The sequence below is a fragment of the Mytilus trossulus genome, chromosome 5, assembly GCF_036588685.1.
Source record: "Mytilus trossulus isolate FHL-02 chromosome 5, PNRI_Mtr1.1.1.hap1, whole genome shotgun sequence".
Classification (NCBI taxonomy): domain Eukaryota; kingdom Metazoa; phylum Mollusca; class Bivalvia; order Mytilida; family Mytilidae; genus Mytilus; species Mytilus trossulus.
The window spans coordinates 41,315,626-41,387,714 of record NC_086377.1 but is presented as its reverse complement, the minus strand read 5'-3'; the positions used below and the strand labels follow the sequence as shown (position 1 = coordinate 41,387,714).

General features: G+C 32.2%; 3 protein-coding genes across 6 annotated transcripts in view; all 3 read right to left on the bottom strand.

Moving 5' to 3' along the window:
- LOC134718845 (collagen alpha-1(III) chain-like) overlaps window positions 1-7,018 on the bottom strand; it is a 10,873-nt gene extending 3,855 nt beyond the window's left edge. The window contains exons 1-12 of one of the 2 annotated variants that reach the window (XM_063581636.1): window positions 6,914-7,018; window positions 5,320-5,370; window positions 4,752-4,916; window positions 4,121-4,195; window positions 3,362-3,733; window positions 2,995-3,048; window positions 2,631-2,699; window positions 2,238-2,381; window positions 1,207-1,341; window positions 765-872; window positions 437-463; window positions 2-109 (exon numbers count right to left, since the gene is read on the bottom strand). In XM_063581636.1, the coding sequence (XP_063437706.1) occupies window positions 2-109; window positions 437-463; window positions 765-872; window positions 1,207-1,341; window positions 2,238-2,381; window positions 2,631-2,699; window positions 2,995-3,048; window positions 3,362-3,733; window positions 4,121-4,195; window positions 4,752-4,916; window positions 5,320-5,370; window positions 6,914-6,974 (1,369 nt within the window). In that variant the 5' untranslated portion in view covers window positions 6,975-7,018. The remainder of the gene's footprint in view (window position 1; window positions 110-436; window positions 464-764; window positions 873-1,206; window positions 1,342-2,237; window positions 2,382-2,630; window positions 2,700-2,994; window positions 3,049-3,361; window positions 3,734-4,120; window positions 4,196-4,751; window positions 4,917-5,319; window positions 5,371-6,913) is intronic. The other variant, XM_063581637.1, reaches the window with a different exon arrangement.
- Window positions 7,019-25,927: 18,909 nt separating this feature from the next.
- Window positions 25,928-32,275, bottom strand: LOC134717950 (uncharacterized PE-PGRS family protein PE_PGRS54-like). The gene is made up of 4 exons (XM_063580451.1): window positions 32,230-32,275; window positions 30,454-30,494; window positions 27,596-29,780; window positions 25,928-26,432 (listed from the first exon to the last, which is right to left on the bottom strand). The coding sequence occupies exons 1-4, from the start codon at window positions 32,273-32,275 to the stop codon at window positions 25,984-25,986; spliced, it is 2,721 nt and encodes a 906-aa protein (XP_063436521.1). The 3' UTR covers window positions 25,928-25,983.
- Window positions 32,276-37,991: 5,716 nt separating this feature from the next.
- On the bottom strand, window positions 37,992-58,306 carry LOC134718847 (collagen alpha-2(I) chain-like). 3 transcript variants are annotated; one of them, XM_063581642.1, is made up of 31 exons: window positions 58,219-58,306; window positions 56,633-56,647; window positions 56,243-56,260; window positions 54,323-54,379; window positions 53,023-53,082; window positions 52,365-52,427; window positions 51,770-51,826; window positions 51,168-51,344; window positions 50,722-50,775; window positions 50,194-50,250; window positions 49,898-49,951; window positions 49,435-49,470; window positions 49,027-49,095; window positions 48,391-48,453; window positions 47,990-48,043; window positions 47,408-47,434; window positions 47,018-47,098; window positions 46,463-46,516; window positions 46,003-46,056; window positions 45,548-45,628; window positions 45,024-45,131; window positions 44,576-44,710; window positions 44,177-44,311; window positions 43,791-43,871; window positions 43,446-43,607; window positions 42,491-42,580; window positions 42,149-42,193; window positions 41,404-41,454; window positions 39,494-39,534; window positions 38,715-39,057; window positions 37,992-38,373 (listed from the first exon to the last, which is right to left on the bottom strand). In XM_063581642.1, exons 1-31 carry the CDS (start codon window positions 58,286-58,288, stop codon window positions 38,054-38,056), a joined length of 2,712 nt encoding a protein of 903 aa, XP_063437712.1. In that variant the 5' UTR covers window positions 58,289-58,306; the 3' UTR covers window positions 37,992-38,053. The 3 variants fall into 3 exon arrangements, with proteins under 3 accessions (XP_063437712.1, XP_063437713.1, XP_063437714.1); XM_063581643.1 differs by lacking the exon at window positions 54,323-54,379; XM_063581644.1 differs by lacking the exons at window positions 47,018-47,098; window positions 47,408-47,434; window positions 47,990-48,043; window positions 48,391-48,453.
- Window positions 58,307-72,089: the final 13,783 nt, after the last annotated feature.

The following is a 72,089-nucleotide window of genomic DNA, read 5'->3' as shown; positions in this document are numbered from 1 at the left end:
CCTCGTGGTCCTGCTGGTCCTTGTCCTCCGACTGGTCCTTGTTTGCCTGGTACTCCTGGTGCTCCTCTATCTCCACATGGTCCTTGTGGTCCCATAGCGCCATCAGGTCCTACAAAAAACATATAATTTAGTATATAATTGATTTGAAATGTAGGTATGTGATATACAAATCTTCGTTGCAAATTATAAATACTTTTAATTCATAAATTATTGCAAGCATTTTATTATTGCAATTTTGAGCTGATAAATCAAATTTAGTGATTTATTATTGCGATTTTGATGTAACCAATTAAAACTAAATATTAATAATTGCGATATTGAGTTAACCAATCAAAACTGGCGATTTATAATCGCGATTTTGATGTAATCAATCAAAACTGGCCATTTATAATTGCGATTTTGATGTAACCAATTAAAACTGGAGATTCATCATTACCTTGTGGTCCTCGTGGTCCTGGGTATCCTTTAAAAAGAAGAAAAGACAAAGATTAGTATTGTACAAATAACTATTTTTACATTATAAACTTTTTAAATGGGCCATTCTGATTATGTTTCCTAAAAACAACATAACCAGTAGTCAGTTAAGGATGAATCTGATTGATGCTGATTGCAAAAGATTGAACAAAGATAAACGAACAGATGAGAGAACGATTTAAAATTTAAAAAATTGAAAATTGAAAATTGCGCATGATAAATTTTCGGAATGAAGTATTCATTGACATGGAAAGTTTGAATCTATTTCACAGAACAAGTATTTTTTATACCTGGGCCTCCGATTGGTCCTTGGTTTCCTGGCTCTCCTGGGGATCCTCTTGGTCCTGGAAGTCCGACAAATCCTGGTGATCCTCGTGGTCCTGGTGCTCCGAGTGCTCCTGAAAACAAAGATGGATACCAGTGTTAATATACAATAAATAAAGGTTTATGTAAGTTTGCTACTGTCTGATATTAATATTGATCTGCATGGCTCTTAAACTAATTCTTTTTTCTAATTTTTTAAAGCAAATTAGATGCATTGCAGAAAAAAGAACTAATTTGTTTGCTATTTATTCATTACTTTATATGTTAGATGCGAATGTTGTATGAAAAAAAATTCAATTAAACGAAAGCTCATCATATGCCACCAGTTGTCATACTATTTTGGAATTGTGATCTGAGAAGAAAACATTGCAGCTTGCAAAACTGACCAATCAAAATACTGTTGTTTACCTGGTGCTCCTGGGTTTCCTGGTGCTCCTGATGGTCCTGGTCTTCCTGTTGTTCCGGTTGCTCCTGGACGACCTGGGTCTCCGGATGCTCCTGGACGTCCGGTGGATCCTGGGTTACCTGGACGACCTGGTGCTCCTATTGGATATAACAAATGAGTTGATAGTGATATTATCGTTTAGATAGTTGGAATGACTCTTATGTATGAAAGTTAAATAGAAAACTTGATAATGATACTGCTCATCTCTCACATTAAGGGCATACGATACAGTTTTGATCCTGTATTTACAAGTTCATGAAAATTTGCATATAGGCTATTTTTTACCTGATTAAATCAAATATGTAATAAAAAATATACCTTCATGTGCTACTTTTTGAGTAAAATGAGGTTGAAATTTTGTATCTTTGCTCGAAATTCAGATTTGTGGCCGTAATTTCTTTTTCGAAAGAAGGACATAACTTTTTTGTTATAAAAGATAAAAACAAATTGTTTTTTGTTAAATAATCGGTAATTTCTGTATTTTATAAATATCTCAAATAAATATGCAATTTTTTATTCAGAAATAACTCATATTTATCAAATGTTCATGAATTGAGGAAAAAACGTAATTTTTTACTGCATATTTATCTCAATTAAAAAAAATCCTCTATTTACAGTTTTATAAAATTTGGGTCACATAATCTCCCTGCAAAATGAAACAAAATGCTGTTTTGAAAAAAAGGGGTCCATGAACTCGTTTTCAAATTAAATCAGTTTGAATGATAAAAATCAGTCGAAAAATGCATCTTTTCCCGATATGTCACAGTTTGACGTCGCGAAAATAACAAATTACGTTAGCAACGTCATTACCTTCCCTGTAACTGTATCGTATGCCCTTAAGTAATACATAAAAGGTTATCGATCTTTGCAGGTAAGCTTATTCCAGATATAGAAATTTAAGACATCGTATGTATAAATTTTAATGAATTTTCCTTAACCAAACAAATAATAAAAACTTGTTCACCCTACATCGGGGGAGTATTCCTTATTTTACCTGATGCTCCGTGTTGGCCTGATGATCCTGATGCTCCTGATTGTCCTCTTGGTCCTGGACGTCCTGCTTTGCCTGCTGCTCCTGCGGTTCCGTGTTTACCGGCATGTCCTGGTGCTCCTGGTGCGCCTGGTGCTCCTCCTTGTCCTGTGGGAGGAAACATTATTATAATTATAAATAAAGTTCAATTATTGCACTATTTTTTTAGACAATTTTCAAATATTTTTTCAAATGATAATTTCGCGTTCATTACTGAAATTGAAACACTATTTTATAGAGTTGGGTGCTTTAAAAGATCTTCCCAAATGACAAGAATGCCAAAATTAAAATATGAAGGTGCATGTTATTCCCCACGCCACTTTGTGATTTATATCATTCGGTAATAAGATAGATCACCTGGTTCTCCTGGATTGCCTGGTGGGCCTGGTGTTCCTGCTGGGGTTCGTCCTCGTGGTCCTTGTTCACCTAAAAAAAAAGAGAATTTTTCAGGTATGATTTAACACTAATAGTTCTTTTTGTTCCTGTCTAATAATGTTTTTGTGGCTTAAATTCAGCTTAACTTTTCATATCCTTACTTCTTGGTAATTTGTTTAAAAAACATGGTTTTAAAACATTTTTGAATGGTATTAATAATTAAATAAATCAGAAATAAGCGAGAAATCGTTAATAGGAAAAATAACCGAGAATTCAGAATTGAATCTTAATTAGAATTAATTCATTTAAACTGATCTTGTCTTTCGATAACCAGATAATAAATTACCTTCTGGTCCTTGTGGTCCGGCTGGGCCTGGTGGTCCTGCTGGTCCGGTCATGCCTAAATTAAAAATTGAAAGGGTTATCTCCCCATTCATAAATCCCAGAACACATATGTGTTATCTTTATGCACAACGTTAACTTGATAAAACATTACTTTACTTTATATTATTGTTTTCCCCCTCAAAAGAATAGATATCGAAAAATATGCTGATGAAAAGTTATCCTTTCTTGAAGTATTATTTAGTTTATTTCAATCAGATATAAACCGTAATCTTAGTATTTTATAATCGTTAATATCAAGTTTAAATTTCACTTTGGTGTTTTTCACATCTGTGGGGAATCGAGTTAATAATCATTAAAATCCAAAGTACCTGGGATTCCTCCTTCACCTCCTGGTCCTCCTGGTCCTCCTGGGCCACCTGGCATACCTGGTCCACCTGGACCGCCTGGACCGCCTGGCATACCTGGACCGCCTGGACCTCCTGGACCGCCTGGACCTCCTGGACCACCTGGTTGACCTGGACCTCCGGTACCTGGACCTGATGGGCCTCCTGGACCGCCTGGCATACCTGGACCGCCTGGACCTCCTGGACCTCCTGGACCACCTGGACCGCCTGGTTGACCTGGACCGCCGACACCTCCTAGTCCTCCTCCGAGTCCTCCGAATCCTCCTAATCCACCGAATCCACCAAATCCTGCTCCTGCTCTTGCTGCTGCATTGGCTGATGCTGATCCGAATCCACCTGTAACACCAAGGGAGATAACCATCAAAAGAGATCACCACCAAGGGAGATAAAAAAGTATAGTTCAGCGGAACAATTAAAGCATTTTATAAAAGTATTATATCTCCATTGAATATAGTTTATGATGTATTCAAAACTATAATAAATAGTCTTTAGAGAAAGTGGAATTTATATATTTTAAATAGTCATTAATAGGATACAAGCAATAAAGAAATTTCATAAGGAAAAGAGGAACAGTCTTCATTTAATTTTTAAAGTTCGAAATTTAGCAAAAATTAGGGAGATGTCTGTTTTTTGAAGTTTTGAATCAAGTGGGAGGATATTAAATTTAAGAACTGCAATGTGATTGGTAGATTCCAACCAAAACTGTTAGTGTGTTATACAAACCTAGTCCTCCTAATCCTCCTGCTGATGCTCGTGCTGCTGCTCGTGCGGCTGCGCTTGCGCTACCACCAACTGGGACTGAAATAAAGAAATGTAAGATTTATATATTTATTTCGTGCAGGGTGTAAACCTCTACCGAGTTGCATTCTTTATATAAGCTAGTATACTAGTAAATAGAACAGAGATGACATTTCGTGACTCATTATTTTTTTCATTCCTTGTTTTGGTAATCAAATTTTCGTTATTATTTATATTTTGTCACCCCATTAATCTCTATTCTTTATCTTTTGATACCCCATATTTCTCTTTAATCCTTATGTTTTGTTACCCACTTTTTCTTTAATCTTAATGTTTTGGGACCTATTGGTATTTTATATCTTTTACTGTTCTTGTTAATTTACTGTTAATTCCCCATTATTCTCTATTCTTTATTTTTAGATCCATTAGTCTCTACCCTCTTAATCCCCATCCAGGCTACCCTAGATTATAGTCTAGTGACTCAAAGTGCACAATCGTTTATTTTCATTTAATTAGAAAAACAGGAGGAGGTTGGTGTGAAGTTGTTTTAATTGATCAAAAACTTAAGTAAAACATTGAGGAATTCCGAAGAGGTTATGTGTAATGAAAAACTTACATCCTGGGTGTCCATGTGCAGCGCTACCACCGGCATGTGCATGGGCCATGGCTCGTGCATGTGCTCTTGCTCTTCCGTTTGCTCCGGCACTGGCATGGGCATGGGCATGGGCATGGGCTACGGCTCCTCCAACACCATTACCGCCTCCTAAACCGTTGCCGTTTCCTGAAAATATTTGATGAATACAATATATTAACCTAAACACAGTAGATTTTATCAAGTATCACATGGCATTATATTAACCAATCAACTGATTAGTTATAGTTAAAGGGGAATGTAGGTATCGCTATCAGTAAAGTTGCGTGAATAATGCGTGTACTTCCGGTTGATGTAAGATTTAAAGGGTTTAATTTGTCAAAATTTGAAAACAAGATATTTTTAAAAGTATGTTATTTATATCAACATTTTAAATTCGTTCCATGTTCCAATGATAACTAAATAAATGAACTGAATTACTTGCGAAATTGTAATAATCAAATACATGTATCCATTTAACCCGTGTTTGAATGACTGCTTTTGAAATAAGTGTGAAATGTATGGAAGGCAGTGCGAGACAATATATTATTACCGTATCTGTTGCCGCCGTATCTGCCGCCATACTGTTTGTTGCCGTTATAGTCTGAAACAGAATAATACATTGATAAGTAAACTCCTCTTTTAAGATCTAAGATAAGAGAGCTTCAATGTGTTTAATCATTTTTATCCAATCGGGCTCTTATTACAGAACTTTTTTTTATCCTTTTAAATGTCCAATGCTGTAATTCTATACCTAAACAATACCATGTTAGTCGCTTATTAAAAGATTTTTTTATTTAATATTCAAGGCATGAAAAAACATTAATCTTTTTTTCGGTAAAATTGTATCAAATCAAATCATCATTAGCCAATCAAATCATTGGCATAGGTTAATCATTAGCCAATCAGAACTTCAATGTACGTAAAACCATTACCCAAATCAAATCATTAATATTTGTTAACCATTACCCATTCAAATCGTTAATGTACAAATATTATCACAAAATTCGATTCAGTACAAAGGGTTGATGGCAAACTTAATTCTTACTAATATAATAAGTAGACAAGAAATCCCTGTTTTATTGTAAGAAATGTTTCAAGAAAGGTTATAAAGATAAGTTTGAATCTTTATTGTTGTCTTTCCATTTCCTTCAACATTTTCATTTGACTAAATCTTTGTAAGTAGATATATCACATATATAGTTTAACAAATATTATCGAATTATCTAATTGTTGACACTCTGTAGTGCAAAATAACATAAAGCGTTGTTAGTAATTTAAGAATAATTCAATTCAATTATTTATTACTTTAAGCACATTGTGCTTATCAGTGCAATAAATACAAATACATTTCTATAACACAACATAACATAATACAATAGAATAAGAAAAAAAATAAACTTTTAGAGAATAGAAGTTTGGAAATACATTGCTGAATACAAGACCAGCGTTTTAAGTATTTGTAATCCATGTAGGTATTACATGTTTAAAGTATGAAAAGCTATTTGTATTATTTAATAATGAAATACAATTAGTTAATTAGACTTCGGTTTCAGAATGATATCCGGTGATTTTTTTCTCTTAATTTTTTAAATGCTTTAAGTTTATAAAACTATTTGTATGTTGACTAATGAAAGACTGGAATACTGGAAAAGTAAAATTTGATTCTATGATTGTGTTTCACTATACAAGACAAGTAAAATTCTTAAAGCAAACTTTGTTTATGAAGAATGATTTCTGTTAATTTTGTTTTTATTGTTTAAAAATGGGTATAAAGTATTAAAAGCTAGTTTTTGGTTAAATTATCAAAGACGGGTTGAAATACTTAAAGAAAACTTTGAATTTGTTTTGTTTTGTTAAACAATAAGATTTAAAGCAAACTTTGATTTTTTTTCTTAATTTTGAAAAGAATATTTAAGTATGAAAAGCTTTTTTTTATAATTATAAAAGACAAGCTGAAATACTCAAACAATAAAATTTAAAGCAGACTTTGATTTTTTTCTGAATTTTGAAAAATATTTCTAAGTATGAAAAAGCTTGTATTTTTGTTAAAGTATTAAATAATTAAATTGTTTAAAAGACAAGTTGAAATACTTAAAGTCGACTGTTTTCTAAGACTGTTGAAAGCTGATGTAATGTATACTTACCAGCTAAGCAAATCTCTAGAAGAGATGCTACAAGACACACGGTCAGGAGTTTGTAGACCATGTTGATTACTGACAAGTGAATCCCTGTTACGTTGTTGAACACTCTCACCGGGGTTTATATACTGCTCTCCTCCCGTTGGTTTTACAATTGTCCACGAAATTTGCGACGTCAGGAGAAGACCTTTTGGGGTTCTAATTGGGTTAATTTATTACATTAATTACGATTTTTATGATTGTTTTTTATATTTAAATGTTGCTTTTTTAAAAGCATTCCAAAAATTATTGTTTGAAAAATTTAAATATTTTTTAAAGATTGTTTCAAAATTTATTTTAATATCTTGAACATTTGGTGTAGTAATGTAACCCAGTTGTACCCTTTTTCATATTTGCTGCTTATTTTGCAACAGTTGGATCTAAAGCTATGTCAAATTTATGCATACTCATTATTAAGCGTATATTTAGGATTTGTACATCCTAGTGTAAAATTGTTAATATATCCAGAAACAAAAATACTTATCTCCACAAATCTTATGTTTAATGTAAACCCTTATCCGATATGTTTTTAAGGACCGGTAATTATTGCTTAAACATCCAAAAGACGTTTGTAATCACTAAGAAGCTTGAAGTGATTGTCACGTGATAGAAGTATGGCGACAGCTCAATAGTTTCAGAAACATTTTGAAGTTACATACTTGCGGAGTTACTAAATGAAATTTTTATTTTTTTGTTGGATTCTAGATGGGCTAAATGACAGTAGGTTTCTCTTTTCGACTAAAAGGTGGGATACTAAACGAACTGAATACAACCGTTTTTAACGTTTGATATTAAATCATGTTTGAACGTAAAACTATTTTCAATACTTTACAAATTTCAGTAAGAACGGAATGTATTCGAGGAAAAACTTATACCGTTCTCTATAGAGGGTGATTTTTGATCTTCAAGGATACTACATCTCCAGTTTGTTTCTATAAAAGGTTTTCCATTTTTAACAGACAACTTTTTTACATTAAGAAAATGCAAGATAGACTTTAAACATAGGAACATTTAAGTATAATTGTTTAGTTTGTTTCTATACTAGTGCGTATCTTTGCAATGTAAAGGACTTTTAAAGGTACAGTGTCGAGAATATTTATACTTAATGTTTACATGTTAAAGTCTAATTTTGCAAACGTTCAAGACAATTTTTTCTTATGCCAATATTCTAACTTTGTTTCTGTAGAAGTTTTGTTTTTATTAGGATTTGGTTTTATGATTTTTCTAGACTTTGGAGAAAATAATAGTGATTTGATAGTTTGAAAACAACAATAAATTCCTGAAATTTTACACACGCGACGATCTATGACATCTTCTATCATGGATATTCACAGATAAAAGAGTGGTTAACGGCATGAATTTATACAAACAGGATAAGAACTTTCATCTTGCATTCAGTAACTGGGGATATTTTGTTAAATGGTATCATGTTGTTTGTTTAAGGGTCTTGTACTTGAGTTATAGTAATCTACCTTTATGTTAGAGTTCCATGCTTTTCAAGTCAGGAATGTGACAGTTGTTATCCATTCGTTTAAGCTATTGATTTTGCCATTATATGGACTTTCCGTTTTGAATTTCCATGGGAGTTGAATTTCCATGGGAGTTCGGTATTTTTGTTCTTGTATTTATTTTTTGAAAAAATCCACTTTAGTGAGAGGTTTAACTAGCTACAAAACCAGGTTTAAACCACTATTTTCTACATAAGTAAATGCCTATGCCAAGTCAGGAAAATGACAGTTGTTCCATTCATTTGATGTGTTTGCGCTTTTGCTCTTGCCATTATATTACAAATTTCCGTTTTGAACTGTCCTCGGAGTTCGGTATTTTTGTTATTGTATTTTTTTTCTAGAAAAATTCCACTTTAGTTTTATTTGACAAGTGAAAGGTTTAGCTATCTAAAAACTAGGATTAACCAACTATCGTTTACATGGGTAAATGTTCATGCCAAGTCAGTAATATGACAGTTGTTTTCCATTCGTTCGATGTGTTTGTACTTTGTAGTGTTTGATTTTACAATTTGATTAGGGACTGTTCGTTTTGAATTTACATTTGAGGTTGGTTTTTTTGTTGAACTGCTTTTTATACAAACAGGATAAAACATTGATCTTGCATTCAGGACCTGAGGATATTTTGTTAAACTGTATCATGTTATTTGTTAAAGGTTCTTTCTTGTACTTGTGTTTCTATTATTGTGTTTTTCAAGTCAGAAATATGCTAGTTGTTTTCCATTTGTTTGATGTGTTTGAGATTTTCATTTTACCGTTAGAGTTTTGAATTTTTCTTGGAGTTCGGTATTTTTGTTATATTACTTTTTCCTTCTTTTTTTCTTGGACAAGTGATAGGTTCACCTAGCTATAAAACCACGTTTAACCAAAGGAATATGACAGTTGTTTACAATTCGTTTGATGTGTTTGGTGTTTGATTTTGCCATTTGATAAGGGAATTTCCGTTTTTAATTTTCCTTTGAGTTCGGTATTTTTGTTATTTTATTTTTTTACAAACATGTTAAGCGCTTTTATCTTGCATTCAGTGACTGAGAATATTTTGTAAACGACATCATGTTGTTTGTTTAATAAAGTTGGAGAGCATTGAGGACCAAAATTCCCAAAAGTTGTGCCAAATACGCTTTAGGTAATCTATGCCTGGGATAAGGAAATCCTTAGTATTTCGAATAATTCATACTTTTGCAAACAGTAATTTTATAAAAAATTACCATATCATTGATATTCATGTCAATACCGAAGTGCTGACTACTGGGCTGGTTAAATGAAATAATTTTGGATATCTTTTCTCAACTTTCATGACGAGGATGAATTTTTTTATGTCATTGACGCGTTAACCTACAAATTTTAACAAGATAGAAGGTGATGATATGCTAGGTTAATGTAACACATGTGATAAGAGCGTTATTTCCATGGTAATTTGAATTAAATACGTCAGCTATTAAATTTAGCATACAACATCCCTCTAAAAGTACATTTGCTTGTTATTTCAAAAATAAAAACTTGAATATAAGGTGATTGAAGATAATAAACTTTAATATTAAGATGCAATAAATAAAGTATCGAATGATTGAAAACTAGTGCTGGAAAGCTTTCTTTTAATATAGTTGACCACATATTGTGATAATAAGTCTTTATAAAAGCTTGACAGGGTCTAAAGACAACTGTTTAGATCCGAGTGGTACTAAGGCAAAAACTGGCTTCCTGATCGATCGAAAACTAATGTATTCTTAGACTTCTTGTATTTTAATGTCTTCATTCAAAGTGAATAAAATATACTCTGAGTTTTTACTCTACGGAACACGGAAAAAATAACTGATGCTTGATACTGATGTATCAACTAAGGTAGTTTTTGTATTGTACGTGCTTTCTAGAATTATGTTGAATTTGCGAATACTTTAAGAAATCTGCACACATGCTAGTTTACTCTTGTGTATTTATACCATCTTTTTCAATGGTATCACCAGCCCAGTAGTCAGCACTTCTGTGTTGACACGAGTTATCATTGATATGGTCGTTATTATAAATTAACTGTTAACAAAACTTTAAATGTTTGAAATACTTATGCTTTTCTGTCTTATGAATAGATTACCGTAGCTGTATTTGGCAAAACTTTTAGGAATTTGTGGTCTTCAATGCTCTTTAACTTTGTTCTTTATTTGGCCTTTTTAACTTTTTTTTTATTCGAGCGTCACTGATGAAACTTTTAAAGACGAAACGCGCGTCTTTCACAAATACCATAAAATCCTGGTATCTATGATGAGTTTATTCATATCGTAAAATAAATAGTAACTATTGCTTTATAAATTGTATGCGTCAAAAATATACTTCATAAAAAAAAAACCAAAAAAAACAAACGAAAGCAAACAAAACAAAAACCGAAACATCCCAACAAACCAATAAACGGTAAATTGGACAACATGATCACCATAAATTCTACGGGATGAACGTCTATGCTTTGTTAATATGCAGTAACAAAGAAACCGAACACAAAGGTTAATTCAAAGAAGAGAAAGAAAGGCATGAAACCCTTTCAAGACCAAACTACTAATATATCAACCAAATGAATTAATGGAGAAAGTGGTCATTCGAACATGATTCCCCCCCTAAGTATCTATCTTTGATGAAGTTTTATAGAAATTAATGTTTGAAAAGGAAAGAAAAAGCCATGTTTCAATTGGCTATCGTCTTTAACAAAAAGAGAAAATTATCTTTGTCAGTGCCAGTTTTGACCTTTATTATTCCTACAAATGCTAAAGAAAACACATTCACTTAATAAGCATGCAAACAAACTGCAATTCAGAATACATAGTAATACTTAATATTTATGAATTAACTAAATGCCTTGAAAGAAACCTTGATGTGTTCTAGTTTATGCCCTATTGGTACTGATACAAATAAACGGATCACATAATATACATGTTCGACTTCCTGAATAATTTGTCTTGAAAGAACTTGATCAAGGTTATTTGTGAAACACGTGTCGGTCGACACGAAATTGGTATAATTTACGTATAGTTGCATTCTATTTTAGTTTGTAGATAAGCGATTTTTTACTATACTATTTTTGTAAACTGTAATGGTTTTTCATCGGCATTTTGATTTTTTTATTCGTGAAATACACATTTATACCCCGAGGAATTGAAGGCATATAAACAATGCAATACAAATATATACACAATACAAAGTTTATAACATATTTAATATCATATATATATATATATAGCAGAAGGGAAAACTATAGTTATGCAGGTATTGTGTCCAACAATCAAAACAATTAAAACTAATTGTGTATGTAAAAAATGAATACTGAAGCACCGACTAGCCTGATTATTCACCAGACTCAAACTAGCAATCAATTTCTAGAGGCCATAACCAAGACAAATGAAGCTGTACATATTTGAAAGACTTTTTTTTTTTTTTTTTTTTTCATTAAAACTAAGTTTTATTAACATATTTACATTTGTTAATATATACATCAAATACCGGTACCTTATCCCGGCCTCGTTAACATTAGTATAATACATCTAAAATTATGGTTAATTATGTTAGTACACAAATTTTCTTAAATCCGGATATAATTCATGTCTTTGCCTGAATGATTTTCTAAACTAGTATCTTTGTTTACAAAGAAGGTAGATAACACGTGCAGTGCATATATATATATGGAATATAAACTAATAAGTGCTTTTTATTCAAGGAAATGTTTCCAAAATATTTGTTTTGAAAGGATTATTGATATGCCGTTATCTTTTTCTGTTGTGAATATTCGATTGATATGCAAATGCATTTTGCCAAATATGACTACAGTAAAATCGGATGCTGTTTTATCAATTGAAGGTAATTGTCATTTATGTCAGATAATAGATTGTAACGTTATGTCTTGGATAACGTTAAACTGGTGGGGGGAAAAATATGAGTGGACAACAACAAAAAGAGACGAATAATATATAGTACAAGTAATAACCATGAAAACATAACAAATACATATAAAAACAACAGCTGACTGTTGTATGAAAATACAGTCAAATCTAAACTCACAATTTATAAACACTATAATTTGCATGCACATACATAACCAGGTAGTTAGTTAAACATGTGCTGTGCTTGAAGAAAAATTACAGTATAATCTCAATATTTCAAATCAAATATTTACATGTATATACATAAACATAAACAGGTAATTATACCTTTGCCATGTTTGAAGAAAATTACAGTATAATCTCTGTATTTGGGTGAATGAGTCAGACATTCAGTTCATTAAATTGCTTTAATAGTCTGTCAATTTTATATCCTAAAAAGTTTCTTATTTCAATAAAAGTTCTGATCTCTTGTCTTAATATTTTGAGTGGTTGTATAACTTTTATTTTTTTGTCAGACATATAGTATACTTTATATATTGTGTAACTAATAATAGTTAAAAGTAAATTGAGTCCATAGTACTCTTTATCATGTATTTTATATCCAAAAGCTATGCTTTTTAGATTGATAACATGTCTTCCAATATTTAGTTTCTTAAGAATTTGTTGTACTTTTTCCCAGAATAATTCAAAATATGAACATTTGAGGAAGAAGTGTTCATAATTCTCTATTTGTTTACAGTGTAAGCAGGTGTCTGTTTCTATTATATGCCATTGTTTTAATAGTTGATTACAGGGAAGTATATGATGAAGTAGTTTCCATCTAAATATTTTATATCTATTATCATCTAAAAATGTAAAGATAAATTTTAATGTTTCATATGCTAGATTAGTATTTTCTAGTGTAAAGTATGATTTCCATTTTAAAAAGCCAATAGGTGTTTGCATTTCCTTTGTTTCTAGTAAGAACTTATAAATATCATGGTTATTTAGGGTTTGAATAGGCTTTTTGTTTATGATGTTCAGATTTTCTTTTATATTTATATTGACTTGTGTATGTTTAGAAGGTGAATTTTTGATGATATTGGTCCACTGTTTTGGAATAGCTTTCTTCAGTTTTGTGAGCTCAGCTATCCAGTTTTCCTTATTTTTTAGTTTACTTAGTATGATATCTGAGGATATATTTCCATTTTTATCTAATAAGTTGTTTATAACCAGAATGTTGCTTTGTATCCAGTTTTTAAACAGTAAACATTTATTGTTGATTTTAATATATTTATTGCCCCATATTATTTGTTTCCTTATTTCCCAAAACAATGTAGGCTTTTGTATAGTTTTTTCTTTTACTTTTATCCAGGTCTTTATTAGCTGCATATAAAACTCTGGGATTTGTTTTATAATATTTTTTTCAATAATATTTATATTGGCTATATTCATCTTGAATATTAAAAAATTATCTCCTAACTTATTCAAAAAATATTTTGGAATTATCTTCCAATGTTGCTCATCATTTTCTTCAAACAATAATTGTTTTATCCATTTTAGTTGAATTGTTGAAATATAGGTATCTATACAAATCATTTTTAATCCCCCTTCCGTATAATTTTGCGACAAATTATCTCTTTTAATCATATCTCTTTTCCCATTCCATATATAGTTATATATCATAGTTTTGATGTTTTGTATAAAATCCTTTGGTAATATCATGTTGCTTGCTATATATGTTATATTTGGCAGTATTAGAGACTTGACTACAGTTATTCTTCCTAGCATACTTAGCTTTCTTTTTGACCACATGTTTATAATTTTTTCAATTTTATCAGCTTGTTTTTGACAATTAAGTTTTTTACAGTTTTCTTTATTATAGCCAAAATAAATGCCCAAACTTTTTATAGGTTCTTTCGTCCAATTGATTCTTTCGAATTTATCTTTAGTATGTTTAAGTCTGCCTAGCCAAATTCCTTCTGTTTTAGTTCTATTTAATTTTAATCCTGAGAATGAGCCAAATGTTTCTATTAAGTTCATGACTAAAGATATTTCCTTTTTGGATTTTAAAAATAAGGTTGTGTCGTCAGCAAGTTGACATATTTTTATACTACAGTCTTTTCCATTTAATTTAATTTGGAACCCTTTGATATTTTTCTCAGATCTAATTCTGCATGCTAATACCTCCACCGCTAGTACAAAAATCAAAGCGGACAACGGACATCCTTGTCGAATTCCGCGACAGATCTGAAAGGGGTTTGATATCCACCCATTATTTACAATGCACCCTGATATACCATTGTATATAGTCTCAACCCAGTGTATAAAATCTTTTTTAAATCCAAATTTTTTTAATGTTTGTATCATAAAAAACCATTCAATTGAATCAAAAGCTTTTGAAAAATCTAGAAATAAAATTGCTCCTTCAACATTGAAGTTTTCAGCATAGTCAATAACATCTTGTATTTGTCTTTACATAGCCTGATCTTTAAATTCATTTATAATGTTATATTTTGTTTGTTTTGTGAACCAAATTGCTACACCCCTTGATGCGCTACTACCCCAACTATGAAAGATTTCTCCAGGTAAGTCATTATTTAAATTGTCATTCATACTTCTGGTAAAATGTGTTTCTTGCATCATTAAAATTTGACATTTTTGCTGTTTGCACCACTCAAATAATCTTTTTCTTTTTTCAGGTTGCAGTAAACCTTGAGTGTTTACAGAACATATGTGAAGTGGTTTAGGAGCCATTTGTGTGAAAAGGTAAGTTTGTTTATTTTTTTATTTTCCTTCATTATTTGTTTGTTCTTTCTGTTTATATTTTTTCCGCTAACGTACCTTTCATTTATTGTTAACTCTGTTCTTAATTTAAATGACCTAGTTTGTTGGACTTCATAATATCGCAAGTGTGTAATATTGACACAGTCACGTGATGAGTGTACATATAAACAATACCACGTGATATTGCTATCATGTGACGTTTGTAAATAAAAACAATACCATGTGTTTTCTATGTTAGTTGATTCAAGTTTGTTTATTGTAATGGGGTTTTTACTTAAGTTCTGATTTTCCCCGTGTTTAAGTACCATAACCAGTATGTATCTTGTAACAATATTTTTCATACTTGCATGCAACTTAGCAGCATTTAAATTTAAATGTATACACTTGTTTACCAACTTATTTTTGCATACAATACAAATAATGTGACATCCTTTTGTCGCATTGGTTTCATTAAACCACATGCAGACTAAATATTTTTGTATATTTTTTTTGTATAAACATAAGAACATTGTTAATACAATGAGATATTTACAATTTAAAAAATACATTGTTTATCTAATGTGTTATTGTGTCATATTACTTTTCTTCCAGTTACCTTTTCTGCTTTTTTGAACAATTTTCTCTTTGATGTAATTCTTCTGGAGGTGTTACTGGCGACTTTTCAAATACGTTCAAAAGGCACTTCACATTTGTTGACTTTGGTGTATTTGGTACTGTTTCACTAGTTGTATTTGATGTTTTAACAACATGTACATAGTCTGACATATTACTTTGTGTTTGATTCTGTTTTTTTGCTTTCTTTTTTTTACGTCGTTCGTCATTTCTACCGATATTGTCTTTTGGGGTCTTTTGGGTTTCCTGTGGAATTGGATACGGATTTACAAATTCTGTGTCACTTAGGTTTTGTGTCGCTTTCTGGTTTTCTTTATTATTTTGCTTTTCCTTGGATTCTGTTGATTTACCATCAGTTTCATTTCCTTCTACATCTCCTGTTTGTGTGCTTGATGTTTCGTTCTCTTTCTCTTCCTCAGATTCTGAGCTTTCTGTATTGTCTTGTTCATCCTCTGTGAACAAACCTTCTGTGCACGCGTCTTGTTTGTGACCAGACTTCCCACACCCTTTACATTTCCAGTCGTTTGTACATTCACCAGCTATGTGTCCTTCTTCAAGACACTTTCTACAGATTATTTTCTGGTTGTTTCTTGGCTGTCCATAATGTATGATATTTGCAGCATACTTTCCTATTTTTAGAAATCTTGGAAGAGGGTTTTCAAATTTCAGGCAAATGATTATGCGGTCTCCTGTCTGACAGTTTGTATTCAGATCTTTGTACCTTAACCGTTCTCTGTAGTGTGAAAGTATTTTGATGTTATATCTTTCAAAAACATATAGTATCTCTCCGTCGTCTGCGGATAGTGGTATATCTTTAACTCTGACTCTAATAGTTTCTTCTTTGTCATATTCTGTGAAGCGAGGATTTCTGGTATAGATTGTCATGCTCTGACCTCTAATAGAAAGTCCTTTGGATATGAGTGTTTCTCTATCACTTTCTCTATCTAAATATATTCGCCATAGACCTTTGACGCGTTGCAATCCTCGTATTGCATGTTTTTTCACTACTTGAGACAGGTTATAGAACATTTCTGTGTTGGAAAAGTTCCAGTATTTCTTCTCTATGGATTTACCGGCAAACCACTCTTCTTCTAGAATAAATACTGGCTTTTGTGATTGAAAGTTCGATGATAACCCTACTGGATCTTCAACTTTTTTACTTTGTGTCTCGGTCCTCACGGCCTCGGCATAGGACGCCATTTTGTCGTTGTCTTTGTGTTCAGTTTGTTTATCATTTTGAGTTGCCATTTTTTACTTTATTTTGATTTTGTATGTAAAAACTTTTTGTTTCCCACCTTACAATGATCAATGTTTATGTCATCTATATCGTTTTCTGTATCAAACTCTTCAGTTTGCACTAGTTATACACTTTTTCTTTCTCTCGAGTCACTTCGTGTCCTTGGAGCAAAAGGTGCGCTCGAAAAGCCTTCAAACATATTTGAAAGACTAACACTCAGCTTTAGAATGATTACAATCATGACTATTATTCTGAATGTTGGTCATCAAAATAAGTAAGCAGCCACTGCAATGGTAATTATTCTTCTTGTCCCGGATCAATGGATTTGAAACAGCTACCTCGAGAACTGAAAAGAACATAGTAGAATGGACCCACATTGCATAGCCACTTTTTATATCATTTCGGGTCCTTTTATAGCTTGTTTTGCGTTATGGGTTTTGATTATTATAGGCGGTTGTACGGTGACCTTTAGTTGCTTATTTTCTTTATCATTTGGTCTCTGGAGATGAGTTGGCAATCACATCAAATGATTCATTGAGGGGTATTGCTATTAGCTACCTCAGGAAAAAATTAACTTAGCTGTATTTGGAAAAACTTTTAGGAATTTTGGTTCTCAATGCTCTTCAACTTCGTACTTTATTTTGCCTTTTTAGCATTATTTGATTCGAGCGTTACTGATGAGTCTTTTGGAGACGAAACTCGCGTCTGGTGCTGGTATATAAAATTTCGGTCCTGGTATCTATGATGAGTATTTAGATGTATATTAATGTTAACCAGCTGACTTTACAGTATGCACTTTGGTAGTAATTACTTATAACAAAAGCTCATGTTAGTTTCCATGACAAACCGCACGTCCTCTAATCTGACGATTTAATATGACATGCAAAACTGTAATAGTAAACGCTCCAACATATTTAGATCCCAGTTATTCAGATAATGATTTTTCTAGATTAAATAGTCTGACATGCTAAACAGAAGTCAGCTGTAAAACAAATGTTTGCTGTCTCGCCGTTGTTGATTATTCAATATTGTACAGTAATACCTCATCGTGAACGACACATTGTGAACTTTATGCTTAGTAAATGACTTATTGCTAACAAGACAACGCTTCACCAGAAACCAAATGATATAGAAGTGAACAACTGTAGGTCACTGTATGGCCTTCATTAATAAGCAAATCCCATACCGTATAGTCGGAAAAAAGACCCCGAAATAACACAGGTAAAACTATTGAAACGAAAAAACTAAAAACAAGTTTTATGTAAAAAAAAAATGAATGAAATACAAATATGATGTATACCGCAAGAAAAAAATAAACACTCAATTACAGACTCTTGACTTCTACAGCTACTACTGGGAAGCTGCCAAGTATTAGGGGGGGGGGGGGGGGAACCATTTAACATTATAGAGTGGGCAGGAGGAGTTTGCTATGAATATTTTTACATAAAACCAGATGGACATGAGCATTCTGACTCTTAACAGCAGCAAATAATGATGTTTGATATATAAAATAGATAACCCTATCTACATGCAGCTCAACCAATATAATATGCATGTAGTTTTTAATGCACAGAAGTTCAATTGTCGACTATACATGGTAGAATACATTTAATATCGAAATGCAGAATAATTTCTACTTGGCATAATTCTGCTTTAAAGTTCAAATACTTAAAGCACCTGCCATGTTTTAATTATTGGGTCGAAATAATATTTAAAAAAAACTTTGATCACACAATTTACACCAGAAAGTGAAGTTTGCTCTAAAAGATAAACTAGCCCACCAATTAGTCTTCTATTGTTATCTTCGGTTATGAGGGTCAATCCATTATCACAAGATGTCGAAAATTAAAAAAAAACCACATGAAATATCGTGACTAAGAAAACAACATTTGAAAGACCTTAAACATCTAGTTGGAAACAATGATTCATATTTCAGTAAGAAATACAAACTTGTTCCTCCTATTTGAATTCATTTTTCTAAGTATTGTTCACCAGACAAATCGCACATGTTTTAAATAATTAGTTGCATTTACACAAACAAAAGTGCTTGATCCATATTTCAATTAGAAATACATATTGCTTCCTGATATATGCATTTATTTGTATCATTATCGTTCAGTGGACAAATCGTACGTAGACGTAAGATGCAATGACGAGAACAGAAGTGCACTAAACACTCCTATATAATAAAGTCCTAGTCATTCAAATAAGATTTTTTGTTTAGATTAAATAGTCTGACATGTTAAACAGAAGTCAACTGTAAAACAAATAATTGTTGTCTCGCCGTAGTTGATTATTTTATAATGCAGAAGTAATACTATTGTGACAAAATAATACCCCATGTTAAACGACAGATTGTTGACTGTTTTCCTCGTAAATGACCGATTACCGACATTTCTATTATTAACTAAATTGTAATGCAAGTATATGTCGATACTGCTACTTTGAGATGCGAGTTCAGTGAACGTTCTGGGCCCATAAGAAACTATTAAACATTGAGAGATAATGCTTATAATGAGTTAATTTTTCTCCAAAACATTTACAGTATATTTTAAGTTAAGTTAAACTTCACCAGTCCAACCAAATGTTGACGTTAACAAGCCAATTAATTACCAATATAATTTTTGTTTTAATGTATTATATTATAATATATATACAACTCGTCTAAACATCAACCCAACAATGTTAGATCTGTAAATTTGCTTTCGCAAATTTTTTGTTCTTCTCTCACCGGGATTCGAACACATGCTAATGAAATATCGTGACACCAAATCGCCTAGCCGCCTCGTTGGTCTCGTGGACATGATCTGGTCACGATAGTTGCATGGTCGTGTGAACTATCCGAAGCCGGGTTAAACTTAAGTTTGAATATTTGTATTGGCTGTTTCTCCGGTAAGCATACGGAAATTAGGAATTCAAGAGCAAATATGATTGGTCAGAGTTTGAACATTGTGTCTTGTATAAGTGTGACATTACGTCCTGCGTAATATCATAATATCATGTCGGTTTAAAAGCCGGTTACACATTTTAGAATGCAAAGTACTAAATGTTGACCTTATTGCCGACACTGCTATTTTAAAATATTTATGGAAAAACTGCTGCTATCTAATTGGAGCTCGATATCTATTTGTGATTTTACCGCCCTTCAATATACATGGTCCCATGGCTTTTCTTGGTGACGTTTTTTTACGATACTTCACGGTTTTGAAGAAAACTTTCTCCAATTTTAATGAGAATTAATAACATTTTCGGCCCTTGATCATATACATTTGAGGATAAATCTGTGCCTGCATTAAACTTTATTCATAATGCTTTCCAGGAGAAAAAGATATAAATGATATAACAACAACAGATAGCCTGCTTAGTTGGTCTATATGTTATATTCCCTTCATAAAATGGCTGCGCCCATGTAACTTAAAAATGCATTGTAACTTTATAATTATGACACAATAAAAAGAGTAGAACATAGAATGGATGGGATTAGATTTTTGTAAAATATGAAAACAAAGCAAAAGAAAAGATCGAATAAGGACATTATCGTATAGTTTTAATTATGGATTAAGCTGGTGAAATATGTCGGCTCATGTCTCTAAGATGTTTTTTTCAAAGCCATTTGATCATCTAAATACAAATTCATTGGTGCACTGCCGACCCATTATTGGCAACGGACTGAGTTCTGCTCTTTGGCCGAGTTGTTAACTCTTCAACACTTTCCCTGTTCCCGCTCTTTAGTCAAAGCTAGTATTTCGTCAAATAATGGTGGTCTTGGCTGTTTTCTGCTCTTAGGTCGGAATTTTGTCTCGTTAATAATTTCCCAATTATCATTCTCAATTTATTATCCGATATTCGTAAAATGTTTATCACTAAAAACGTCTCCCGTCTACTGCTAGCTGGATTTTTCGAACGATCGGTAATTACAGTTTACGTGTTGTCACAGAATTTTGTTGTCTAGTTCTTCGGACAACGCTCCATTCTCGCTCCGTTCTCAGTGCTACCTGTTTTAAATACTTTTTGGAATTCTGTAGTTTTGACATAATGAGACATAACTCTAAAACTTTGACAGCTGAATTTTCATCGGATGATTGTTTTATATATTTGTTCCAGAGTATAAGATAGAACGTAGTATGGATGTTTAAGACACTTGGATATATGATCTGTATTTTTTATGTAAATTGAGTTGGTGTAGGTGTTCTCTTCGCAGTTGTTGTCAACATATCGTCGCTGGGCTTCTAAAATGTTGTAAATTACAAATTTTTCAGGAATTTTTTTTTCACAAACAGGCTTTAAATTTTTTTGGCAAAATGCATGCTTTCAAAATGTCGTATGTGAATTTGAACATTTTTGTAATAAGCAGTGAAATAAAAACTTTGACATTTCTGGATTATCCAAGAACTTATTATTTTCACAGAAATAAAGAAATGTACAATTATTTTTTTCCCAAAGCCATTCTACAACGATTTTCAAGTGTTCATACAACATTTTGGTAGCAAACTTTACAAACAACTGACATTGCCAATTTTGTAATATGTCTTATTTCACACATTTTGATTGGTCTAACTGTATGCTATTTTGCAATACCAAAGATTTCCTCCCGCCCAGACCATTGGTGTCAAAAAGAATTTTTAGCCAAAAAATGCATATACGACATTTAGAAGCCCAGCGACGATATGTGAAGATCAAAGTATGCATGTATATATGAAATAAAAAGGTCCATTTCAACGCCTTTAGAAATAATGCCAAAAATTAAGAAGCATTCCTTTCCTACAATTATATTTCTACTCGCATATATTGAAATTTATAATCTTAAATAATAAAAGATTTAATGTTCTTTTAAACATTTGTTAAACGTATTCAGAAAAGAAAAAGGGAACACGTATTGTAATAAAGATATGAATAAAAGACAATCTGTGATCTGTGGTGTACGCCTTACAACGAACGAAAGGTCAAAGGATGAATAGTATCCCTCCAATAAAAGATAAATATCATATATGTCGATGTTAAAACCGCTCCAATTCTACTATATAATAACTCGATAGAGATCATTACATAACAGCCAAAAATACTAAAAGACAAAGTGGGAAAAAAAGCACATTCCCAAAACACTAACTACAAATCTTAGCAAAGACAACAACTGAAAACCAGAAAAAAGTCCTTCAACCTTTTAAACTCGTCACTTTGTTTCTTTGAACATATTAAACGTGATTTTTTTGGCATTATATTAACTGCAATGTGTATTGAGGAAGAATAAAAGGATAAACTATTATTTGTTTTATAAGAATCACAAGGTCGACATCTGCATTTTTCTAGATTAATCAATTCTGTTGACAAATCATTCTTTTTATAACATAATAGAATGAAAATATTGCAATTGTTAACATCAAAATAAAACAACATTCTCGAAAAAACATGTACTATATCAGACGTAGTGTGAAATGAGTAAATGATGTGATTAGGTTGACACGTTCAATTTAAATGAACCGGAAATTATCACAAGTCGACAGATTGTCATATACTACAATTCCGCGACAAACGACGACAAACGATTTACAAAAAGGCGTGGTGGGAATTTGAACTGCCGAGGACAAGTACAATTTATGTTGAATGAAGATGATTGGGAGCTAGGCTATTTATTGGAATTTTTCTACAAAATAACACAACAAATAAAAATATGTATTTCTTATTTATAATAAGCTATATTTGGACTATTTTTCAACCAATTGGAAGTAAAAAAAGGTCATCCTATTATCTTGACCACTTTAACATTATTTTTGAATGAAAAGTCCAATTGTCTTTCTCGTTCATTTATTTTTTATTCTGTCGTCAGGTACGAAGAATTCAAGATATTTAACATGAGTGGAAATGATAAATGTTCATGGGAATAGAACAATATCCAGCCTTAAGGATGTTCGCTACTCTGTTTCAAAATAACAAGCTTTTAAAATGACTATAAAAAATTGATAGTATATAAATAATGAAACTATAAAAGCAAATTAATAAAAAAAAATAGGGGTCCGTGTGCTTGTTTTCGAGATATATGCCATTGAAAATTTGGCGGGAAATAATTCTCTCTAGACTTTTCATATATTTAACATTGACACCTTTTGTCGTTCAAAAACGATCAAAAATAACAAGGATTTTATAAGATTTTCAAATATGACATTTTAAACTATATTTGATAAAATAATGGAAAGAAAGAAGGGGCTAATGGGCACATTTTTTTAATGGTTCAATATGAATAAAACCAGAGTATTCCGAATATCTGTCAAAAATTCAAAACAGGAGGAGCGAGCATCCTAAACATAATTATTTGACAGTTGCGTAACAAATCGTTAAAACGGATAATCGTGAGACAAGGAACTTTAGAAATAATGTGATACCGAGCAATTAGAAAGTATTACATCGAGGTGGGACAGACAACCAAATAAAAAATATTATAAAAAAAATAAGAATAAAGAAAACCGTCAAGATTGCATCCCAACATCCTGTTGAAAAAGCGCAGTTTCCTGTTTTGTTAATAACTGCTGGTATGACATGCACCTCTTACATGGTAGTACTACTAGTTTAGTGGGATAGTTTTAAATGATTTTCCTAATATCATGAGAATGAAATTATTAAAAAGAATAGAGAGGAGTTTAAATAGGTTAAATAGAAATGGAATTGTACTGTTAAATTGTAGCAATCGTCATCCACATGTAATAATAACCTTGTATTGTTTTCACATAGAGATTCTAAGTCAGATTTTATTGTCCGTCACTAATCGTCAAATGTTTTTTTCTATCACGTCAAAAGAATTGAACTCAATAAACAGCTGACTTTCAATAATTGAAAAGTAAAACGAATTGTATCCTACCGTGGAATGTACATGTATTTGATAAAGCTAGCACACTTGATAATAAACAATGGAGAAGACGACGTTCTAAGTTGCAAAAATTGTGTCTAAACCTATTGTTAATGTTTTTGAACAATAAAATGTGTTTAAACTATAACTTTAATGGATCGGTATTTAATTGTATTGTTTTATTGCGATGTGAATTCCTTTTTTAAATAAAGGAAGATGTTGTGTGAGTGCCAATGAGACAACTCTCTATCCAAGTAACAATTTATAAAAGTAAACCATTATAGGTCAATGTACGGCCTTCAACACGGAGCCTTGGCTCACACCGAACAACAAGCTATAAGGGCCCAGAAATTATTAGTGTAAAACCATTGAAACGGGGAAAACCAACGGTCTAATCTATAAAAAAAAACCCAAGAAACGAGAAACACGTTTAAATTACATAAACAAACGACAACTACTGTACATCAGATTCCTTACTTAGGACAGATGCAAACATTTGCAGCGGGATTCAACGTTTTAATGGTTCCAAACCCTCTCTCTTTTTTACATGTATATATTAGTGATTTTTCTGGACACAATTTATGTTCAATTTACATGTACCATATCTTTGCGTTTTATATACCTGGAATCTGAAGAAGATATAGTTCTGTGTTGCATGGGGTTTTCGATTACATGCTGATTGTGTTGATGGATTGAGTATATATATATGAGCTTGGGGAGGACTTAAACTGGTTTATTTCCATCTCCAGGTCGACACAAAAGTTTTTTTAATAATAGATATAGACTATTGATTATCAATAAGAAAACTGCGCATGCTTATTTGTTCCCTGAAATTAACCTTAAGGATTTTGGAATAAATGTGTCCGTTGAAATATTTGTTCAGTGAAATACCTTCTATATAAAGACAATTTTCTAGATTTGAATAACACATGCGAATGTGACAAGTCGTAATAAAATTATGCGTGGAAGGACCTAACTCCATAAATAATTATCTGTTGTCGCATATATAAGGTTACTGTTTTTGATGAAGCTATTGAACCTTGATTTAAAAGTAAAAACACAAATATACTGAACTTAGAGGAAAATCAATTCGGAAAGTCCATAATCACATGGCAAAATCAAATAACAAAACGCATCAAAAACGAATGGACAAGAACTGTCATATTCCTGACTTGGTACAGGCATTTTCAAATGTAGGAAATTGTGGATTGAACCTTGTTTTATAGCGCTAAACTTCTCACTTGTATGACAGTCGCATGAACTTTAATAATATCAAAAACAAAGCGTTCCCTAGTGGGAAAGTTGAATACGCACATTCGTTGAGCAACACGAAGTAGTAACCCATGGATCAGCGTCTGTACAACCTTCCTGAGCCTGTGTACATTATTCATAATCCTGATTTTTGGCGGTGTTTGTGCTTGTTCCAAGGTGTGATTTGTAGACTTTTGTTTGTCTATTGATAGTTTTTCCAATTCTTTTAACAACGATATTGCTGGTTTTTTTCCGATTCATGAATTTTGATTGTTCCTTTATTGTTAACTGTCAATATACGAAACATAAATTAGTGTGTATCTGAAAGACAGCAAGTAGTCTCACAACAGATTGAATGTTAGTTTTGGTTTCCGTCTTTAATTGAACATTCCCGATAATGCAAAATTCTTTGAAAATTTCAGTTTGAGCAACGTTAAACTAGAAACAGATTTAAGTATACCACATACTATTGCGACAACCTCATTGTGGTCATAAAATTCTATGAAAATGACACTTGTGTGAAAATAGATGACGAAATTGGCCTTGGCCTACCTCTATTGCGGCGTCTTATGAATTATCAAGTAGGTCGTATTAGTTGGGTTATCATATTTAGTAAATCATATTGGTGTTGGATATAGTTACCATAAATAACATAAAGATCTACTCAATCTCACGAGGAGCCAGATCAGCATATCCTCTCCGGAGCATCTAAGATCCCCCGAGGGTTTTAGTGTGGTCACCATATGGCCTTCAATAATGAACCTAGCCCATACCATATAACTAATAGCCTCCAAAATGATAAATGTTAACATTTTTTTTGTGTTTCCTCAATTGAAGAGTTTTGTATATATGTTTGATGCCGTCAGCTTATTTTGTATTGCAATGATATAAATGCAGTATTGAAACAAATAATTCTCAAAATATATATAATTTATTTACTTAAGATCAACTAACTAGTCACAGTTTTATTATTTTCCATAGTCTGACTTAAATGTCCTTGGACTAGGTCGTCTCATTGAACCAAATCCATGTCTATTAGCTGATCCATACCCTCCTAATGGTCCACCGACTCCGTAATGTGGATTATATCTCGGTTGAACAACTGGATGTCTTCTTGGTACATACTTAGGTTGACCCCCTCCGTATCCCGATCTGGGTCCTCCACCATATGGCGATCTTCCACCAGAGCTCGGTCCTCCACTAGATGGCGATCTTCCCCCGTTATTCATTGGTCTCGAATTACCACTTCCTGGTTTTGCAGACATGACAGTTGGCATTGGAGTTGTTGGTTTAATTGATTGTTTTGTAGTGTCATGTTCATGTCCGGGTATGTGCTTTCTTAAAGCGTGAGTTAAATTTGGTATAACGAAAGCAACGTGTTTTCCTTTATGGTGCGTAAAAAATGGATCTATAAATCCTACAATTGAAAAAAAAGATTTATTTAAAACAATAGATTGTATAAAGCAATGAATTAATCATGAAACTTTCATTTTGTGTTTTTTGGGGATATTTAGTTATTCACGTGCATTTGTTTTGTTCGTTATATATTTTGGCTATTAAATATTTGGTGTAAATGTCCCTGATGTAGGCAAATTAAGAGAAGCGCGTTGGGCGCACGCAATTATGAGGGTTTATTTGGGGATACGTTTCTCGTAATGTTGAAGAAACAGATAAAACAATAAAAATCAAACTATGAGAAATAGCTAATGCGAAGACAATGAATATATACTGTAAACCAAATTACTCTTTGCGAGTGATTTATGCACGTTATCTTAGGGAGTAGAAAAATAACCCAAATTTTAATTTTAAAAAATATGGAAAACTCAGACATTTTTATGAATGAGTCCATTAAGTATGAAGAATACAAAAAATCGTTGCAAAGTAAGATTTTTTAGCCATTTTTTTTTTTTTTTTTTGCAATTTGTTTTGTTTTCATTATTGTTTTGCTTCTCCCCAAAACCTTATTCCATTTTTCTTTTTTTGGTAAACGGTTCCACTCAGACACTCGTATAAGGTTCCATGTATATTTGCCAAAATTCGTTTTTACGTTTTACGGGTAATAAAAGATCGAAAATTATTGTTGTTTATGTTTTATATATTAAATCAAAAATCGATTGGTCAAAAAAATCTGATCTTTTCTTTATGAGATTGAAATTCGTCGCTTTTTGGAGAATTGGTTGAATAGAACATACAGTAATGTTTAACCTCGCCGCATTTTGCGCCTGCTCCAAGTCAGGAGCCTTTGGCCTTTGTTAGTCTCGTGTGATTTTTTATTTTAGTTTCTTGTGCATAATTCGGAGTTTAGTATGACGTCCATTATCACTGAACTAGTATACATATGTTTAAGTAGCCAGTATATCTTTCGCCTATCTTTTGAAGTCATCATTGCAATAAACTATTATAAAAAGTTCATTCCGTTCATTCGGAAGAACACAAATCTATGACATTGTTTTTAGTAATATTTACTCTTTTAGAACGTGACGAGATCATGTACTATCATTAAATAAGTATTGTTACCCTTAATATTGCAATTGGCTCTAATATTTTGCATTAGTATTTTATCTATTGCCGTAGAATTACCTGGTACACCGTTCCTCGGATCTTCGTCTTCAGTAGGACTTTTTGTTTTACCATCTTTCCCGTCGTTATCACCATCTCCTGTATTTCCAGTTCCATCATCTGTGTTTCCGTCTCCGTTGTTTCCACTACCGTCGCCGTTGTTTCCACTATCGTCTCCGCTTCCACTTCCGTCGCCGTTGTTTCCACTACCGTCACCGTTTTTTCCACTATCGTCTCCGCTTCCACTACTGTCGCCGTTGTTTCCACTATCGTCTCCGCTTCCACTACCGTCTCCGTTGTTTCCACTACCATCTCCGTTGTTTCCACTACCATCTCCGCTTCCATTTCCATCTCCGCTTCCATTTCCATCTCCGTTTCCCTTACCGTCAACGTTGTTTCCACTCTTATCTCCGTTTCCACTACCTTCTCCGTTTCCATTTCCGTCGCCGTTGTTTCCATTACCATCTCCGCTTCCATTTCCGTCTCCGTTTCCCTTACCGTCACCGTTGTTTCCACTCTTATCTCCGTTTCCAATACCTTCTCCGTTTCCATTACCGTCGCCGTTGTTTCCACTATTATCTCCGTTTCCCTTACCGTCCCCGTTGTTTCTACTGCCATCACCGTTTCCAGTGTCATCATATGGGTTAACATTGCCGTTTCCATTTCCAAGTCCACCATTATCAGCTCCTGGACCGCCATTATCAGCTCCTGGACCGCCATTATCATTTCCAGGTCCGCCATTATTATCTCCTGGTCCGCCATTACCATTTCCTGATCCGCCATTATTATTTCCTGGTCCACCATTACCATCTCCTGGTCCACCACTATTATTTCCTGGTCCGCCATTATTATTTCCTGGTCCGCCATTACCATCTCCTGATCCACCATTACCAGTTCCTGGTCCGCCATTATCAGATCCTTGTCCGCCATTATCATTTCCTGGTCCGCCATTACCATCTCCGGATCCACCATTATTATTTCCTGGTCCGCCATTATCATCTCCTATTCCGCCATTATCAGTTCCTGATCCGTCATTGTCATCTCCTGGTCCACCATTAACAGTATCTGGTCCGCCGTTATCAGATCCTGGTCCGCCATTATCATTTCCTGGCCCAACATTACCATCTCCTGATCCACCATTATCAGATCCTGGTCCGCCATTATTATTTCCTGGTCCACCATTATTACTTCCTGGTCCGCCATTATTATTTCCTGGTCCACCATTACCAGTTCCTGGTCCGGCATTATCAGATCCTGGTCCGCCATTATTATTACCTGGTCCGCCATTATCAGTTCCTGGTCCGCCATTATTATTTCCTGGTCCGCCATTATTATTTCCTGGTCCGCCATTATCATTTCCTGGTCCACCATTATTATTTCCTGGTCCGCCATTACCATTTCCTGGTCCGCCATTACCATCTCCTGGTCCACCATTATTATTTCCTGGTCCGCCATTACCATCTCCTGGTCCGCCAGTACCGTCCCATGGCCGGTTATTTCCGTCTCCTGGTCCACCAGTACCGTCCCATGGGTTTCCAGTTCCGTCGCCTGGTCCGCCAGTTCTATGCCCAGGATGTCCTGTACCTGTTTGTCCTTCTGGTTCACCTGTCCTTCTGTTCAGTTGTCCATTATTGGATGGAAATCTTCGATTTAAAAAATCTCGTGGATTTAAATCGAATGGCCGTCTAGGATGTCCACTTAAAGTTGGACCAATACCTCTATGTCTCATCAATGGATGACCAGCATGCAAAGGACCGATGCCTCCTGGTCTTCTTGGTGACAGTCCTAGATTTAAAAATTGGTCTCTAGGATGTCCAAATCCAGCTTGATTCGGATTAAGTGGTCTCCCTGGTTGTCCACTTAGTGTTGGTCCAATACCCCTGTGTCCTAGTGAAGGTAATCCACCTCTATTGGGATTTCCGCCAGCGTTTGGACCAGTTCCAGGCAATCTCCTGTTTCCAAATGGTCGTGAACCAGGGAAACCCCCGGGTTGTCCACCACCAGAGGGACCTGTACCAGGGAAACCCCCGGGTTGTCCTCCATCCGAGGGACCTGTACTGGGGACTCCTCCAGGTTGTCCAATGTCTGAGGGGCCTGTACCGGTTTGTCCTCTCGGTCGTGTGTTTACAGCTGGACCGGCACTTATTCGAGGAGAATTTGCTAGATCCAAAAACTGATCAAGAGGTCCAATAAAATCTTTGATTTGCTGAAGAGAAAGAGAAACGAATAAGTCATTTTTTTGTATCTTTCTCTCTTGTTTTGTCGTTGAGGTACATGTCAAATTTTATAGTTTTTACCAGGAAAGCCTTTCACTCATGTTAGGTTGTGAATAATAACCTAAATCTTTAAAATTTACAGATAAGGTATGTTACACTATATTGGATAACTATCGACGACTTAGATTAATTAAAAGACTTGTTATAAATGATTAAAATGATTAATTCTTTAATTAATTAGGCCATTTTCTCTATAGTTTTGTTTTATTGTTTGGTCATCTTTCTCTATTCTTGTATTGTTTAGGCCATTTTTCTATATTTTTGTTTTATTGTTTGGTCTTCTTTCTCCATTCTTTAATTAATTAGGCCATTTTCTCTAGTTTTATTTGTCTGGACCATCATTCTCTATTCTTTGACAGTTTATGCCATTTTCTCTATTTTTTTATTGTAAGGGCCCCTTTTCTCTTTTCTTTAGTTTTTCTGTTACTCCTAATAAATAATAGATGAAACCCAAATTTACAAAACACGTCTGGGCTTTGCTATAGATTAAAAACGAAATGGCAAAACATTATTTCGGCACTTGTCGGAAGATAAGTAACGGAATCTGCCGAGGTTTACCGATCGACAAACATTATTCTGACTAACCAATTAGATTCATTTTACCTTTGTTATATCGTCCAGACTTCCTGGACCGTTTAGATCTTCTGAAAAAAAAAAATGAGATTTTCGTTAAACTAAAATCAAAATAATGATCTAAAGATGAATTAGTAAATTCAAGCTGTCAATTATACTTATTGGTTGACATTTGTGTATAAAAATGAGATTTCCAAAAAAAATAATCTAAAATCTGTGAGTTAGTTTTGAGTCAAAAAGCACTTTCTGAAAAAGAGAAGATACGAGGAGTCAATAGAAGAAAAGAAAAAAAAAATATTAGACGAAAAAAAACCAAACAAAAAAGGCAATACAGCCATCAGTTAAAATAACACATATCTTTAAGATCATTAAAGAGACAAATATTTAAGTGTACACAGGTGCTTTGAAAGAGTTAGATAGTTTCCCATATAGCCTTGGCATACATGTAACTCATTACTTTGATTTGTGATTTATTCGTAAAGTAAATGTCATTACCACTTACCTGTTTGCTGGTTAGATATTTAAAAAAAGAAGATGAAATGTGATTGCCAATGAGACAACTGTCCACAAGAGACCAAAATGACAAAGCAATTAACTGGATAAAGACTGTCGGCTCATTTGAATAAAAGAGAGGAAAGGAGAGAAGACAGGACAATCACAAATCATTGTCAAAAAGACACCAAGACAAGACAAAATCAACAAAGGAAGAAACTCAAAACAATATAAAAACAAAATAAGACAAGAAACCAAAAACAAAACAAAAAGAAATCAAGCCAAAAATAGATAAAAATAATCAAGACAAGAAAAAACTATTACAAAACAAAATGAAATCTAGATAAAAACAGTTTATTAATATTATTAGTTTTTTTTATAATCTCTACTCTTTCAATTCATGAACCTTCATCGTATAACGTAAAAATAGCTATGTGTCGGATGATAGTCAATTTTTCTAACATTAAAACAATTTTTTTAAATTATTGTACTAGCATTTATTCAGAAAATCTGCTGTAAGCCAAACATTCTTTGGTCGGACCAGATAATAAAAAAAAAGCATCATGGGAAAAAATATGATTTAACAAACTATCTATTAACCAGCTAAACTCGTCACTGGTTGCCTATAGTTACAGAAAAACTCGACGATTGCCACATGTGGAGCAGATCTGCCTACCCTTCCAGAGCACCTGAGATCACAACCAGTTCATAGTGGGGGTCGTATGTACGCGTGTTGCGTAGTCTTTTCTATTTTTTTTGTCGTTCATGGCGGTGTCATGTTAATTTTCGACTCATTAGTTTGAATAGTCCTTTGGTATCATTTGCTTCTCTTTTACACAGCAATAGCTTCTGAGTTATGTTGTCACAGGAGACCTTTGCTGCTCAATTTATGTTCACTCGACAATAGAGTTGTGTGATGCTTCTGAGTGACAGTAGGGAGTCATTATGTTGATTTCGGGTTGTACATTCTGGCGCCCGCCTGGTTTTCTCTTCGTTATTCCTATTCATTTTATAGTGTGTATCATACACACGTTTGGTTTTAATGTAGTTCACCATGAAAGTAGAAACTGTGCTCAAATAAAATAAAAAAAAACCCGTGCAACTATGGTACATATGTTTATAACGATGTAAAACGATAAAAATAAATGTACGAAATATTTTTTTTAATTCGTTACAAATGTAGTACTGAAGATGAAAATAGGATGATGTGAGCAGTTAGTGGTTTCATATTGACAAATGTTCTTGTTTACTATTTCAAAATGCATGATTCTTTTTCGTTGTTGATTATAGTTCGGGAAAGGCCGAAGAGCCTACGTTCACACCGCGGATTTGGTACGCCTTCACCTTTAATATCTGACATTTCGTTTCCGAATACAAGCTGTAGTTTTAGTTTTTCAACTTTACGATGAAAAACGTTTTTTTTTTTTTTTTTTTTTTTTTTTAACTATGTTGACACTGTGTGAGCCAAATTATATGGAAACACATCGTTCGATCTTTAAGACTCATTTGACCAGATGCAAAAAGCGCCTTATTTTTATGAGTCTGCCATGATATTAAGTTTTAAGTTCTGACCTCCCACTTTTATAATCGATCAATTGTTCAAGCCCTGAATATGTATGTGATATAGAAGGATACACATATTAAATTGTGAAAATATTTATCTAATGATGTTCTTTACAGTTGAATGCACTGAAAACTACATTTCAGGAAAAAGCAGATATAAAAAGAAGATTTGATATGATTACCACAATGAGTCAAAAATGACACACAGAATAACAGATTTTTCATAAAAAAAGATAAACTTTTCTCGAAAGAATTCACCAATTACACTAAAGCCTTGTAGCTAAAGATTGCTGTTTTAAACTAAACTGATGAAATCAAATTTTACTAGTTAGAAATATTATATACGGAAGGTGTTGGTCATCATTAATTATCCAGTGAAAAAGATGGATTAAATACTAGGAATTACATGTGAATGCAACAATTATATTTTGCCATTAAAAATCTAATGGTTAAACTATTTTCATTCCATTTGCAATTTCCTTGACAGACTCTTTAAAGTTAACCTCTTTAAGAATATGACACAAGTATACTTAGCATAAAAATGTGTATACCATTCCGATTTCCGAATTCTTATCACTTAAAATCATAGAGTACGATAACTAATTATTTATGGTTGTATTATACTCTAGCATGACAACATCGTCTACATTCAAAACAAGCAATAACTATTTTTTTTATTCAAGAAAACATTAATGTTGTAAAATTTTATTTATTTTATTCTTCCGGGCGCTATTTTTTTCCCCGGGCTCTTTTTCTTTCTCCGGGCGCTTTTTCTTTTCCCTGGCGCTCCCGGGCACTCACAGACGCTCCCGGGTACCTTTTAGTAGGACCGATTATGGAACTTACATGTTTTCGTTTTTGCTCTTATTCTTATCTTTTATAGTTTTATACAAGAGCCTGTTTAAAACCTTATCCTTAAGGTGGTACCCAACACCTTAACCAAAATTAAATTTGCTCGTTTAATTTTCTTAAAATTTTGACAAAGTATTTACTTTGACCCTTTGACGAAAATATAAAATTTTCAAAAAAAATGAACCAACCGTGTAATCAGAAATATTACACTGGTTATATAGCAGTTTGACAAAGACTTATTTTGATCATTGAGAAGCTTAATATTCCCTTACCAACACAACCTCATTAAAACGCTCTGCTGATTTTACAGAGTTTTCTCCCTATACTATAGTGTTAGGTACCACCTTAAAATTGTTTTGCTGACAATCTTACCGTACCCCCCTTCGTTTTAATATATATCAAACAGGACATTGCTAATAAATAAAAGTGAGAAGATATGACATGATTGCAAGTGCTACAATTATTTACCAGAATACAAATGACGGAAGGTATTTCGAAGTTTCAGAATCTACTGCATTCTGGGTAATATTTTCAAAAGCGTTCACCAAAACAGTGTGATTGGTTTAAAACATGATAAACAATAGAAATTCAACCAATAACGTAACGTTATTTTTATTTTGGTGTATGAACAATGAGATTAACTATAGTTCCTCTAATGGCCTTTAACAATGAGAAAAACACATACCATATAGATAGCTAATAAAAGCAAATTGGGAAACAACTAACGTCCTGATCTATAAAAATTTACAGAAAACAGATATGACAGACAAAGAACAAAGACAAATACCGAATCAACGGCTCCAGACTTGGGGGCTGGAACACAATTGTGGCGATGTTAAACATCTCTGCTATCCCAATACTCCCCTAACCTGCTACATTATTGTGACTGTAAACGACAAGAACAAACTGTAAAAAGTGGTTGCAAATTACTAAACTCAATTGATCAGTACTACGAAACACAAACAAACAACAAACATAAAAAGAGTTACTGAAGGCCAGTTCAAAGACAGTATATTGACCGATGAATGCCGGTATCGAGTTAACTGCACATGCATCATGTTTGTATGATAGATTTCCCCAGAAATATTCGAAATAAAAAGTTTTAAATGCCAAATAAATAAAAAGAGGGTATTAAATAGGAATTCTTGTAATCTTTTTTTCTCAATGTTAATGTACATGTGTTCTCAATGTTAATGTACATGTGTTCTCAATGTTAATGTACATGTGTTCTCAATGTTAATGTACATGTGTTGTCAATGTTAATGTACATGTGTTCTCAATGTTAATGTACATGTGTTCTCAATGTTAATGTGTTTTTAATGTTAATATGTTCTCAATGTTATCTTAACCGTTCTGTGAATACTTTGAAAGGCCATATGTCTTTTTAAATGGGATGTCGTCTCGAATGTCGGAGTAGTCGTTGTTGTAGACACAAACATATATAAAAGGAGAAGAAGTGAACACGTAAATAATACAGCAATCCAACACCATGGAAAATAAACTAGAAAACAAAAAGTCTACACAAATGTTAGACCATTTTTGGTTTACTAATCATTATCAGCACGGGTTTAAAAAAAAAACTCACAATGTATTCAGCTCACATCTTTGGTTAATTTTGATATGTTCGAAAATGTTAATAAAGATCATTTTATTTATTACAAAAGAAAATGTGCACTGAAAAGCTAAGCTGTTATCCAATTTTACAACAGATTTATAAAACTATTACTTAATACAATTCCTGCGTTTGCCATCCGCCCAGCATTCGATTTAGCTTGCTAAACGTGACCTGGTAATCTTAGGTATTTAAGAAACCAGGCAAGTCCAATATAAAAAGAGATTTAGTCTGGTAACTGTCTACCATCTTTTACTTCGTTTGTTTTGTAGCAATAAACTGAAAACTTTCTACCGTCTTGCAAAGATTCGCAAATTGATTATGTTCAGAGCAACCCCATGTAGAGCTCCACTATGATACCGACTGAAAATTCATGATATCGTTAGAACATTCACCCAAGTGTTGATACGCTAATCTTAAGTGAATCGTGATTCCTTTTTAAAATGCTGCCATCCATCACTTCAAGCGGCATCATCTCATTTTAAATAGGACGGGAAAAAAGAAGGATTTTGTCAACTTGCTAATACACCTTATCGCTATTTAGTCATGTATACAACTTCCTGTTTAGGTCATCAGTAGTGAGCTGAGGGAGAAAAAACTTTAGAAAGTGATCATCAAGATAGTATGATCCACTTTTTTCAAAATCAAAATTGAAGTAAAAAAATATTTTGTTTGAAGTATTTACGGAAGTTTAAACAGGTCTCATTAAAAAGTAGCATGCATGGTGAATTGTTTAAACAGGATCCCAGATAGCTTCAACTGGATGAAAAAGTTGTGTAATTTTAGAACTTATCCGGAATGGAATAAATAGCGATTAGGTGTATACATTCAATTTATACGAAAACTAGAAAATGAATATATGTATATTATATTTAGGCAAAAATCAACCCCAATGAAGTCTGTTAAACTTCGCCTCATTTTTGTGCATGTCCCAAATAAGGAACTTCTGGTCTTTTTAAGTACTGTATGTTTTTTTTTTTTAACTTTTAGTTCATTTATATGTTTTAGTTTGGTTTGACGTCCACTTTCACTAAATAAGTTACGGTATACTTTTTTTGAGGGGTTGCTGTCCATTCCCCATTTCCATTCTAAATTTGAGTTTAAACTTAAAGGCGTTGACATAAATAGTGCGAAAAGGGTTAAGGTGTCCATGGCAATTTTAATCTGAGCAGCTGTGATTGGTTTTTTTCTTCTTTCAAAAATGCTTTCTACAATTTAAAAAAAAACTATAAAATATGTTTTCAAATCCATACACCATCCCCAAGAAATGTCGATGTTTTAGATATAAATTTTGAACAACTATAGATATCGATCATCATCTTAATCTCTTTTTCTGAAAAAATATTGTTATGAAGATCTCAAACGTCCCTACAAATGAGTGTACAGATAATCATCTTGGAAAGGGTTAATAACAATCTGAAAACAGCACATAATATAACTAGCTAATGCAACATCACAACAACGCACAAAGAAGGAAAACGGAATGAATAAAGTATTGCATGGCAAACATTTGATATACAAATCATTCTAAGAAATATTGGTCTTAAAAAGGACACATGTCACTATGAATGTTCTATTTCAAAAGAGGAAGTAAAGATGGGCAAATACTTAGGACCAATGTCCATTTTATTTAATTCACAGCAGGGCTATTTTTTAAAAATCTCTATTTAAATTTACACTTTTTAAATTCCTTGTCTGAACTCTTAGTTTCAAACAGTGATAAAGCTTACAATTAAAAATATCTCAAAACAAAATTGTCAGGATTTTTTCTCTAAGAATGAATATGAAGAATCTCCTCATCTAAATTAAAAATCTATTAAGGAGTAAAGCTACATATTGTTTAACCAATAAACATTCTAAAAAAGAAGATGTGGTATTATTGCCAATGAGACAACTATTCACAAAAGACCAAAATGACACAAACATTAACAACTATAGGTAACCGTACGGCCTTCAACAATGAGCAAAGCCCATACCGCATAGTCAGCTATAAAAGGCCCCGATAAGACAATGTAAAACAATTCAAACGAGAAAACCAACGGCCTTATTTATGTAAAAAATGAAAGGAAAAAAAATATGTAACACATAAACAAACGACAATCACTGAATTATAGGCTCCGGACTTGGGACAGGCACATACATAAATAATGTGGCGGGGTTAAACATTTTGGTTACAACGTCCATTGATTCTAAATTATACAAAAAAAACCCATTTAATCTGTCAAAAAACGGTTCTCGTTTTTCAAACTCAAAAGCTCAAACAAATGTCAACCGACTTTTAACTGACATTTCCCGATGTTGTATAACATTGTGGATTTAACCTGATTTAAAGTTTAACTAAATCTCTCGCTTGCATGACTTTTGCTAAAAATTCCATTATATTAACAACCAAGTGTGAACAAAACAAGCAGGCATTATAAGTGAAAATGTCACAAAATTAGGATACATCATTTAAAATAGTGTCACGATATGTCACGATAAAAACAAACAACTGTGTCAAAAAAAGTAAGAAAGACAAAATGACAAAGCACATAAGCAAAAATGAACGACAAGAGTACGAAGCATGCTCATAGCACAATTACACAATGGTGTAAATATATCTAATATTAGAAAAGCTGATACAGATGATTGGAACAAGAAGCCACAACATTCTTACTGAAATAAGAAGTGTTAAATGTAATGTCGATGACAGTTCTACCATGTACTTTTATATATTTGTAAAAGCCGACATTTTCTAATATATTGTTGACTCTGTAATTGGATGTTAGGATACTGATATCAAATACATACTAGGAACTTGCACATTTTATTACTTATTTATTCTAATTTAGATGTTACACGTCTTCTGATTAGCTGAAAGTGTTTCGTCTATCAGTTCATTAACATAATTTTGTCATGTGATCGTGACGTTACCAATGTTTTTTCAAAATTTATTCCTTACAAATGGAATTAAGAACGAAATTATTAGTATTGAGAATAATATGTCTTCGGTTGATTCGAAATAACCTAAACAATTTGGTGCACTGAATACTGATATCACAAACACATATTTAGGAACTTGCACTTTTTATTACTAATAAAACATTCATTTACAATATAGTTCATTTAAAGTTAATAGTCGGCTTTATGTTTGTTGCCATAAAATGGGTCGTTGTAGTGCAGTGAGTGTCCTCCATCAGATCCACCGTGAGATCCTCCGAGAGATGCTCCGTGAGATACGGCATGTGCGTGTGCTGCGGCTGCTGCGTGTGCGTGTGATCCTCCGGCGTGACTTACTGAATGTGCGTGTGCTGCAGCATGTGCGTGAGCGGATCCTCCTCCAAGTCCGCCTGCTGATGATGCATGGGCATGTGCATGGGCATGAGCACTAGCACTACCGCCAGCACCTCCTGCTCCTGCATTTGCTCCTGCTCCTGCACTTGCACCGGCTCCTGGAAATAAAAATAAATATTGAAAGTATTTGTGTATACACTTGTTTTCTTTATTGGTTAATTGAAGGACCACTAATAAAGTAACTCGCCGAAATTATAAGTCATTAAAAGCTTTTCCTGTATTTGATAAACATTTAACAAAATATAATATTTAGATATATAAGAAGATGTGGTATGAGTGCCAATGAGACAATTCATGAAAATATTAGTGTTTATGTATTATGTAATTGTTCACAGTAGTTACTAACATCTGCACTCTTTAGCTGAAACATCTGGTTGCAAATGAAGTACGAATCTAAGCAACATTTTCTAACAAATTAAAAATAGTATTTATTAATTACCTCCAAATCCTAATCCTCCAAGTCCTCCGAGTCCTCCGAGTCCACCGACTCCACCGCCGACTCCTCCAAGTCCACCAGCTCCTCCGAGTCCACCACCGAGTCCTCCGAATCCACCTCCGAGTCCACCTCCGAGTCCACCGTTTCCTCCGGCTCCACCTCCGAGTCCACCATTTCCTCCGGCTCCACCACCGTTTCCACCGTTTCCACCGGCTCCACCACCGTTTCCACCGGCACCACCACCGGCTCCTCCGGCTCCACCTTCTCCTGCACCGACTCCAGCTGGTCCACCTGGGCCATTCAAGCTCAGGAATGTATCAAGATCTCCAATGAATTCTCGTACAAGCTATAACAAATAGAAAAGGATTTTTATTATAAATGTCGAATAATGTTTTTAGCGTAATTCTTGCAAGCGTTATAGCATATATGAAATATATATAAGCACACTATATTATATATATCATTAAAATTTATTAAGACCATATTTAGTTTGAAATGTTAATAAAGGCATCAAAAAGTTAAACTGATACATTGAAGAAAGTTGAAAAATATATTACTATTGATTAATATGTGTTACTTGAGATTACTAGTGATTCATTACTTTCCTGGGATACCAATTTTCATACATTTTTTTTTATGTTAGGGTTGATCAGGAAATTAGATATTTAACAAATAACTCAAATTCTGAAGGCTTGTATGAACATTTTGAAATTTTTTACTTATTCAACGAAAATTAGTACCTGCGAAAATAAATGAATGAACTAGTTAGGTAAAAGACTTACCTGCATGTTGACTTCATTGCTGTTTGGTCCAGTTATATCAGCTGCAAAATAAAATGACAACTCCTTAATGAAGCTAGGCGCGGGCTTACAATGTCATACGTGTATGTCACACTTCAGCTTAGAACGCAAAGCAAACGCAATCGATCTGCTTAAACCGGCAAATAGGCACGCGCAACAAGGCGAATTTGCAATACCTATGCAACGTTACTTCACAATTTTGTGCCTTTTCCCAAAATGCATTCTAATTGCAGCTAAGCGCCAGCGCATGCGTATCAAATAAACCACTGACAGACAAAATTGATTTATTTTTCTGATACTATCGAGCTAGTATGATGCAAGGTCGTTTGCAAGAGGCCAGATGGAGTACCCTAAATGCATTCCAATAGTAAGTAAAACATGTATAAATACCTGAAGTAATATAAAATAAGGAATTGTGGGATGACTGCCAACGACACATCAGATACAAAGAGAGAAAAATGCTCTTGAAAACTTAATTCTCAAATTCCCTTACTAAAAAAAACTCTGTAGTCTTGAGTGGTCATTCTGATCAAAACAAGGATTTAAATATTATCACTTTGTTCAGAGTGTCGGTTATTTAAAAAAAAAATTATAGATATTTTTTTGCAGATAATTCAGTACTGTTCGATCATTTGGTTTCATGAAAGTACCACAAAACAGAGAACAAATGACAAGGAAAGATGTTAACAACTTTAGGCCACTAAACGTTTCCGAGATTAAAATAAGACTAAATCAACTTAAGCAAGTCCATTTTGTGTTATCAAGGTAATAATGTTTTTTTAATACAATTTTGGTTTGATTTGTTCCCCCACACAAAAGAACAACAGGTTTTCTGTAAGGTCAAAACAATCTTTTACTGTTCAATATCGTTTTACATGAGGATCTGAAACTAGATAATTCCTTGTTTATTCTGTTAATTGCTAGGTCATTTTCTCTATTTTTCATATGTTTTCCCCATTTGCTCTATTTTCGTTAAAGAGGCAGCTCAATGTAGCCCACAAAATGGCGGCTATCACATTAACTTGAATATGGGAGTATCTCTATGTGACATGAATGATATATAAGTAAGACAATGTCTGTCACATATATTAAAATCCGTTTTGGATCGTTTTAATAACGATTTGAACAAAATGAGCGTATGGTAATGAATTGCGCATTCGCAATTGTACCAATTTGAGCATATGAAGCGCATTGTATCGATCTAAGCATAATAAGCGTATGATTCTGCTGAATAAACATATTTGTTCAAGTAAAATGTATGCAGCGCTATGATATAACAATCATATTGCATATGTATAGGAATGACTGTTTGCGCTGACCACGTGATGAATTGTATAAATCTAAAGTCAATTTATTAAAAACAAAAACAACCCTTTTTACAAATAATATTTGAAAATGAATCATTGAAATGTTGACTTTCTGTGCCAAAAGAAAAAATGAATTGAATGTATTAATCACAGCTCCAATACTTTTTTAAATTAATATGTTTCTAAACAAAGGGTCACATTGATAGAATAGTTATAAGCATTCAATATAGAGCGTTTGCTGAAAAATCTGGTGTCAAGTGATCTATTGAGTAATAGAGAAAGGGACATTTAAATGTTACACATTAGACTGTTTTTGAACTGTAATGCAAAAATTCAAATGTAATTCCGTTTTTTAATGCTTATAAATATCATTTAAGTTTACATTTTTTTTACAATTTTTCGTTTGCATGTCATTAACAGAACATTTCACATTGAAACACAATAAATACCACTTGCTCTCAAATAACCCATGGTATTGATACCTTTGATGGATCAGTAAACCAAAAAATTGTACTTGGCGGAATCAAACCCGGTCTTCAGCAAACGCTCTTTTACAATACACATTTGAATATAAATGGTACCTACCGAAGTCTCCAAATCGAGCACCATTATCATCAACAATAATATGAATGGTTCCTGTAAAAAATATATGAGGATATATTTTAACACGTGATACCTTGCAAACTTTTGAAATAATATATGATTTGAATGATACTTTTAATATTTATTTTGGTACATGAATGCATGTGATATATTATATAGATTTAATCAAATATACGCAAATCGTCAATCAACTACACATTTAGTTAATTTAATGTGTATTCAACCGGTTAATAGGGCCGAGCATAATATTAAACATGTTCCTGCTGGATAAAAAAACCCTCATAAACACTGAAAGTACGACTGACTTGATTGGACCGATTAAGAAAGTGTTGTCAGTAGGAACCAATACAGTTGTTCGTTTCAAGTCAAACAGGGAGAGTAAGTAAGCTTCTATTATTAAATCCAATAATGTTAATATTCATGTATTTGTAAGGGGGTTAATATATGTTACTATATATCTAGAATTTAATTTCACCCCTATTGTATATTGATGTAGTATGAGATGAACAGCCTCGATTTGATGTCACAATATGCTCGTTTATTGTTAGTTGTAATCGTTCGTATATTTTACGAGACCAAACACGTAGATCCATGAATGATTTAAAGCTGAATGCAACACTATGAATAGTAGTATTTTATACCATTTTCTTTCCGACGTTAAAGCATTATGTGTATTTGCTGAAAATTTTAAACAAATTCAATGACGTAATATATAACCTTTACTGACCTCCAATTCCACCGACGCCAGATCCTCCTTGTTCACCATCAGCTCCTAAAATCAAAAGGAATAATTGTAAATAGAAAAGGAGTATAAACGAAGTGAAATCAAACGAGATCAAATTGTGGATACTAAAGAAATACTAGTGAAATCAAACGAAAGTTAATTGTAAAGACAATATAGAACTCGAAGGCTCTTCAAGAAGAGTCATTCAATATGAACTGACAAATCTAAACGTTTATCAACCTAACAAACGAATAGCAATAAAGGCAACAGTAGTATACCGCTGTTCAAAACTCACGGTACTATTCATAACTTTAACCCTATCTGCAACAGGTAAACAGTAAATACCTTGGTTTCCTCGTAGACCTTGTGGTCCTGTTGGTCCTCTTGGTCCATTTCTGCCTGGTCTACCTGGTCTGCCTGCATTTCCGGATTTACCTTAAATTTTAAAGTTACAACGATATAAGTAATAACATTTTATATTTCCGTTTAACACAAGTCATATATGTGACATATTTTTTTGTAACCCATTGTTGAGTATTTTCATTGAACAGTCGAAATCCGTTTGCCTCAGTTGATTCTTTTTAATGTAACGTCTGAAGTTATAACACTATATATATATATCTTGTTTTAAAGTTGAATTATAAAATGTGTTTGTAATACGTTAGACCGAATAATCTGTCGTTCAAAAGCTTTTTTTTTTGGTTGGTGCTTTTGTGACATAATCTGTCGTTCACAAGCTTTCTTTTTTAGTGTGTCACAAAAGCACCAACCCCCCCAAAAAGCTTTTGAACGACAGATTATTCGGCCTCCTTTTTTAACGTAACAATATCTTTATTGCAATCTTGCTGTAACAAATTACTAAGTTTACAGCTTTAACTTATTCGGCCTTGTAATACGTAAGAAGTGGATTTTTCATATCAAAATGTTTAATACCTCATATTTAATATTTTGTTTGCACTGCATCATGTAACAAGGAAAGTAGTGAAACAAAAAATGAAACGAAACAATATTCATGTTATTTACCATTTCAGAATCTAATGTATACAAATGGAAGTTTTTAACGACCTTGACTGGCTATACAGTCCTTGCACGGTCGGTCTAATATATACAAAAACGTACACAAATACTTTAAAATAGATTAAACACATTAAAAACAATGTGAATTCAACCTCCAACCATTAATTTTACTCTGACTTTTATTTCTCATCTGGCTAAGACCAATGCAATAACCCTTATTCCTTTAGATTCTGTAACGAAGAATTACTGCATAATGAGTAAAAAGTAATTATATAGACTGTACCTCTGTTTCCTCGGAATCCGGTTGGTCCTTTGACACCACCAACACCAGTTGCTCCTCTATTTCCTGGTGCTCCAAGATCTCCTTGTTTGCCTTCTTCTCCTGGTTGTCCGGGTTCTCCGGCAGGTCCCTTTTGTCCGAGTCTACCTTTATCTCCAGCTTCTCCTGATTAAAGAAAATCACTTTGATAAACAATAGTTCTCTCTATATATATCTCTGAGAAGTTTTTATTATCAAAAATAATAATGCTTTGTCATTGTTGATTAGTTTATCTGTTGCGTTTATAAACCATAGAAACTAAAAAGTAAGGATCCAGTTTAAAAATTAGAGGTTATTAAAAATGATTACCTGATGGTCCTTCTTTGCCGACTGGTCCAAGTTCTCCTTCTGTTCCTTGAATTCCTTTGGCGCCTGGAACTCCTGCAGCTCCTGTAAAATTTAAAAGAAAACAAATTACAAATTGGTTCTCCGGTCTATATGAATGTCCATATTACATATATATCAAGACCCACTTGATTTAACGAAATTGACGATTATATTTCGTATGTAAAACAATAAACCTGAACATGAATTTTATGAGACCTAAAAATAAACTATGATAAGAATGAAATGACACAAAAAAAAAACTAAGAACCAATGTCTTTCTATCGAAAATATTCACCATACATCATGAACAAAAAACATAATGACAAAAGAAAGCAGTAGAACAACAATGAAAACAAGTAAATATTTACCTGCTTCACCAGCGGGTCCAACTTCTCCGAGGTCTCCTTGTTCACCAGCTGGTCCTTGTGGGCCGTGTGGTCCTGGTGCACCGGGTCCGCCAGCTTCTCCTGGAGCACCTTTGTCTCCGACTGGTCCTTCTGGTCCTGAATTACATAAAATATACAAATTGTAAGCAAATACAAAGTTACTTTCTATATTTTTAATGATACAATTCGCATATTCTTTTTTCCATTCTTTTCAACCTAATTTTCTCAGTTAAAATTAGGCATTCATCAAAAAGATCAAGGGAATATAGGAAATAATTTTCAACAAAGACATTCCTCAAACAAACATAAGAAACAATCTTTTATCAAAAAGTCAAAAATATAAAGAAAAGATAGCAAATGACATTAGTAAATAATTTTAACCTTGTGGACCAGCATTTCCTCGTGGTCCGGCTTGTCCTGGTAAACCATCACCTCCCTTTGTTCCTGGTTCACCTTCACCTCCTGGTTCTCCATCTTCTCCGGGGGATCCCTTTGCTCCTTGTGGTCCGGTTGGTCCTTAACATAAAAAAGAGTTATTAAACTCAGTACGAAAGTAAACAAACAAAATTAAATGTTTCATACTTTGTCAAGTTGAGGGTCGTATTGGTGCGCATAAAACAAAACTCGCCATACAAATTACCAACCATGGACCTTTGATTCAATGTTATCAATCAAAATGTCGAAGGTGTTGAATCAATGAACTATTTATGTATAAGTCAAAATGTTTTTTCAAGTTGTTAATCTCAAAACGGATCATATTTCATGATTATTGTTACTTGCTCCATATATACTATCTTGGTAGGACGTAATAAAATATGTAGTCTTTTACCTTTTGGTCCTGGTCCACCTGCTGGTCCTTCTGGTCCTTCTGGTCCAACATCACCTGGTGCTCCTTTGTCTCCTGTTGCTCCTTTGCCACCAGCTGGTCCAATTGGGCCTGAACAATAAAAAGTAAATTTTAGTCAGAATGCAAATAAAAAGTATTAATTGTTTTAATAAATGTAATGATATGTTTATCTAAAAATAAAAAATATAAATAAAGAAATGACGTCGTTTTCAATTCAAAAATGTGCAACACATTATAAAATTATGCCTTTAATGTTTTTTCTATTTGATTTGGAAATATATTATTTGTTTAAATCCACATCATTTAGACACATTTGTATATCATTATATGTTTTTTTTCTTCTAGAAAAACTATCGTTTTTGGCTAACAAATATCTTTTCATTATTCATTGGTAATATAGTTTTGAACTGGCTTTGATTTGTAAGAAGTTACCGTTCATAAGCAATGTTCTGTTTTACCTGTTCAAAAATAGGAAATGAGAATATGTGTAATAAATTAAATTTTACCTCTAACTCCTGCTGGTCCATCGGCACCAGGTTTGCCAGGTGCTCCTTGGGGTCCATCTGGTCCCTTTGGTCCTGGAAGTCCTGTAATAAAACGTGAAGAAATTTACATCGTTGTGTAAATATTTCCAAATTGAGGCAACAGTAATGAATTGATGTTCAAATCTTATAAATTGATAACGGAAGATACGCATAAAGATAACCAGCATAATCTGAGATTAATGCACGAACTCTTTAAACGAGTGATGCTAAAGTATGTAAATAACATAGAGAAAATTATTATTTTATACATTTATCTTTTCTATTGAAGAAATGATTTTAAAGGCTATCTTTTAAAGTACAAACCCATAACAATTTTAAATGTTATCAAGGAAAAAACAAGAACCAAAAATTCGAATTGTATAGCTTATAAGTCATTAGTAAATGTAATAATACATGCATATAGTGTTTCAATTTACCTTGGCATCCTGGTCTGCCTTGAATACCTCGTGGTCCGGCTGATCCTTGTGCACCTAAAATGTAATGATTTGACAATTTAAGAAATGATTTGAACACTTTCTGCCTTATAGGCACAATACAAAACATTTAATATAATGAAGAAATATTTTTATACATTTATTACTTACCGGACCCGTGAACTTGGTTATTTTGTAAAACAGATTTGTCCTTTATCTACGATAATTTGCATTTGGACACATAATGTTTTCCCAGTACATACCAAAATCATGAAGGTTATCACATTGATAAGTGTATACAATAGACGTTCATTTCGTATACAATAGACTTAAAATTTGAAGGCAAATTTGAAGAGCATTGATGTCTCGCAATTACGAGGTTTTGTTTAAAAAAACCAAGGTAGGATAATATATTCCTGAGGTTACGTGTGAACATTGTTTCACTTTAAATTATTAGTTTTACCTCGTTCTCCTGGTCCTCCGACGTTTCCGACACTTCCGGCTTGTCCAGTTGGTCCTAAAAACAAATTATGAAAAATCCTTTAAAGCTTACCTTGATAAATTAACAATATTAGAATTATGATAGATATACGTTTACCTTAACCGGTGCTACACAAATTAGGCTATGCAGGCAATCGTCACTTGTTTTTGATCGTTGTCTAGATTGTGGTAATAAGTAAAACGAAATGAGTGTGTGTGGAATTAATAGTTGTTTGTATGTCTGTTTTTTTTGTAAATATAATCTTGACATGAACTCTTGACGTGATGAATTTTAAAAATTTCTATCGATAATCATTTCATCATCACGTGATGTTTAGCGATTGTAATAATTTATTGCGCTCAACAAAGATATATTTTTAATATTTTGACAAGCATCAACTGCAACAGTTTTTTATAATACACATACATCGACATTTTAATGGTTAATGCCAATTGTGTTTTGTTTAAAATTATAAATATGTTTTCTTAAATTTAGTGAACTTGACTTGGTTATTAAATAAAGTTTACTATATATTACCTGGTGATCCTGGTGCTCCTGGATTTCCTGGGGCTCCAGGTTGTCCAGCACTTCCTTGTTGTCCAGCAGATCCGGGTTGACCTAAAAGATAATGAATTAGTAACGCATCTGTCTTGTAAAAACATTGTCGTTTGATTTTAGAGAATGACAAATCACTTACATTCAAGCAAAATCAATTTTTGTTACAGAACTTATTTTTTAAACTAAATTGTTTCTAATAAGGGTAATCATGGTAATGAATAAAAAAGATACGAATCACGTCATTGAACTAGAAAAATAACAATACATATCCATTGTCATGAAAGTGAGATTTTTTTTTATCGTTATGTCACGTGGTAACGTCACATGTTACCTGCAGGATTCAAACATGAAACATTTAGTTCAACTTACCGACACCTCCTTGTGCTCCTTGATGTCCTACAAAATCAAAATTAAACTTCGATTACAACAAATATTTATATAAATATTTTCGTTTTAAAAGCTAGTCAATTATGTGTAATTGTATTGTAACAGATTCAAAATAAACACATAGGTATGCTATTGGTTGAATTGAGATTGGTGCGGACATTATGAACCAATTAAAACGTTTTGGAAAATGCTTTTGAGAACATTTTAAAATTATTTTCTGAAAATGAAATTTGATATTCAACAAAATATTGTCTGTTGGATATTTATATTGTGATTGTTGTATTTATTTACTGAAATAACAGATTATTTTTGTTCCTTATCAAATAAAGACGTTGAATACCTGTTATTCAAATTTGAAAGCATATTTTTTTGTTATGTATTATCATAATTCAAATTGAACAACAAATGTATAGAAATTTGAAACTTTATAGCATGAAGAGTGTGAATATACAAAGCACGTATAGAAAATTGAGAGAAATACATAACCATTATATTTCAAAAATCATTGTCATATACAAACAATTGAAACACATATAGTACTATAACTGCTGTATTATAACATACCTGCAGCTCCTGATGGTCCTCTTGCTCCTGGTGCTCCAGCTTGGCCAGGTGCACCTTAAAGGGAGTAATAAATAGAAATCTTATTTTATTCACAAAGATTCCTAAGCTTGGTTTGATCAGCCTCTAATCATTTAAAAATTTGTGAATTATTTAATCCCTTAGCTAAGTTGATTTATCGCTTGAACCTTTTTTTTTAACAATTCAACATAAAAAGATAAAACTCATCTTGTTAATCTAGGTTCTTACATATTTTACACAGCTTTTTTGATGCATGTCTAAATATTTTAGAAGTTCAATTTAAACAAGTAAATTTTAAATGTTTTGAATCAATGACCCTTATGTCCTCATAGCAACAAGTTTGTATCCAGTAATAAAGAAACAAAACCTGTTCCGTTACATACCTGGTTGACCTGGTGCTCCTGCATTTCCGGGTTGTCCTGGGCTGCCATTGGCTCCTTGTTCACCTAAAAATCAACAATATAAACCAATTAAAACTATCAGAAACAGAAAATGTTATGGTTAAGAGAATGTATCAATCTTTAAAGCCATACTATTTCTGGTGAGCTAGAATAAAAAAACAAAATTATTCATTCTACAGTTGAAAACCTGTTCTTACAGTACATCAATTATTAGCCTAATGTCATGTTTATATCACATTATACAAGATACCAACAACGTAAATAGAAAACAAATTCTATGATTTTCTGAGTGTTTTATCCTTATTTCAAATCATGCTAAGCATTTTCTTTGCACAATGGAACCTTATGATAATACCAATAGAAATTAATTGTCATAAAATTTTGAATATGCTAAGCAGATATTATATATATTTAAAGGTACACTGCTATTACTTTCTTCTGTCCTGAGCTCAAAGTTTTTATTTGAAAGTTTTTTTCTGTCTCAAACATTTACCTTTATTCAAACCTTTATGTTACTATGGTTTCCTAATACGAATTGACTCTGATTATTCTTATAAGTGTCTTCACATATTTATGGATTAATACTTTTTCACACAAAAATATTAGATAATTTCGTACCTGGTGCTCCTGGAGCTCCTCGGGAACCTTGTGGTCCTTGTGGCGAGTGTCCGGGTGGTCCAGGTGGTCCTACAATCAAAATTGAATTGATAAAAAAAGTCTGCGGTGTCGAGCTAATTATCAAAAAATAATGATATATATTTCAAACCGAAATGTGACATAATATTGTTAACTTTGTACGTTATCGAAAGCATTTATTTACACACGTTTGCAAGACATTTGCAGTGGTATTCTATTTAATGGACTGTCTTAAAATAACGTCAAATCATACACCTACTATCTGTTGTTATATATCGATTTTATTTGCGCGGATGTTTTCAAAGAATTAATTCGAATTGATGCCATCGAGATTGAAATTGCCGTTATCCAATCAAAATTAGCGTTACAAATAATGAAATAAATACTTACCACCATGTCCGGGGTCACCGGGTGGTCCAGCTGGTCCTAATAAAGTAAACAAAAAATACCATCAAGTATTAATTAATTATGAATATGCGATAATTAATTAATGATATTGATTGTATGACAAAAAAGTTTCTACAAATATTGACATTATTGAAATATTCTCTTATCTACCGAAACTATGCAATCCATAATTGATAAATACAATTACTTTTTGTTGCAGAATTTAGGCCTAAAATATATGATATTCAGAGATAAAAAAACCAACTTAGTAATCTATAAATTGAAAAAAACATATGAAAAGGAAAAATTAGCGTATCAACTGTTATCTTTAAAGATGTAATATATTATTTCGCGCGACGATTAGAAAAATATCTGCATGCAATGCATCTGCTTGTACCAATTATGACTCCAAATTAAGTACACTTAACATCTTATCAAAATTCTGAAAATTTAAAATAATGTTTACCTCTTGGGCCTTGTGGTCCGGGTGCACCTGGTGCGGGGAATCCTCCTCCGCCAGCTAAAACAACACAACATAACTGTTAATGATATTAATGATATTTTTATACATCTCAGTCAAATGAAAAAAATAATTCTTCCATATTACTTGTATGAAAACCATAAAATTGTTTGAAAACATACAATGACTTATATAACTTATATTACAGTTATGCGTTATTACCATTCTTGTCTCGTGTAAGTTACATATTTGAATGGACGAACGTATATCTGGGATGCCATTGCTATTGAAAATATACATACTTGCAAATGCTCCTGCACTAGCGCTTGCACCAGCGCCTCCTGGTCCAGCAGCTGCATCTATACAAATGAAAGAGCAAAACAATGATGGATACTGGTATGATATTAAATACAGAAATCAATATTAAATACCATTTTAGGCTGGTTTTTTTTCTGTAGTTTAGATATAATGTGCCATATTTTATAGGAACACATTCGAGTTGTTTTGTTTTAGAGAAAATACATAAAGAAGGTCTGAGCAAATTGACCATATGACTCTGTGTGGATATTTCATGCGTTTTATTTCTAAATCGCAATTGCACCAAAATCATTGGTTATGTTGTTAATTTTATAACCAAAAGATGTACGCTTTTATATAGGAATAGTTTCTGTTTAAGTTTAATCATAACACAGATGCTAAACTCAATGTTCATGTCTTAAATAATGAGTTGACAAGATATCAGTAGTCCTATGTGATACGTTTTTTGCATTTCGTACAGTACATGTAATGCAAAACATTTGTGTCGAACTGTTAGTATGACATTTACTTACTTCCGTTTCCGAATGCACCTGCACTACCAGGGCCGCCGCCGCCCAAAAGTCCTCCTGTAATAGGCAGTTTTAATGAATCACAATGCATACATACCAGTTGCACTAACAGTAATTCGTCAACGCTTTACGACAAAACCTATACATTGATGTATCAATATTGTTCTGTAAATTTTTACGATATTGTATCAATATTGTTTGATAAAACCTTATAATTATTTGTACATTATATATTTTAAACTGTATAACGATGTGTCAATAATGTACAATAATCTTTATAATGATGTCTCCATATTGTTCACTATAACTTTATAATGATGTGTCAAATAAAGTTTTATATCGGAGTATCGATAATGTACGGTAAACGTTATAACAATATGACAACAATGTAAGGTACACATGTCTAACGGTGAATCTATATTGTATGGCAAAAAAGTAATATTATTTACCAGGTCCGCCTCCGAGACCACCGCCTCCGAGACCACCTCCTCCGAGTCCACCTCCTCCGATTCCGCCAAGTCCACCTCCAAGTCCGCCAAGGCCGCCTCCACCGAGACCTCCACCAAGACCTCCGCCGAGACCGCCGAAACCTCCACCGAGACCTCCAAAACCACCACCGCCGCCTCCTGTAAGTGTACAAAATATCATTGAAAAATTTTTCAGGATTTAAAGTGAGTTTTGTCTTATGAAATTGAGTTAATCATTATTCTAGGTAAAACATCGTATTGTCTCTTGTTTATTGTAGTCGACTTTTGGAATAACCCTTTTTTTCTATTTGGTATTATTTCAGCCAACGCACTGCCAAAACCACTGACAATTGAGTAGACATAGGCATGTGCTGTTGCACTGGCTTTTTCGCATTATAGAAAGATAAATAATATGTAAGAGTAAGAGGCAACACTATATTACCGTTTTAAAATTTCACAAAAGTTTTTACGTTAAGTTGATTCTCCTTCTCAATAAGCTCTAAAATTTTAAACACATTCCTTTTACTAAGATCTTTCACACCATTTTCTAATGTATAAGCATTCTATTTTTAGCATAAACATACCTAAAGCGCTTGCGGCTGCTGCGGCACGGGCGGCTGCGGATGCACCTCCACCACCACCTAGAAATATAATAATACAATTATCATTCTGATAATGTCAAACATTTGGCCATTAAAACAATAAAGACTGTTTAATAATTGTGCCATTCTTCTAATCATGTTCCAACGTTACCAATAAAGATATAATGTTTATAACATATTTATAATAGGGCAAACAATTTACAATATAAATTATAAAGATAATATGGAGATTGAACAATTATTTTGACAATTTCATAAGTAACCAATAAAAATATAATGTTTTAAAGATATTTATATTAGGACAAACAATTTACCTTTTAAATAATAAACATTTTAGTATTATTGTTATAATTAAGGATTTTAAAATGTTACTAAAACATTTGAATCGTCTGCAAAGGTAAAATGTTCTATCATGATGGAAAATTTCGAAAATTTGACCAATTTGGTCAAATAAAATTGAAAATGGAAATGGGGAATGTGTCAAAGAGACAACAACCCGACCATAGAAAAAACAACAGCAGAAGGTTACCAATATTTTGTTTGTTTATATTGTTGTTAATCATTCGAATAAACATACCTAGAGCACGTGCAGCGGCTGCAGCTTGTGCTGCTGCTGAGGCACTTCCTCCTCCACCGCCACCTGTAATAAAACAATGTCAAACATTTATTTTCACTAAAATTAAAAAGATTGTATAAAGATTTAAATATTATTGTAACAATTTTAAATTGTTACCATTCACAATAGGATGTTTCAATGATAATTCTAATAGGGCAACACTTTTACCATTTTAATTATAAAGATTGAAACATTGTTCTGACCATTTGAAAAAACAATATGTTAATACAACCGATTTATTTATATCAAAAAGTAAAATCACAAAAATACTGAACTCTGAGGAAAATTCAATTTGAAAAGTCCCTAATCACATGGCAAAATCAAATAACAAAACAGATGAAACAATGGACACCAACTGACATATTTCTGACTTGATACAGGCAATATACAATGTAGAAAATAGTGAATTTAACCCTGGTTTTACAGCGCTAGACCTCTCATTGTTATGACAGTTGCATCAAATTCCGTTACGTTTACAACGATGCGTGAACAAAACAGACATAACAAATAAAATAGCCAAAATATGGGTACAACAGTCACCACAGTGTTGCAATCTTAAAACAAACAATTTTACAAAAAAGCACCAAAAGCATCTATCAATATCATTTTCGCAACATACCTAGAGCGTTTGCAACTGCTGCTGCGTGGGCTGCTGCTGAAGCACTTCCTCCGTGACCACCTTGAAATATAATAATTCAAATATCATTCTGACAGTGTAAATCATTTTTCCATAAAAATTATAAAAATTGTAAAAAGATTAAAATCCTCTGTGACCACCTTGAAATATGATAATTCAAATATCATTCTGATAGTGTCAATCATTTTTCCATAAAAATTATAAAGATTATATAAAGATTAAAATATTATTCTTATGATTTTAAAATGTAACTACAAGAAATATTATGATTGAAATATCAGTCTAAAATAGGCAAAAATTTACCATACAATAAACAAATATTGCACAATCATTCTAACAATTTTATCGAAAATGATTCAAATATCCTCACAATAAGGCAATACTTTAGCGTAACAAATATAAAGATTAAACCGTTATCTATATAATTCAAAATTTGAACATTAAAATATAGATTTGAAATATAAGGATTTGCAACGTATTTTTCAAATTCTTGTAAATGAAATGCTTTACTGTAATAGATTTCCAAAGTTTTTTTTCGGTAAATTTTAGCTTTCTTTCAAACAAGAAACCTGCATAAACCGACCAACTGTTTAATCCGGTAATTTTTCTTAGTCCCAAAAACCACCAGTATAAACAGGTGTTAGTATAAAAGAATTCCAAAACTTTTAATTGTTAAATTAAGGTTTTTGATATGGTTACTTTGAATAATTGGTCAATGTGATTCATTCAGATCCACATCACCTATATCATAAAGAATCGACTCATTTTGAAAACATTTTGTATAAGAGTCATAATGATAAAATAATATTGAGTATATATTTTGCATGCTTAGAGTAAATCATATAGTTTGGATATGTGTATGATTTGAGAACACATTGCAGTGGAATACTTCATGCGTTTTCTTTCAAGCCAAAATAAGCTGTTAAGTATTGGGAAGTATTTTCCTTTTTTTCGTTCTGAATAAGCATACATATCATAGAAAGCATAGACGCAATTGATACATTGTTATAATAACTGAATTATCAAATAAAACCAAAACGTAATATTATATATGAATATATATGATTATAGAGGGCACATCCCATATATTTGAAACTAATATTGATATAATTTAATTAATGTAGCACCTTAGCGAGGATAGCAGTGCTGCGCCTGTTTGCAAATATAGCTAAGCAGCAACGCTTCATGATAAGCTAGTGAAATACATAATTAGTAAAGCGTTTAAAAAAATTGCGACCAAGAGGACTTCTTAATGCTTTCACGACAGAGTGATCCTCATTACCTCCGTGTCCGCCGCCGTGTCCACCTCCATGACCTCCTCCGTGGCCGTTAAAGAAATCTGTAAGGAAGAGGGATCGTGTCGAATTATTTTGCGAAATAAAAATAGTTAACCATTTGGACCATAGCTTTTTAGAAGTGCATGTCGAAAAAAGATTAGTGTCAGATATAGGCAGAATTTGTATTCTGGTAAAAGGACCAGCCAAAAAGATTGTCGGAAACGTTTATGGAGCTGGTCACTTTCATTATATTTGGCACATCAAAAATGAACGTGTAAAATAAATGTTGACGAAAATTGGATATATTTTGTAAGACCAACTATTCGAAATCTATGGCTCTTTTATTTTTATAGCTGTTAAGATTATAAGATACAATTTAAAGGGCAAGACGATTTGGGATTTTATCTTGCAGCTTGTTAAAGGTCAAGGTCATCTAAATCACTTAACAAACTGTCAAATACAAAAATCTATCCTCCATCTTATTATTCCACGAAACTACAAATAGTGCATGCACAAGCGCATGCCCTATCATTTGTGTGTTTTTATGACAATGAATAGTGCGCACAAACTTTTACTTTATTTACAGCGCTCGCAAAATGACAATGTTTCGAATAAAACAAGTAGTCGCTTAAGAAACTTGATTAAAGTACATAATGCGTAGTCCCGTATGTTTTTCTAGTCATAAACATTATATTGTTATTTTTAAGAAGTTACTTTTGTGTTGGATTAGACTTCAAGAATCATGTTTAATAATATAAAGTTAAACAACTTTTGTTGTTGAACAGAAACATTGAAAAACAATCTTTTGTATAAAAAGCTTCATTTTTTGCGGACAATACCAGTATGGAAGATTACATATGTTAATACGAAAGAAATTTCTTCGTAAACAACAAATAGAAATGCTAGTAAACTTTAGAGCATGTCTTTCATATGTAAAGTTACAATCCGATTTGCATTATATGATATTTGTCCCTCTCATGACTCTTATTAATTTTCCTTTTTGTTACTATAGATTTTTTTTACAATTACATGTAAATAAATGTATAGTTCCTTAAACATTCTATTCAAAAGTGGTTTAGAATTAATCACAACTTAAGCTCATAAGGTGTTATGATGTCTCAAGTGTTTTGAGCTAATGCAACGTTATTAAAATATCATCATATTTGCCGCAATTTGCATAATATGAATTAATATACTACGTGTTCATGCTTCATATACGATATACAGATATATGTAATAAATATATGCGGATAAAAATGTGTATAGTTTGATACATATGTTTTTTTTTCAAATTTCTATACCTCCTCCAGAAATAAATTCTACGCCAGGAAATGTTTCTGTTGCTGAGTAATAATATAAAATAATTTTTAATTCAACATTTGTTAAGTCATAATTGTATTTCTAACATCATAATTGTTTTCACTTATATTCAGGATAAGATTAACTATAATGGCAATGCAATAAACAACATATTATGCCTCACGAATTTTTACAAATTTTACAAACTTTGATAAGCCAATTTTCAAAAACTTTTAAAATAGCGTTTTGTAAAAACCTAATATTTAACAGTTAAACTAATTAAGGTGGTACCCAACACCTACATTTAAATTAGTTTGGCTCGTTTAATTTTCATAAAATTTTGACAAGGTATTAACTTTACCCTTTAACAAAAATATAAAAATTTCAAAATATTTGAACCAACCAATTTATTATAAAAAAAATTACACTGGTTATATAGCAGTTTGCCAAACACTTATTTTGATCACTGAGAAGCTTAATATTCATTTAACAATACAACGTAACTAAAACGTTAAGCTGATTTTACAGAGTTATTTCCCTGTAGTGTTAGGTATCACCTTAAAAAGATAATTCAACAAAAATGTAACAAAACCCAGCTTCTAAAACAAGATTAAGTGTTAACCTACCTCCACCACCACCGTATCCTAAAATAGATAATTGTAAACATATAAACTTATTTTTCTGCTGTTTTATTTTACGTCAAGTACGAAAAATAACAATCTGATTGAAAAAAAATAATTCAATTCCATTCATTTAATTTTTTGATAAATAAATTAAGTTTAAACACTGTTGCATTCAACACATATTGTAAACAATTATATTCTATAAGCTGTAATGCTTCTGAATAAAGTATTATTATCATTAAACATAAGTCATTTGAAATTTGTTGTCGACTACTAAATCAAATTGATTAGTTGCTTGTTGGATGTTTAACGTTCAGTGGCATATACTTGTGCATTTTCAGGACTATTTTATTTGATACTGTAGATGTTATATAAATATAAAAGATAACTTACCGGGTTTGCCATATCCTGTTCAAAAAGAAAACAAAAAATATTTAAGTTACTTAATATTTGTCTAATTATGTATGATATGTAGAGTTTTCTCAACTTATAATTAGTACTTAACTGTTGTTTTTTTTCGAATACTAATACATAATTTTTTAAACAAATTTATAAAACACTGTCTATTTTAACATTTTGTTGTTTCTAATTCTTATTTTAGCTATATCCCTTAGGATAGCTCAATTTAAAACAATGTTTTGAAATCAGGGTCGAAAAATAAAGGATCGTTGTATTTCCTGTTATTAAAACATCTGATAATATCATAGCCTTCCCATTTTTATAAAATAAAATCAAAAACAGATTGTGGTTTATTTTGGAGAACCCAAATACAAAAATTTAGCCTTTCAAGCTTTTGATTTGATACAAATCCGAAATATTAGAATTTGTCTGACGACATAACATTGAATCGAATTTTTATGAAGATTTTCAGTGATTTGAATAGTACCATTTACCACGTAAATACTCTTATCGACAGGCATACAATTTGAAATATTCAAAGAACTTAATATTCTACGTGCAGGATAAACGATGGTTCTGATTATGCTTAAAAAAAAGACAAACAAATCTAAATAACGAACCTTCGTGTTTTCATATTAAAATTTTGATGGAATGTTTGTTTTAAAATTTGTAGATGTCTTTCAAAAGATAGTCTGATTGTACGTTTTCACAGCGCCACCCCTTGTATAAGTATATGAAAAACTAGATATAATAAATAAAGACTAACCTCTTTTTGATTGTTTTTTTAATCGTTTTTTTAATTATATTACAACTATAATTAGAAACTATCACATGAATTTATTCGAACTATATTCAAACAACAGTAATAATGAAAAAAACACAATTTGAAGGGATAAATAAAATTCAATATTTGACCACGTGGACAAATTCATATTAGCATAAAGGCGTGTCAGCTTCCAGATGTGAAATACACGATTATTTAAATTACAATTTAAGGAAGATTAAATGTTGAAAGTTAAACCAACTGTAAATGATAAGTAGAATAAACGAGATTTTAAATGGATATGTTCAATTGTGAAATATAAATTTTTATAGACTGGAAAACATTACATTAAAAATATGAAACTAATCAGAAATAAACAATTAATTACTCACAGTTGTCAAGATGAAATGTTTGTTAAGGTTACATTTTGTTTTACAATAATTGAATAAATTTAGATTTCCAAATAAGTTTAGTGTATGTGTTCACTCTATATATTGTTCATATTACTAACTATATACTTGCCAAAATATATTTTTAAACAAATATGAAGTTATCTTTTAGTACATTTAAAAAAATTGAAGTAAAAGAGACAAAGCAATCATTTTTTAAAGTAAAATTTACTCTATTTATTCAAGCGGAAAATTAATTATTGATTAGTAATAATCCATTAGATAATTGAATTAATCCGGATTAATGTAACTGGACAATTCAGTGAAACACTTATCGTCTATGGCTGATATGACAATGTACAATTCCCGTCTTACCTTACATCATAGAATATAACAAAATCTGAAATCCGAAAATAACATGATCTTACCGATGCTCCCGGCTAGTCCTGTGCGGGCAATAGCCGCTACTAGGAACACAGTCAGGAAATTATGGACCATTGTTCTGGTGTTCTTGTACGTATAATATTTTACAACTATCGCTTTTATACTTCGGTATGGTCACATGTTCTACTAAGAGCGTACAAATTGACTGCGTCTACAGTTAAGCAAAGGAGGGGGACATTTAGGACAGGTCTTAAACAATATTTTTCAAACGCAATATTTCTGTATGATGTTGATACAGCACATTCCTGAGCTCAAATAATGTCCAGAATTATCTAAAAATTGCCAAAAATTAGCCAAATTATGATTAAAATTTATTTTTATTTTTATTTTGTATCAAAATGTTAACCCAATCAACCCCTCACCAGGGCTTCTGATTATTAGGAATCACTTATTCATTTTTGCAACAGTTGGGGACAAAACCATATGTAAGATTTCTGCATAATTTAAGCCTAAGCTCCTATTCTGTGTTAGGAGAGATTTGTCGTAACTTGATAAATAATTGTTCACTTTTGTAGAAAACATTTAATTCATACAAAGTAGTTTAATAGGTCTATAATAAGGAGATACTTAAAACTGCTACATACCTGTCTTTTACAACTATTTTAGTTTCTTATTAACGAAAAACATGTCAAAAAAGACGTATTGTTTGCAATGCATTTAATGCTATGCACTAACATTTTAAATGTAGTGGAACTGCAATCTGTCAAAGCAGGGGTAACTATGCCATGCAGTTATAAATGTTAGAGAGCTTCACATTTGTATTGGTTGCAGGTACACCCACTTTTATTTATTATGTTCTTAAGCAGCACGAAGGGTGCCACAGGTGGAGCAGGATCTGCTTTCCCTTCCGGAGCACCTGAGATCGCCCTTAATTTTTGGTTGGATTCGTGTTGCTTATTCTTTAGTCTGCTATTGTGTGTCATGTGTATTATTGTTTGTTTGTTTGTCTTTTTAATTCGTAGCCGTGGCGTTGTCAGTTTATTTTCGATTTATGAGTTTGGACGTCCTTCTGGTATCTTTCGTCCCTCTTTTATTAAATCGAACTTTGCATTTTAAACTCAGGAATGACGATTTAAATCTAATTATTCAAGCTTTAGTGTTCTATGTTAGGTTTTATTGTTTGTTTGATGTCGTTTTTTAATTCTTTTACCATGACGTAGTCAGTCCGCCTTCGATTTATGAGTTCAAGTATCGGTTTGGTATTGTCTGCTTTTCTTTAAGTTTGTTAATTATATAATATTTACATGAGACTTCTCAAGTAATTAAAGAAATAACCAAAATACTTTGGTTCTTAGTAGAGGAATTCATGTGTATTCACATCTTTGGCGAATAACTTTTAAAAACAAGACCTAACATTTCCATCAGTATTTCTTGTCAAATACAAATTAAGATAATATGAACACATTTATCTTAAACTTTTCAAATTTAATATGTTCACGTTTGAAAGGTAAACATTTTTGACAATGTCTCAATGTTGTTTTTTTTTATTGTTACGCATACCATATCAATATTCTTTAATTTGGACAACGATGTTTCTACTATGGTTTACAAATATTACTTTTAAAGAACTATCGCCATCCTAATGAACAAACTTTTAGTAAATTGTATTTAAATCACAACGTCCTTTCATATAATAATCAAACATTATGGGGATCTTATTAAGAATCAACTCATTATTAGACACATCTATTTTACCGTTTATTCAACATGTTCAATGTCTTTGCAAATCCAAACTCATTTACTTTAATGCACTATCTATATTTAGCAATAAGTAATTAAGGGAACAAGACCAAACAACATTTTTGCAATTTTAAAAGCAAAACATTTATGATTCTTCAATCCTTTCAAAACAACGTTATATTTCTATTGAGAAACGGATATTATGATAGTGTATAAAAAGTGAAGGATTTTATTTGATCGATATGTTTGTTACTTTTTCATGTTTGATTTCAAGCTGCAAGACAATGACTTTTTTAGACAAAGGGTACGTATAATATTCAAAGATGGTTCATTCCTGACTAAGTGTTCTTGGTTATACACACACTAGTTTTTTTTGTAATTATCAACTTGTTATTGTTTTTTTTTCTATCTCTTTTGGCTATGATGTTTTAAATCGTGATTTGATTTTTTTCATTTAACTGGCTCAATCGTGTGTTTTTTCTTTAAAAAAAAGGAGAAACTTGTAGGCAGGTGTTATCAAATTAATGTATGTTTAAAATCGAGAATTAAAACATAAATTGTTTCATGAACCAACAATCCGACCAAAAAGCAGAACATAGCCAAAAGCCATCAAGTATGCTTCCTTAGCGTCTTTGCTTAAGGTTTTAACGTTCTTGGTAAAATAAAATCTGAGACGATAAATTTTAAAATTGATATTATATTTTATTGGCAAACAGAATGTTAACGTCTGTTAATTGTTTTCTTCTTAAAAAAATCAATTGTTTAATAATAACTTCGTGGACATATAAATTGTGTTTATTTACAGAAAATTCAAAATGACAACAGCATCTTTACGTTTCACTTAAATAAAAATTCAACCAAATAGTAATATAAAAAAGGGACGAAAGTTCCAGAGGGAGAGCCAACTCATAGATAGAAAATAAACTTATATAATTAGTTATCAAAGTTACCAGGATTATAACTTAGTACGCCATACGCGCGTTTCGTCTACATAAGACTCATCAGTGACGCTCATATCAAAATATTTATAAAGCCAAACAAGAACGAAGTTGAAGAGCATTGAGAATCCAAAATTCCAAAAAATTGTACAATTTAGAAAGACTTTATACCTCATAGTGTACTTTAAAGGTCAATTATTTTATAATGAAGCAAAAGACCACGCATATATGCTTTCTGTTTATTACTAATAATTTTCATAGTATACTCGTATTTGTAAACGTTGCAGGATTAATCTATTTTGTGTTGTTGTTTAATTTAATGTTTACGCAAAGATATTTGTTGATTCGATGATATAAGGTACATGGTTAAAGAATATGAACAAATTTTGATTAGGACTTTCCGTTTTGAATTTTCTTTGGAGTTGTTTGTTATTTTACTTTTGGAACACGTTTATGACTTATTGAGCATATTTGAAGCATGAAACATTGACCATACTGTACTTGAGGATAATGTCGTCCAGTGAGGTCGTCCTACCAATTTAGTTGATGTATACAAATCTGAAAGATGAGTGACATACTTTTCTACAATCATGGTATTGAAAGAAAATGAGATATACACTATATTGAATAATACCATTGATTCAGCAACAGTTCTTACACCCTTCAAAACAGCATATAATATAAGGGTCGTCAAGGAATACAATGAATGAAATTGCATGACTTTGATTAAGCTAGAACAGTTGATTTTTTCTAAATTAATTGCCCATCCGAAAAAAAAAATGTCCTTGAAGTCAATCTAAACCAACCAGATTGTCAACTTATTAACATAAAAAGCACATTACACTTTGTATGTTACTTAAAAAAGATTGCACATACTCTGCATTTCAATATCAATTCTTAAGCATCCAGCCAATGATGACATATACTAATGATAAGTCAATGGTTTATTCTATGTTTAAATTAGAATGGCCTTATTGTAGATCGAGTGTGCATTTCAAAATTTAAAACATGTTTTTTTCATTTACCGAAATAACGATAATTGTACATCATCAACGGTTTACTTTTATAGGTTGCTATCATATCAAAACGTCATAATGTACAATTTTGCCAAGTTAATCAGATTGAAGCAATCATTCCTTTTCAGCGACTTTCATATGATTTCAATAAGATATTGTGAAGTCGCCTAATTTATTTCATCACAGAAATTGTAATAACTTGGAATTATTTATGTATGTAGGTTATTATCCGCTACGTTGGATTACAACAATTTGACGAATAGACAAATCGTGTTTATAAGTGGGTCATCAGGTTCATATGCTTACGTTTATATAGAAATTATATACGCACGTTGACAAGTAACGAGATCACGTGCATATTAATAATTGTTTGAAATAAATGAAAGGTATGAATAGTAAAGGGTTAAGGACAATTCAGCATTTGTTTGCGCCACAGGGACAAGCCCGTGACTGAAATGTAGATAGTGTTGGAGAAAACAAAAGAAAGAAAGGAACAGTGCATATATATATATCAACCAGCTGACAATGGTTCTATCAGGATTTCGAGACAAAACATTGCCGCCAATATGCGGGTAGTCCAATGTTTTCTACCTGAATTAGGCTCTGTCTTTCAATCATCACTTCAAGGCTACATACGGCCGTCAATTTCTGGCTCAAATAGAAGTAGTATGGTAATTTTACATTAGGCGTTTGGATAGTTAAACTAGTTTTCAGACTAATAAAGTTTCCAAATTGACACTTACAGTTATCAATACGAATCAGTCAGTGGGCACAAGTTGTTAGTGTCTTAACTCACTTATGTCTTGTTTAAATGGTATGAGGTTTCACAGTCGTCCTACAACCCCATCATCTCCCCCAGTTTTGTTCTTTTCTAGATTGAGAAATTTTTACTGCGTGTGAATTCGTCTGGCAGGGATGCATGTTTCAGCTCTAATCATAGAAAAGAGATAGATACTCATGGATCGAGAACAACTGACAATGCCAACGCTAATAACGGAAAAGACACACCGACAAATAAAACTACAAAAATACAACACCGAAATCGAAATACTTAGCAACATTAACCCCACTAACCACTGGGGTGATCTCTTATATAAGAGAGGCTTTATCTCACCAGAACGTTCATTTCGCTTGAATCTCTCGTAACTATATTTTTTTGATTCAGGAGATTTCTACAAAATCAAACACTGTAAACGTAGACAACCTGACTACACTCAATTATAAAAAAATGTTGGGAAATCGGTCATTGTCCCGATGTTCTCACACAGAATTAAACATTTGAAAAACAACTTATAAATAACAAATATTTACAACACAAGTACATGCTTAAAATCCATTCATAATCTTAAACAAACCAAGTGCTAATGAAGGATAAAAGCTTTTTCAATGGTAAACCTGTGTCTTTACTGAACTGTACGTAGTACATGTTAAAGGAAACGTTTTCACAAATATATATATCTTTCATAAGCAAGATTATTTCATGAAGGGGCGCCATTGCAATGTATTTAAATATTTTTTATCGCCTCTTCATATTTTTTTTCACGATTGACATTTGCATGGAACTATATATATTTTTTGAGGTGTTAGTATCTTTTATATTTCAATTTCTATTTATATAATTGTTAAGTTATAACAAACGAACTGTTTTCCCTGTATGCACGAATTGACTTTGCCAGATTCAATAGAAACTTTTAGAAAGAGATTTATAACTTTGCATTCGATATGGTATTTCAATTGTTTTTGTCTGAATGTCACTATTCAGTTGTATAGCCCAGTTGTTAGCACTTTGGTGTTGACACGAATTTCAATTATATGGTCATTTAATAAAAAGTAAAATCACAAAAATACTGAACTCAGATTACTGTTTACTGTTACAAAACTTTGAATTTTTCGAAAAAAAGGATTTTCTTATCACAGGAGTGGATTACCTTAGCCGTATTTGGCTCAACTTTTTGGAAATTTGGGTCCTCAATGCGATTCAACTTTGTACTTGTTTGGCTTTAAAAACATTTTTGATCTGTTCGTCACTCATGAGTCCTTTGACGACTAAACGCATGTCTGGCGTATTACAATTCAATCTGGGTTCCTTTGATAACTAAAATGTAGACGAAACCAGAATCTTGAATAAAAGGTCAAAACCTGTCGTCTTTGTAGATATTTTACCAATTTTGATATAACTTATAATGAGACGCAGTAATAAATTATATGCTTGTGAAATCGTTTTTAGAAAAAAGTCTTTTCCAAAACTGTACTTTACAAAATGCTTTATAACAAATGTTTTCAAATTGTAAGTCCTAACCACTCCAAGCCATCAATTTGATTATCAAACATTAAGTAACTTGATGTTAAAACGGCATTCCGAAAAGGAAACGTGACAACAAATACCGTTGTTTCTTTTACAAAGTCTTATTTTTATAGAAGATGTAGAAAACATGAAGTTTTGATAAATATTCTTTTTTTCTATTGAATTGATCTTATAATATAGTGGATTAACTGACAATTCAGAACTTTTGAATTAATACATGTGTGGCAAGGATTAATTAGAATTCAAAGGTTACAGGCTTATATTTCTATACACCAGACTCGCGTTTTGTCTACATAAGACTCATGATGATGCTCAGATCAAAATAGTTAGAATGCAAATCAAGTATAATGTTGAGAGCACTGAAAACCAAAAATTTACCTCTCTAGCGATCATATAATAAATGTTGATTGATATGTCAGGTATTTATGTTGGCTTTTGATTTTTTTTAGTAAAGTACATATCATATAGACTAGACCATTGGTTTCCCTGTTTGAATGGATTTACACTAGTAATTGTCTATGTTCCTTTATAGCGTGCTGTTCGATGCGATCAAAAGGTCCGTGTTGAAGATTGTACTTTTTTAAATTGTGACTTGGATGGACAGTGGTCTCATTTGCACTTATCTTTTTATGTCTATTGTAAAGCGTTCAAACAGACTCATATAAATAAGCACACATATCAAACAAAAAAGGAACTACTAAACAATAAAATCCCCCCAAAATACAAATATATATATGTATGGTAACTATCATATGTATCCGTTAAACATTGAGACATACACTGGAAAACTGTCATTTCAGAAGTAATTCATTCATTAAGACATCTTCCGCTAATGTCAAAGTGGGATAAATTTGATATGATTCGTAAAAATGTGAAATAACTGTGTTTTCGATTTTTTTCTTAGATCTTGAAAAATCATACCGATACAACCCCAAATGCAGTCAAGCACAGTCTGCAAGCTTCAATGGTACGTGTTGCAAATTTAAAGAAAACAACTAAGCCAAAATCCATGGTATTACGTAGATAATTGATAATTTGTTCAACTAACGTAAAATTGTATTCATATTTAATAAGATAAATGCTTTTTGTGATAATACGATTAAAATCAGGTAGCAGTTTATGAGAAAATAAGGAGTGTGAACGTTCGGAGACGTGGAAGTATGTCAAAAAGGGACTAAGAAAACGAGGATTTCTCTCTCATAGCTTCACGCTATACCAATATAAAATAGAAGATGTGATTTGATTACCTATAAGACAACTCCCAACAATAGACCAAAATGACACAATTAATTAACCTCAAGAATTCCTTTTCAGTTAGCAGTTATTCTCCAAGGAATAACTGAAATAGTTACGTAGAGGTGTATGTAAAAACTATTTGTCTAGCTTATTAGCTGTAAAACAAAGGAATTTGATTGTATCAGTTATATAAACAGGGAAATGGCAATATATATGCATTGAAAATCGAATGATTTTAAGAGGAAAAAAGTCACATATCGTGTCGATTTCTTTTATTTATTTATAATAGTTGTGATGGATGCAAGTGCATGCCCTTGAACCTTTTACACTTACTACTGGGTATACATTTACAAACAAATAATTGCCTATGGACATTCATTTCCTTTACTAATGCAAACTCGCTTTTTCAGAGTTAAAACAAGGCTTCTCTAGAAATGCATTGTAAATAGTAAGAAAATACGACGGATCATGTCTAGCCAATGAAAATGGGACAAATAAGTACCAGCATGGGTCAACATGGTTGGTTCTCTTTTGATATATGTGTTACCAGTTTTTCGCTTAATAATGTAAGTTTATTAGCATTCATACTTAAACTCAGGTTGTGCTTCCATGATAATAAAATCTCATTAGGCTCTTCAACCTCTTAATTATTTTCCATGAAGAACAGCTAAATATTTTTCAAAAGCATTTACAAAACGCAGACAATTTGTTTATGTAAATAATTGAACTACATGACTCTACTATGCAATGAGTTTTATATGTATATTTTTAAGTGATTTATAGGTCCATTGGGTCGGGTGTACAAACACTGTATTGACATAAATTAATATTATATTGTAAATATAGACAATGACACTAAATTAAACAAATTATTCTTCGTATTCGTCTTATACTACCTGCTTCATTTACTCAATAAAATGAGCTTTTCAATTCTACACAAAAAAAATCGAAATTTGGCCTTTGAACTCGATGTTTTATGTACCTAAATTGATTTTAAATGAGTTTTATGAAAGACAGACGACAAATAAAAAAAATTTAAAAAATTTAAAAAAAGATGACAACGCCATGTCTAAAAAAATGAGACAAACACCAGTTAATATAATCCGAGGAACAAAACAAAATTGGCCATCTCAGGTGCCCTGTAAGGGTAGGCAGATCATGTTCAACATATGGCATCCGTCTATTTTATTTTAGTCATGGAGTTCTTCAACTGTTTCGTGTATCCTTTATTTAAAAAAAAATGGTTTTGAGCGTTTCTGGTGAGATCAAATCCGAACAAACGTTTTGAACGCATGCAATTTATAAAGTGTTGTTTCCAAAGATATAGGAAGATGTGCTGTATGTCGTTTATATATAGCGGAACTTTTAACGTTTAAACGTTGACACTTAGCATTATGTTGGTACATAAAGTTTATGATACGAGTAAACACGTTTTTATGTATGACGATCTGGAAATAATTTTACAACCATAGTAAATAAATAAAAGGAGATTATTTTTACTTTGATATCAGTGGATTATGGGTTTGTAATTTATAAATGATCGAGTTGAAGTCAAAATTTGTATATGTTAATTCCTATGTCATTGTTCAAGGTTATGAATGTTAAGCTGTTCATATTGTATGGGTGCATTTGTATTGTTGGAAGTGGCTGGTGATCCGCAACATCTATGTTTTAGTTAACGTGATTTTCTTATGTGATTTTACAATCCTATTTTCCCACCTAAATATGTATATTTTATTTTTAAATGAGAAAAGAGCTAAACTGTATGGGAATACAGTTTTTTGTATACAAGAACTACTAAAAAAACCATAACAATATTAACAAATATGCATAATTAGTTTGTTTTCATGCTTTAAATTATTTCACTATATTAGTGACTTTTGTATATAAGTAATAATTGTTTACTGCACAACATCAAACAAGTTGTTATAAGTATTCGATTATGGCACAGATGGTCCACTTTGAAATAGTAATGGGTTTTTAAAAAGGTGAATGACACGAACTTTTTTTTCTGGGTGTGGTTGAAACGTTTGTTATAGACTGAGTTATTGCTAAGTTTTTTCTCTTCACAAACTTTAAGCTTCTATTGTTAGAATCCGGTTACAAACGAGAGCATTAAACTCTTATATGTTGTTTTTTCATCTTTTACAGAGTGCAGACTCGTCATACGATACAAATGTAGAAAGGTTGGATACAGAATAAAACAAAATTGTTTGGTCTTAGATTGGAATTCAAATTTAAAACATTCTAGTTTGGCGGACACAGTGTTTAGTTGAATACATTGTAGCAAGCAATAATGACTAAATAAGACGGGCATAAGATAAAAGGATCATTCAAACTCAATAATCGAAAATGAACTGACAACGCCATTGCCAAAAACGAAAAAAAACCCCACCACCAGACAAATAATAGTACACAAGACATAACATACAAAACAGAAACAGAAACAACAAGAAAACCAACAAAAACTGTAAATTGTTCAAAGTTGCGACGAAAGGGTAAACAGGTCCTGTCTCACATGTGGCACCCGTCGCGTTGCTCCTGAAATAAAAGAGAGAACACAAGAATGCTTGAAATTAAAGTCAGGAAATCATAAAAACTAACAGACGAAAAATGGCACACACATTGTTCAACTTAAGTGACTACGTCAAGACTTTTTTTTTACCCTAAGGGCAATATCTCAATATAAGTACCTTTGACGAAAAATTAAGGCAACAGTAGTTTATCGATATTCAAATCTCGTAGATTGATTGTTAAACAGGCAAGACCGGGAATCGTGCGAACAAATAGTACACTGTGCGTCGATGAATAAAATAATTACAGAGAAACAATAGATATGACTAATCTTTTACAAAAGAGGTGGATAAACAAACTCGAGTAGATGACAAACTGGAATCGCCATGACAAAGTTCATAAAAACCAAACAAAAAGACGAATATTAGTATACACAACAGAACATAGTGAACTACAGGTGGAACAACAAAAGCCCCACCAGGTACTGCGGGTGATATTATGTGAATTGGAAGGGTAAACAGAATCTGACTCTCATGTGTTTTTGTCTTGAAACCTACATTAAAGCGCCACTACAGGCAGCAAACCAACAAAAGCGTTTGACGCACCCATTTAAAAAAGTGCTATTTCTGTTAATTGTACCCTAATGTTTCAAACAGAATCGGAAATTATTGTCAGCATTGAATACTCACATTTGAAGCTTTGAATTAAGAAAAACTTGCATTTACCTACCATGCACCAGGCTGTCACTCCGTTGACATATTTATTACTTTTTAAAAGTCATAAATAGCATTAATTGTAGTATTTTTTGTATATATAGAACACACATTAAGTTTATTTATCTACAAATAAATGCAAATCGCTGCAAATATAAACAATATAAATCAAGCTCATATAAGTTCACAAAAGTGATTTGTAAGGATAATGTAGCCCCAAATTTGTTTGCAATTGTACTCTTGTATCCACACTAACCTGGGAAATGTTAACAGTAAGGAGGAAACTATGTTCTGTAGTGTTAGGTTTTATAAATTTGAAAAGTCTTTTTCCTTTACTCAGCAGTTTCAGAAATACGTGAATTGAGCTTATACACAGTAAATATAAGCTAAACTTAGTTTTGAAATTTGTTAAAACCAGCGGGGATTTGCTTTTTAGTATAGACAGTTGTCGATTGTTAAAACTCACATGTTGGCAGCTCATAGAATTGTACAAAAGTTGGATACTGTATGTTATATATGAGCAATATCAACTAAGCAATTCTAAGACATATCTTATTACATACATACTGCTGATTGAACCTCTATATAGCGTCCTAATATTAACTTATTGGTACAATTGTATTGAACATAACCGCCATTTTGTACCTGAAAGTTTTTGTTCTTAGAGATTTATAGCTGAAAATTGTTTATATTTTCTTCATCTTTATTTTTAGCCATAATGTTGTCTGTTAGTTTTAGTCTGTATATCTCTGTTTTATATGTATACCTGTACTAAAATAACTTTTCTTTTAAACTATAACAGCGAAATACTTACTGATCACTTTTTTGAAATTTAGTAAATATTGTGTAAACTAAGTTGATCATTTGGCATTTATGTTAGAAATATACTGACTTATTAGAACATAGCAAAATATTTGATTTAGTTTAAATTCGTTTTATTAATGTGACATTTAGCGTTTGCTTTGAGAGCAAACACTTTATATCGACAAATATTTCACTGATTACCAATTTGGGAATTTGGTATGTTGTTTCGAATACAGTTGAAACAAAATTGATCATTGAATAGTTAAAAAAATACCCATATATACAGATAAAAAAGACCGATTTCATTCAAATTTGTTTCATCAGTGTCAGTTTGTTTGAGATATGTCTTCTGTAAGAGTACACGTTCAATGATACTAGCATAATAAAAGTGTTCATGTTCTCATTTCAACTGAGTGTGAGAACCTTCACATCACATATTCAAGGTCTCATGACCGATGTTACTTAATACATGCCGTAGACACTCGTTGGATTAGTTTGCGCGAACTATCATTTAAATAAATTATAAATAAGAAGATTTATGATGAATACCAATAAGGTTTTATAGTAAATATACCATGCCCATTTTACATTGATGAGGTTAATGTGGTGAAATTGCTTATTAATGTCAGAAAGTATAAAACACTTAAATATTTGATTGTTGGACATGATATCAGCTTGAATATTTGTAGGAATTCACAGCTTTACTAGTAGACAAAACTCATAAATAATGTAGTATTTTACATTCATGACTAACCAGTATCAGTCTATATGTTTCAATATATCATAATATAAAAAGTTGATAATTATTTTCACATCATGTTCATTCAAAAAACAAAAGTACCATTCGAATCGTCTTCTCCAACCAAATTATTACACATTACACATTTTAAGATTTGAGGAACATATGCACATGTGATTACGGATTATAAGAAAAATAGTTCTGACACATTCAAATCATGATATATATTTCTCGATATTGTCATCAATGGATCTATTTCAAAAAGGAATCTATGACCAATGTCATAATTTCAACGTTCTTCGGGTTTTTTTTGCCTAACTTTCTTTTATCAGCATTAATCTAATGGTTTAATCATTAAATGGCGTTGATAAACATCACCAAAATTCATTTGGTTCACCTGTACACACGAAATCTACGAAAACTGAGAAACATAATGAAATCACAGTATATCACAGCTGAGAAGTGACAAACATTCAATGTCGCTTCATATGATGGGGAAAAAACCAAGTCGGATTCATCTATATATTTCCAATTAGAATAAAACCTTGATTTCGGTATGATTAGTAAATTATAAAAAAAATAGTACTAATTTAATCAAGGTTGAATTAATAAAACTGAAAAAACTGACTTATTAATAGTTAAAGGTAAAACGACTTGACTCATCTTTTGCGACTCCTAAATCACCCGTCAGTCATACTATTCTATAACGAAAAACGACAATACTATGCCAATAAATCAAAAATGACGAAAGAACTAATCTACAAACACGACATAGTAAACATAGGTCTGCACAACATGTGCCCCACCGTAAACCAATATACAACTAGAATGCAAAATCTTTGCAAAACAAAATAAAAATTACCTTATAATTATAACTTGCTATAAACGATCCCTACACTTTTGTATAATTCAGATTTGTTTGAATTTCTGTTGTTAAGCTCTATCATAAATTTTTTGAAATGTCATTGTTTTAATCTAGATGTATACATGTTTTGCAAACAACCTTGCTAGAAAAGAACAAAAAGGCTTGTAGTTGTGTATTAATTTTTTAGATTTACTCTAAAACAGACAATACTAGTGCTTGATCATATCAAGTTAAATGTTAAAGATTAAATACAAATGCTCGCTTCATATACATGATATACTTGACCCAGTTTCTTGATCATTAGTTGTTTTATTTTAATGACATTTACTGCAGTTTCACGCAGGTAACATTAAAGCAATACAAACATATATTAGTAACTGTAAATTCGAAACCTTTGTGATAATTTAAGTTTTAATGTTTCGATGTTTTAAAACATACAGGTATTAAATAAAGTTATATTGTGTGAGTATTGCGTTATTCATTATATATTACAATGATTAAGAGACCACCACACTGTGCACTGCATCAATATCTTTGGCACATAGTATACAACTCACACAACGCTTGTATTGAATATCCTTCGAATTAGCGCATTAATACATCGATACTTTCTAATATTCTTTGTATAATTCCAATCAGTACGTACGTTAACTGACCAATAGGTTGTCACTATCAATTATTTTTTTCATGGTTTGTCTACATTCATTTGACTAACTCGGGTCAGCATCTTAATTTGCCTGGCGGTCGACACTTACATTCAGGTTAAATAAGTGCAACTTTTGCTAATTTGTATACTGTTCAAAATGCAAAATTCGTATGCATATTTGTAAAACAGGAAATAACGTCACAAATACGGACATGACGACCATAGTCAAACGTCGATATTGTAACAACATTCGATAAAAAGCAAGTCAGATGATTTCTTGATTTGCTCTGTTTTAGAGTATCAACCAATTGACTAACACTTCTTTTTTTCGTATAAATTAAAGCGCATCTTTCAATAACAATGTCACTAAACCATAATTCATTACACTGTTCCTTTATA

Bases quoted from the DNA above. Each gene is read 5' to 3' on its own strand.
- LOC134718847 (XM_063581642.1), bottom strand. From the start codon at position 58,288: ATGGTCCATAATTTCCTGACTGTGTTCCTAGTAGCGGCTATTGCCCGC. The intron at 43,872-44,176 runs GTAAATATTTAC...TAAATTTTACAG, and splicing joins TGGACCCGCTGGTGAAGCAG to GAGCTGCAGGAGTTCCAGGC. The intron at 39,058-39,493 runs GTAAGTCTTTTA...TATTTGTTATAG, and splicing joins GCAATGAAGTCAACATGCAG to CTTGTACGAGAATTCATTGG.
- LOC134717950 (XM_063580451.1), bottom strand. From the start codon at position 32,275: ATGTCAGATATTAAAGGTGAAGGCGTACCAAATCCGCGGTGTGAAC. The intron at 29,781-30,453 runs GTAAAATGAATC...CTTTCTCTTCAG, and splicing joins GTCTGGACGATATAACAAAG to CAAATCAAAGATTTTATTGG. The intron at 26,433-27,595 runs GTAATTCTACGG...TTTCAATTGTAG, and splicing joins TCCGAGGAACGGTGTACCAG to GATTTATAGATCCATTTTTT.